The following is a 54690-nucleotide window of genomic DNA, read 5'->3' on the forward strand; positions in this document are numbered from 1 at the left end:
GTGCCACTCTGCCCTGTGGGGGTCCCAGGCCCAGGCCCCCACCAGCCCCTCCCAGTGCCCGTCTCACCTCTGGTACCAGTTCTGCATCGGGTCTGGAGAGGCCAGGCCCTTGGAGCCCTGGCTGGGCTCCTGCGGCTCTCCCCTGGCCACAGCGTCTACAGCAGCCATGACCCTGAGGCAGAGGCAGAGGTCCCTCCCCAGCCTCCTGCACACTATCAGCGGAGCCCAGCCGCTGCCCTGTCCCTCAGAAGCCTCAGACCCCACTGACCAGCCAGTCCCACTCTGTGCTCCCAGCCCCCTGCCCTCCTCGAAGGGAGGAGCCAGCCAGACAGGCGGGTATCTCCTCTGCTCTGGAGGGTGCAAGAGGGACCAAGGAAAGACAGCTACTCCGGGCGGGCCACCCTGCATGTCCGGGGCTCACGCGTCCAGAAACCTCAATGGCCTGGAAAGTTGAGGCATGTTATAAATAAGGCCGAGGAGTTAGGAGGCAGGACCTGCCGTCACCCCAGACCTCACGATGAGCTCGGACTCTTGTTTCCACAAAATTGTGACACGACTGGTAATCAAATCTGCCAGCTCAAGGCCAAGGCCACTTCAGAAGAAGTGGCTTCTAGAAGCATGAGAAGGGCTTCAAAAGTGGCCAGACTGCTATCTCAGCATCAAGGAAGCAGGGCCTCCAGGCAGAGTCCCAAACAGCCCCAAGGCCCCCAGCACCACCTGCCCAACAAAGCAGCCAGTCCACCCCCAGTTGCCGCTGCAGCGTCCAGAGGCCTGGGTCGGGTGAAGGGAGGCAACTGGGCATGTTTCTCCCTCCAAGATGGCCACACTGCAGGAAGCGAGGCACTGGGAATGGATAAAAGTCATGGGGTGGTCTGCAGGACGGCCCCCCTCGACAGTGGCAGGCCAGCAGCTGCCAGGCTGGAGGGAAGGTCTGGCGGCCGTAGACCGGGCCACTGGGCAGGTGCCTGCATGGGTGGACTCAGGCAAGCAAGGAGGGAGAGACAGATGGACGGATGGACGGCAGACTGTATGTGACAGTCTTCCCTGGGAAGAATCAAGCCTCAGGATCCGAGGGACCCCTGGAGTCCCTTCCACCCCGATTCTGTGCCGACTGCCCACTCCTGCTTCCTCTTTCAGAGCCTTTCCCACGCTGCACGGTTCCTCTTCGTGTCAGAAAAGAGACAGAAGAGGGATGTGTGGTTACAGGTCACCAAGCAGTCCTGGCCCCACTGCGACAAAACAGCAGGTGTGACAAGTGTAACCTGCTTCTCCTGTTGCTGGACTTGGGGTGTCCCTGGGACCCTCCATGCACCTGAGGGCAAGGAAGCCATGCGCTGGTGTTGAAGGACACACTGTCCCTCCGTGTTCCTCAGGACACTTCTCCAGGGACTCCCTGGGTTGTGCCAGCCATGCTGGGAGTTGGGAAGGGCGTCACTCGGGGCCTGGAGTGACCTGCATGGGCACCCCCGCCACTCCTCCCGGTGTCGCCGGTCGTCACAGTGGCTGAGTCTCCACTGGGTTGTCACTGGCACAGTCTCTGCTGCCATCTCAGAATACAGCAGACTGCAGAGTCCCTTGAGTAACTGAGGGTGGCCAGGGAGGACCCTGAGCTGTCACAAGGCCATCTCTGAGGCACGGCCACCGGTGTGGGGCTTGCTGAGCTGGACACTCTGGGGGGGGGGGCAGAGCAGGACTGAGCCCAGGCAGTGGGGGCGACTTTACCAACTAGGCAAGCCCTGCTTTGCCCACGGCCCCTCACAGAAGTCCTCGGACTCCTCAGGGTTGTGAAAGACAACGGGAGCTGGGGAATGCCCTGGATCAAAGGAGCCATGACAGAGGAGTCCAGCAGCCGCACCCGCCCCAAACCTACGGCGGGCACAGCCAGTGGGCAGGGGGCACCACCGGCTCTGCACACAGGGCAGGAACAGGGAGGATCAGGCAAGGGACCCCACTGCTGTGGCAGTGTGAGAGGCATCCCTGTTCTTGGGCCACAGTCACCAAAGGACTAGGGTAAATGTCACCATGCATGTCACTCACCTTCAGGTGGTTCAGGACAAATGATCCTGCATACCTACTCATGCACATGTGCACACCTGTGGGGTGTGTGTGCACACACATGTGTGTGCATATGGGCTGGGGGTGAATGGTCAAACAGGACAAAATTAACTCACAAACTTTGGTCAAGGATATAAGGATGTCTCTGTGCAATTTTTATTTTACAACTTTTCATAACTTTGAAATTATTTTCAAATTTAAACACTTTAAAGAGGGTCTGTGTTCCAGGACACCCCTTGCCCCCTGTCACTGGAGCTCCTCCCTCCCCAGACTCCCCTCTGAGCTCCTGGTGCAGCAGCTCTCTCTGCTGAGGGCAGGGGGACCCAGGACCAGCCTGCTCGACACCTCCGACTCCCCCGCGGGGACTGTGCCTGAGAAGTGCAGGGTCGAGTGTGCACAGCCTCTGCACCCAGCTGCCTGCACTGAGAGAGGTCTCCAGAACAGGGAGCAGGTGTGGGCACGGCTGTCACCCCACACACGTCCTCCAGCTCATCCACAGCAGCCTAGCAACAGGCGACCTCGTCCAGGGGCTGGAGGGGGCTTCGATCCCCTTGAGCTTGGAGAAGCAGAAGCATCCCCAGGAACCGGTTCTTCCAGCCTCCTGACCCAGGGGCAGCTGGCACAGGGAGACCGAGGTGGGGACCACCACAAGGTGGGGACACCAGGAAGTCTACCAGAGGAGCAGTTTCGACAAAGTTCATGGGGATTTCCCGTAGCCAGCAACGGAGCCAGGGCGCTGAGGCAGAAGGACCGGGACCGCGGGGGCTGGCTTCTGGGGCCTGGTCTTACGTCTTCCCCTCTGGTGTGGCCACATCACCAAGTGCATGTTCTGGGGGACGGAGAGGGACAGGCACAGGGTGACCAGAGGTGAATTCCACTAGCTGGGAAGGGCCTGGAGCCAAGTCAAGGCCATGGGGCACCCTGTCCCAGAAACAATTCTGCCCCGCCCAGGGCCAAGGTTGCCCCCTGTGTGGGTGGGGCTGGACATGGAGGGAGAGATCCAGCTAACCGTGCTGGGGTTGCCATGTGAGCTTAAGTGTGCGTGTGAAGGTTGGGGTAGGGTGTGCACGCACATGTGTGAGCATGGATCTATGTGTGTACAAGTATGCGCGTGCTGTGTGAGGGTGCAGGTGGGCATGCTGGCCTGGGGGACTGAAGGCCTGCTGGTCAGGCTGGAGCCCTGGGGCCTGCCACCTTGGTGAGGGTGGGGTAAACAGGGGACAAGGATGCCACCAACACAGCCTATCCCTGCTATCCTAGGAGAACACAGGTTGGGGACAGGGAGGACAGGGCTGCCCCCAGGCCATCACCCCTGGGCTGCCCCCACCCCATCACCTGGGGCCCTCTTTTGGGAGAAATTGCCCCCCACCCCAGATCTGGGGCCTTATTCATCCCTGGCTGGGAATCAGAATAGCCTGCGGTCAGCGGCCACTCCACCCAGACTGGTAGTCTGGGGGCCTCAGGACAGGCCTGAGGGCATCAGAGAGGCAGCATGTCCAGACCTGGAGGAATGTGTCCGTCTGGCCCAGGCGGGCAGAGGGCAGGAAGCTTCAGGAGAGCCCAAGGCAAGGTCTGGGCCAAAAAGAAAGGCCATAGCAAACCTGCCGGGCACCCCTGAGGCCTCACCAGGAGGGCCAAGGCAGGGGCACCTCCCAACAGAGACCCCCAACTCACCTCCCAGCAACTGAGGGCGCACAGCTCCGTGCCAGGATTCCAGGGTTGGGCAAGGCGAGCACAGGCCGGAGCACAGGGTCCCAGGCAAAGGGACGCTGCATGGGAGTCCGGGAGACTGTGGACAGGCCCTGCCTGCACGTAAGTCACCGTGTGAGACAGCACATGTGCCCTGCCAGGCACCAGCCACGAGCGCTCAGCAAGGCTCCAAGCTATGAGTAAGATGCATTCCTGGTCCTTTAAGGCACTCACAGTCTCAGAAGGGCAAAGGACGCAGGCACCAGGAGGGACAGTGAACAGGAGGCTTCCAGGGCCAGCTCCTCATCCCGGGGCCATGCACACGTGTGGCTTCCTCCCTGAGCCCTGTGGGCAGGTGTGACTCCACAGCAGGTGAGACTTCAGATGCTCAGCCCCCAAGCCCAGGAAACGGGAAAAGCTGCATGAAGAAGGTTGTCCGGAAAAAGCAAAGGCTAGGTCAATGTCCAAGTGGGGAAGAGCAAATCAGTTATTTTTAAGATGTGCGCACACACACATGCCCACACACACATGCCTAAGTCGTTATTAGCTATAAACCATTATACAGACTTAGCTAGTTGTGGTTAAGAAGATGAATTCAAACAAAAATGCTTTAGATATGTCATGTGGGTGGGGATAGAACCCCAAATCGTGTTTTCACTGGTGTGCCAACTGTTTACAAAATGCTTACATGAAAGGACTAAAGAAAATAACTCAGTGAACAGTGGGCCTGTCTGGGCAGCAGGATCACACTTAATTTCTTGTCTATAGTGTTTAAATTTTCTGATCTACAGTTCAAAAATGAAAATCAGATGGGATAAAATGACAGAAATTTCAAGAAACATTTATGCTTCATGAAAGGAGCAAAATGCAAACTGATACTGACATTCATTCATTTTTTAAATTAACTAAAAAAACACTCTGCATTTCCTGAGTACCTACCCTGAACAGAATCCAGGCATTAAGCTCTCAGTGCTGGGAGACTGCTCCCCTAGACACCAGTACCCAGCACCTGTGTCCTTAGCACTGCCCACAGCAACCAGAGGGCCAGCCCGCCCCTGGGAGAGGATCAGCCAGTCCTCTGTGGGGTAAGAGCAGGCCCAGGAGGCAGCAAGCTGGCCCTCCTGAAGGGTGAGTGGGAGTCCCCAGCAGGCCACCTGGAGAGCTTTCCAGGTGCAGACAGAAGGCAAAACCAGCGAGCTCACACCCGGGCACCCAAGGCCATATCAGAAGAGCCGCTGAAGAGCCTGACCTTGACCCTGCAGGTGGTGGAGGGTGTGAGGACCCGGTCTGCTGCTGGGAAAGGCGCCTCTGGTGTGGGTGGGAGGGACTGGGGGCCAGCTCTGGCAGGAGCGTGGAGAGCTTGAATGAATGCCTAGGATGGAGGGCGTCTGGCCAGAGTCCTTGGGTTAATCAGGACTTGGGGAGGCTGGACAGGGAAGAGGCTAGGGTGCCGAGGAGCCCGAGTCTGAGGCCACAGCCCAGACACACCAGCGGGAAGGAAGGGGCCTAGGCAGCAGAAGGCACCACTCCTGAGCTGGGGAGGCCTGGGCTGGGCAGAGTTGGGAGACGCAGCGCTAAGATCCCCGATCTGAAACTTTGGGACAAGATATGTCTCAGAATCCAGCATTTGCTAAGTGTAAGAAGTACCGAGATCTGCTATACGAGTGTGTGACCACACCCTTCACGGTGCAGCCCTGCCACTCCACAGCCAGGGGATGAAGACTCGTGCCTAACACTGAAGGTCACACACAGCCAGTAAAGAGCTCATGTCCAGGGCAAGCGAGGTTTGCCACCAGGGAGCCTGGAAGGCCTCCCGGTTTTGGGATCTTGGGATTGAGGATGAGGGATATTGCATCGGCACCTCTGGTGGCCAATGACCCTACAACAGGAGGCCCTTTGGGAGAGAGAGCAGGAGACGAGGACAGAGCCCGCGAGTGACCAGGTTAGAGTGGGGCAGGACAGGTCCAGGAGGAGAGGGACCAGGCAGGGGCACAGGACAGAAAGAGCAGGAGGGTCACCACCCCAGGAGCAGGGGCGAGTGCTGCAGAAAGGCCAAGTAGGAAAAGGCCCAGATGACCCCCTCATGTGGCCACAGGGGACATGGGGTGAGGAGGGGCAGAAGTCAAGGGGGGAAGAAGAGAACAGCAAAGTGGTAGCAACCCATGAAAGGTCCACCTCTCAGGAGTCTTAGCAGGAAAGAGCCCAGGTGGTAGCCAGAGTGACAGGCGAGACACCCAGCAGGTCTGTGACTGGGACCTCAGTGAGGCCCAGAGGCTGCGGGAAAGACCGTGCTGACAGGGAATGGTCACACACTCATGATGTCTACACTCACAATCATCCCCAGGGGGACAACCCAAATGCCCACCAGCCCCAGAACAGTAAAGCACTAGCATCAGCATGGAAGAGCATGCGCTGTGGGGTGACAGGGTCCAAGGGGGCCCTGTGGGGAACGGGTGGCCAAGGCAGGGCAGGGCAGTGATGGAGAAGGGACAAGCCTGGCGTCCTCCAAGGGCCATGTGGTGCCACTCAGGGTTCACACTGATGATGGTAAATGGCGAGTTTTGAAAGTGCAGGGTGCCAGACTTTTGTCCACAGGTCTGTTTCTATCAGCCCCTCCCCAACTGACCCCAGTTCCTTCCCCTCACTCCGCTGCAACTCCCTCCAACACTGAGGAGGTTCCTGCACTTGAACACACCACGCCCCACCCCCAGGGCCAACCTGGACAGACTGGAGGGAAGCAGGAGAGGACAGAGCAGAGCGGTCAGAAGGGGCTGCCCTCTGCTCCCCAGCCTTGCCACTCGGTCACACCCGCCCAGCCTCGCCAGACTCCTTTCCCCGGAGGCTCTCCAGGTGCTCGTGCAAATTCAACTTCTGAGAATGCTCCCTGTCCTTCCCTGCTCACCAGCCACTCTTGGGGGTGAATATGTGTGACACAGGACATACCCACCAAGAGCCTGGCACAGCAGAACCAATCATGAGCTAATGAACTGTTATGGTTCCCAAATGGCTAAGATGTCTCCTTCACAAACTTCATTTTCTCTTCAAGAGAACAGACATGCTTCAAGGACCTTGTGAAAGAGCATGGGGATGGCAGCGCACAGGTTTCTCAGACTCACACTGCGCTGGAGCAGCCCGTGCCTGCCTGCCAGCCTCAGAGGACCAGACGGGGAGTCTCCTGGGCCCTCAGCAGCTCAGGCCCAGCCCTTTGCCAAGATTCTAGGTCGGCAGGAGGCTGACCTAATTAAACACTCAGACTTATTCCTGGACCAGGAGTCCCAGTTAAGGCCCCTGGGCAGCCACCGCACAGAGGCACAGCCCCAGAGGTGACCGAAGTGATTCTTAGTTTTTAAATAGCAGTTGCTTATCCCTGATTATAAAAGTAGTACATATTCATCATAGAATGTTTGGAAAATATGAAAAATACAGAAAAGAAAATGCCAACCAAAGATAATCGCTATTTTTGCTTATTTCCTCCTGGTCTTCTTCCTTTTTGTACATATTGATATATTTGACAACTGAGGGGGTGTTCATTCACACAAGGGAGGGAAAAGAAACCAACTTACAAACTGCACAACCCTGAGTTTGTTATATGAATTTGGACCATCACATATATATATATAGTCCCATATCCTGCTTATTTCACTAATATTAAAATACAAAGATTTTTAATGACTTCATAATATCCACCATATGGAATTTGGCATAAAATATTTCCCCTGCCATGGGACATTTAGGTACTTTCCAGAGTTTCAAATAACTCTATGAACAACCTCTCTCTTTATCTTGGATTCTCTTTAGCTAGATTTCTACAAATAAAGTTGTTGAGGAACTTTTCATACATTACCAAATGCCTTCCAAGAGCTCGTGGAAATCAACTAACAAGGTATGGGACACCCCAGGCCCACGTATGATCCTGTCCTAACAACCAGAGCTTCTTTACCAAGCAGGTGGTAGATCTGGATCAATTACAGAGGCAACTGTTGGGAGGTAAGCCGATCCTCAGAGCCATCTGGGACTTGTGACTAAGCAGAGCCCGGCACTATCTGCCAGCATTAGTCAGCCTTCACTAGGTTAGGCTGCTGCAACAGACAGTCCCAGAAGGTTAGGGGGTTACACATAAGGTTCATTTCTCACCCACATTGCTCAGAAGATATGAGTCAGCTGTGACTTTTATTCCATGTCTTCTTCTGAGGCCCAAGCTGAAGGAAAAGCCCAGTACCTACCTACCTCATTCTCAAGGTCAAGGTCAAAGTTACAAACTAGAAGCCTCACTGGCCCTTGAGACTTTCATTTGAAAGTGGCACACATCATTCCCCTCTCTTCCCATTGGCCCAGAGAGTCAGGCCTGAGGCACAGCAGTGTGGGGAGGGAATACAAGCCTCCCACAGGGAGGTGCTGCAGGTCACATGGTGTGGCTCAGTGGTAAAGTGCTTGCCCAGCACACCAAAGGTCCTGGGTCCATCCCCATCACCAGCAAGGAAATCAGAATGTTCTCACCAAGCGGCCCGATAACACCCGGGAACAAGCGCACAACCAACCAACCACAGTTACGAATAGTCGGAAACAAGGCTTGGTGTCCTGGTACCAAGCCTGACACCAGGAATGCTGGCAACCACAATCTCTCTCCATGCTGGACGATCCCATGTACCGGAAACCTCTCTAGCCCCTGGGGAAGGGGACTGCCCAGGCTTTTCCTTCATGTGAATACATTTTTAAAAAATGCATGAGATGTGTGTGTTTATGAGCATATATTTACAAATAGCTCCATCAAAAATGGGAAAGGATGGCTGGGCGCGGTGGTGCACGCCTGTAATCTCAGGGGCTTGGGAGGCTGAGGCAGGAGGATCTCAAGTTCAAAGCCATTCTCAGCAACTTATTGAGACCCTGTCTAAATAAAAAATAAAAAGGACTGGGGATGTGCTCGATGGTTAAGCACCCCTAGGTTCAATCCCCTGTACCAAACATATATTAACAGATAAAAATATGTTAAATTTTTTAAAAGGCAAAAGTAAAGTTTTGTGTATAATGGGCCACCATTTACTATTAAAAGGGGAGACTACATATACACTGAGGCTTATTTGTTTGTAGATGTTTCCCAAAAGACCAGTAAGAAAGCTGGAGACAGTGCCTGTTTTAGGGAAGAGAACCAGGGAGGAGGGGCTGACTTCCCACCAGGCACTCTGCTTTATAGCTCATGATATTGTTACCTTTCCCAAAAAAAGTTCTTTTTAATTTAAATTCTTTTAATTGTCCTTTCTCACTGATGTCCTGTGGTCTCTCTATTTTTTCTCCATTGCTCCCAGATTGGGACATGCCCTGATTCCCATACCTGGAGCCTGAGGAAGCAGAGTTTCCAGAAAGCCCTGGAAAACCCAAGAAGAACTACCAACAATTGCAAAGCAAAAAGAAAGCTCCATCTGCCAGGTACGGTGGACACCCCTGTGATTCCAGTGGTTCAGGAGGCTGAGGAAGGAGGATCGTGAGTTCAAAGCCAGCCTTGGCAACTTAGGGAGGCCCTAAGCAACTGAGCAAGACCCTGTCTCTAAATAAACTATAAAATAGGGCTGGGGATGTGGCTCGGTGGTTAAGCACCCCTGGGTTCAATCCCTTGTACCAAAAAAAAAAAAAAGCAAGCTCTGTCCGGCCAAGCTACCGCACATGGTGCACACACTGGCTCCCGCCTGCAGGACAGGCCGCTCTGGGTAAGGGGAGGTGGAGGGAGGGGCTGGCTCACTCTTGCATGAGTCAGTCTCATCCCTGGGAGGAAGTGGAGAGAAGGGTGGCCAGGAGGGACAGAGGGATGGCAGCAACATGCCAAAGAGGGCCAGCGCTGGGGACCAGGACCCTCCACACACGGCCGCCGCTGACTGAGCCATTCACACCAGCCCCCTCCCCTTGTCTCCCCCCTCCCCCACACCTTCAAAAGAGGCTCCCAAACCCCTGGAGCAGGAAGGGGCCGGTGGGCAGCTCCCTTTGCAGAAACCCAGCAGGCTGCCACTTGCCATCTGCAGGTGAGGAACAGGGACAGCACTGTGGACAGGAACTGGAGGCCACACTCCTCAGGAGACAGTGGAGATACCGGAGGTGCCTCAGGTTTCTAGAGACATGGATCAGAGTTTCAGCCTGGGCCTCCAGGTCTAGGCCCACAGTGGTCACTGGGTGTCGTATGGGGAATGTCCTTGCCTGAATGGAGGCACCGTCAGCACCCTGCTGCAGGGACAGCTGGGGACACTGGCGTCCTTGGAGGCCTCGTACAAACCCTTGCCAGAACCAAGAGGCTTGGGGAAACGTGGTGGCACAGCCCACTGGGCACTCCGTCACCAAGGTGCTGATCTGGACAACCGGCAGGGTCACCTGTTGGAGTGCACAGGGGAAGAGCCATGCGCAGAGGGACAGGCCCAGGTCACATCGCCAGAACTTGAGGTCAGGGAAGGCTCAGTGAAACAAAGACCACAGCACTGGGTTTGGTGAACTCAGTGGGAACGCAGGACCTCTAGGGGCTTTAATGTCCTCACACACATCATGAATCCCCTCCAGGGAAACACAGTGGAGGGCATCTCTCAAATTCCCTGGACGACAGAATTGTTCATTTCAGATCCATTTCCAGATCTAGCCTGGGCTCCAAAGTCTGCCCCCAGCTGTTAACTGTGGAGCCCCGGGCAGCAGGACTCAGGGCCAAGGGCCCATCACATCCTACTTCACAATCTTTCATTTCATGTCTTTAAAACAACAAGTGTACATCCCTTTTTAGATTCATATACCTGTAGTAGACAGGACCCTTTGGGGACAGACTTGAGAGAAGAGGCATCTTAGCTGTCTTGTTGGATATTGTACCCACAGTGCCCACAGTGACTGGCACATGGTGGGTGCTCAGTGAACGTTAGTCAGATGAACCAGCTCTGAGAAGAAGACAGAGATAGAGACGGAAAGACGACTCAGACTGAAAGGACTAGCCAGCACAAGGAAGAACAGGCTCACGCTTTTAAAACTGAAGAGAAAAGAGGCGCTGAGTAGAGCTTTAAAGTGATGAATTAAACAGTGACATATGGGCTGGGGCTGGGGCCAGAGGCAGAGCGCTCGCCAGGCACGCAGAGGCACTGGGTTCGGTCCTCACAACCACATGAATGTAAAATACAGATATGTGTCCACCTAAAACTAAAAAAAATAAATAAATAAAAAGAAAACGCCAGGGCCAGGGGAGACCAGGCCAAGAGGTCAGAGCCAAGCCCAGGCCCAGGAAGACCACTGACCAGGACCACCATCCAGAACCCGCAGGGGACTCTTAACCGAGCAGCCAGCTCTAAAGTGGGCAGCAGGCCTGATGGACACCTGCCAGACGGGAGGAGCCGCGCAGGTGGGCCCAAAGGCCTGAACACCACAGGCCGGGGAAAGCCAGCCAGAGGCAGGCAGCAAAAAACACTGGCGCGGGCGCGCAATGCCCCTGGCCGCAGGCAGCTTCCAAAAGGAGGCCAACAAGCCCCAGGGCCAGGGCTTGGGAGCCCCCCACCCGCCCCAGGGGCTGCTCAGGAAAACCTACCAGCCGGCAAAGCCCTACCTGACATGCTGGTTGCGGAGCCCAGTAGGCGCTAACCCGTCCATCTCCGTTGGCGGAGCGCCGAGCCCCTCGGAGGCAGCCTCAGCTCTGACTCCAGACAACCTTGAAGACAGGCTGCGCCGCAGCACCGCACTGTTCACACCGTTTACACCGTTCACACAGTTCCCAGCAGCAACACAAGGAGTGGGAGCCAAGGTAGCCGGGCGGGGTGGGGCAGGAGCCCCCGGGATGGAACACTGTGCACACACACCACACACACACACCACGCACACACACCATGCACACACCACACACTACACACCACCACGTGCATACCATGCACACACACCATGCACACGCCACCACGTACACGCAACCGCGTGCACACCATGCACACACACCATGCACACAACACCACACACACACCACGCACACACCCACCATGCACACACCACCACACCTATGCCACCGCATGCACACCATGCACACACACACCAGGCACACTCGGAAACTATACAAAGGATCATGTCTGGATTACAGTGGGTTCACAGTAGAAATAATTTCATTTTCTCAAGAGTCAAATATCCTGTTCAAAATTAACCCAGGCTGGTGAAAGGGGTCTTGCTAAGCGGGGAGAACTTTCTGGAATCCCCAACTCAAAATCCCCAGCATTCACTAACTGAGCCCTCAGGCTCACGTTCACTTCTTTCCTGGGCACTTCCATCATCCCTCCAGTGACCCACCCTCCCTCTACCTTCCCCTCTCTGACCTGCCCATTCACAGCCCACCCAGGCAGAATCACAGGACCAGCCAGGCGTGGTGGCTCACACCTGTGATCCCAGCAAGTCGCAGGCTGAGGCGGGAGGATTCAAATTCAAGGCCGCAGCAAGGCAGGATGCCGCTCAGAGGTAGAATGCTCCTGGGTCCATCCCCGGTACCAGAAAGGAAGGGAAAGGAACCACAGGACCTGAGAGAGATGGACCACATCATTCAGGGCTGAATGGTTCTGGCATCTTCTGAATGACACTCAGAGACTGGGGATCTGAAGAGAGAGCAAAGCAGTTTCAGGCAGGGGAACGGCATGTTTCAGGCAGGGGAACGGCATGTCTGGACTGGCTCTGGTCATAGCCTCCAGATAAGTGCAGGGGAGAGGGAGGCCTGGGACAGGCCGAGTGGACCTGCTGCTGGGGTGAACATCTATGGAGCAGCTAGGCAGCAGCCGAGGTGGCCCAAAGCAGGGAGTATGCACAGCAGGCCCCGAGGTGGCCCAAGGCAAGGGGATGTACACAGCAGGTCCTGAGGTAGCCCAAGGCAGGGGGTGTGCACAGCAGGCCCCATGGTGGCCCAAGGCAGGGGGGTGTGCAGAGCCGGTCCCGAGGTGGCCTAAGGCAGGGGGTGTGCAGAGCAGGTCTTGCAGTGGCCCAAGGCAGAGGGGTGTGCACAGCAGGCCCCAAGGACCTGGGAAGTGGCTCCTGTGGTTACAGTTGCTGCCCCAGTTGCTGCAGAAGCCAGAGGCCAAGTCCAGGCTTGCTGGTCCCTAGCAACATGAGCTCTGCCACTCCAGTCCAGCCACAGAAACTGGCTGGTGTGAGTCAGCTGTCTCTGGAATGTGTGGGCATGGGCCATGCTTCTCTGGCTCCAGCCTCACGCCGCACCAAGTCCAGCAGAGCCCAAGTCTTCTGACCTGGAACAGGGAATTCACCAGGAGGAAGGTGAGTGGGTGCTGGGAGCTCAGAGGACAAACACCTTCTCTCCAGTCCAGTAGCAAAAGGACTGACCTCCAAGCCTGTCACTAGCAATGTGATTTGAATTGCTCAGTCGTTTTTTAAGTGGCTAAAAGATATTGTGCCACACTGTTAAGTTCCCAGCACCGTTTCCTCGAATTTAGCCATTTGTGGGTTCCACCAAGGCTCCCAGCTCCCAGGAATGGCTAGTCACAGCGGCACAGGACGTAGAGAGCCCTAGGGACATGGTTCCTGTTTGTTGGACATTTCTCATGACAGATCTCTTGCCAAGCCTCATTCTGCACGTCCACCCATGAGGCACGCGGGACTCGGCAGGAAGCAGCCCCTGGGAGGCTACCCAGCCCACCAGGCCTCCCACCAAGGTGCCAGGGACAGGAACTCTTCTCCAATTGGGCTGAGCAATATCCCCTCTTACACAGTGAGAGGACACAGCACTGTTGGAGTTCCTAAAGCCCACGGGAGAAAACGTTCTCGAGAAGTCACTGTCTGTTCACTGTCAGCCATCAAGACAAGAAGGCAGAGTGCTGGTGTGCAGGATGGACTTGGCTCCTATCGACCTTCAGAGCAAGGGGCCAGCCATTGTGCACTCATGGAAAACACGCATGTCTTGGTCCTTCTCATGTGTATACATGGCGGGGACAGAATCATTAAACCCAACAGCCGGGTTTCTTCACCACCTCCTGGGGAGGAAGGGCATTTCACAGGGGACAGAGCATGATGGGAACCTAGAAGAGAGAGTGAGACTTTGGAGACACCCGAGGGACGGCATTTTTGAGGAGTTTGCGGAGTGTATCTCAGAAGGCGATTTTCATCATTTAGGGACACCCAGCAGCTGAAGCCCTGTCTGTGTCAGAGGAACCCGTCTTCAGGAGTCAGGAGGTCCTCGCAGCTGGCACCCAGGATTCAGAGCAGCTGCTACAGGCTGCAGCTACCGGCACTGTGCCCTTCTAACCAGACCCCTGGACCTCGGGGCGTGGGGCTGCTCTTGCCTGAAGAGCCCCGGGACCATGAGCAGCCAGGGTCTGCAAGCACCCATGTTGTCCAGCAGGACATGAGCTGCACGCTCTCCTTGGCGCTCTCAGGGGACCTTCACGGAGACCCGGGGAGACTAGGCCAGTTTGGAAGTGGAGCCAGGTCATTTCCTCTGGCCATGTCACTGTGCTCAGGCAAGAACAGGAAGCCAGGTTTTACTCAGGTTACAGACGACCTGTGTCTTGGGCGTTGTGACCACGGAAGGAGACCCACCAGCTGGTTCCCAGAGGCTGCCCCTGAGAAAAGAGGAGGACGGAGAGAAGAAGGCATTTTGCTTTGAATTTTTTCCTTGAATTCTTTTTAACCATATTCATGTATTATTTTTTCCAAAGTTTAAAAATACTTATTTAAAAAAAGAAATGTAATGTCTACAAGTATATCAGTTTCTACATAAAAGATAAAGCAAAATATTCATTTTGGCAAAAAGCAGAGCCTTTGGAAGAGGCAGGTGGTAAGGACTTGGTAGTCTGCTAACATCAGCTGGGAATCTTAATTTGGTGAGCTCTCGGGACTGCTTGCATGGCTTTTTGTGTATTTTTTTCCCCTTATTTGGCATGTCTTGAGGTTGTTTTATGATATTTATGCGATAAATGATTACTTTTAAGTAATATTAAACAACAGCAGAAGAGGTCCTCTGCTCTACTCTTCAGCAAGGATGGGGTGGGGAAAAGCCCCAGTCCGCAGGGAGAGGCAGGAACTAGAAAACCCAGCACATTCCTAGACCTCCAACAGCCCTGAGGGTCATGCCATTGGTTTAAAAGACCATCTGTTGCAAGGACAAACATAAGAGAGATATTGAAAAACTGTGCAGCCTGGGAAACTTAGCAAGACCACATCTCAAAATGAAAAGGGTTGGAGATATCATTGGTAGAACACCCCAGGTTCAGCCCCCAGGACCACACACACAAAAAAACCCCAAATGTGGTATGCCCATACGATGAAATGTTATTCACCAACCAAAAGGGAAATACTCAGTGCCCTGGGCTTACTCTCCAGTGAAAGAAAGGGAGAGAGAGAGAGAGGGAAAGGAGGGGGGAAGAAGGAGCAGCAGAAGCAGAGAGGGATGACAAGAGCAGAGGGAAGCTGGGGAGTGATGAAACTTTCTCTTGATTGTGCTGAGGTTTACAATTTTTAGTCAGAATGGAAGTACTTTATTGTACATGAAGTGTACCTCCATAAAGTTGATGTTAGAAAATAATGGAAGAGCGCGATATTGGCACATTATATTGTTATATTGGGTGCATGCAAATATGTGGCAACAAATCCCATCATCATGGACAACTATAATGCTCCAATAAAAAAAGTGTGGAAAGAAAAAAAATAAGTAAGTGGAGGAAGGGTTTTGAGTGGGAGCCTGGCGTCAGGTTCACTCAGTGTGCAAGCTCAATGGCACTGAGGAGTGGTGCAGCCGGGTGACCCTCGTTGGGCCAGCTGGATCCAGGACACACTAGACTGAGGGCCACTCCTAGCATCTAAGAGAAGAGCAAACACAGCTTCTGTCCATCTGTCTCCCCACAGCCTTGGTGCGGGCACCCAAGGAGCCCAGGCCAGCTGGGCAGGTGATGTCACTCTCCTCTCTCAGCCCCGAATGCAGGTCCCAGGCAGCTGGGAAAGGGGGTGACATGCTCACTTTGATCCCTGAGGAATGCCCACTGCCTGGCACGGAGCCTCGTCACTAGAGAGCCAGCTGTGTGGGCCGTCCAGGGGTCCACTGCTTCAGATTCAATGTCTGTCGCCACAGCGAGATGTAGGGGACAGCAGGTGACATGGGAAGCTGGCCAGCCCTGGGCAGTGGGAGCAGAGTCCTGCCTGTCCCCGGCTCTGGGTGGGGAGAGAGGCCAGTGAGGCCCTCCACTCACTGTGTCGCGCCTCACCCTCGGGCAGCAGTGGAGAGGGAAGCCAGGCCCCATGCACCACTGACCATAGGAGCCTGGGATGAAAGACCGAGCAGCCCACCCCAACCACCACGAGCACTTACTTCAAAAGGCAGGAGAGGCCCTGAGCAGAGGGTGAGAAGGCACCGAGGAACCCCCAACCCTGGTACAAAACGCAAATTAGTCCAGAGGGGACGCATACAGCAAGCTCCAGCTGCTTCCAGCTCCCGGCCGCCCAAGGGGGTTCACATGTGTCGGACTAAGAAGGGGGCTTTGGGCTGAGGACTGATAATATTTTATCCAGGGAATTGAAAACAGCAAGGGCAGCTGGGCATGGTGGCGCACGTAATCCCAGCAGCTTGGGAGGCTGAGGCAGGAGGATCTCAAGTTCAAAGCCAGCCTCGGCAACTTAGCGAGGCCCTAAGCAACTCAGCAAGACCCTGCCTCTAAATAAAAAATAAAAAGGGCTGGAGATGTGGCTCAGTGGTTAAGTGCCCCTGGATACAATCCCTAGTACCAAAACCAAAAAACAAACCAGTAAGGGCGCTGGGTGAGAAGAGTCTCAGAATCTCCAAAGATGAATATCGGTTGCAGCTGAGTCAAAAGAAAATGAGTAATGAGTACCCTGATCAGTCAGAACCATGTCCTACATGCATGTGTCGCCTCCTGTGTTTAAACTCAAACATTTGACCTTCACAGTGACCTCAAAGATAAGAAGCACACTATCCAGGCTCAAGTTCAGCTGGAAAACCTTACGCCCATTCAGAAAAGCACTTTAAATACAATCCATCCATTAATACTGCCTGACAGTGTTAGAACTGGCTGTGCTACTAAAATGTCTTTGTGATGTTTGCGGAGATTTTCTCCGAGTGGCTGTGCTGCTGGGACTCCATTGCCAGTCCCTCCCCAGCAATTCAGCAGCAGGCTGTTCAGGTGTACGTGACCCTGGGCTTACAATTTTGTCTATGAAGCTGAGAGTTGATGGTTGGGCAGAATCTTCTTCTGTAAAAGCTGATGAAATTCATGATCACCTGGAGGAGGTGGCTGGTCCAGGGAGGACTGTGGCCTGTCAGCCTTCCGCAACGGGAGCTGTGACTGTGGGCAATGGGAGGGCCTCAGACACGCAGCCCCACCCTGCAAGCAGGAAGATGGAAGCTGCAGAGGCAGAAGTGAAGGGCATGCTCCAAAGACTGAAAGCCGAGACTGCCTCAGACTTCTTCCTTTGAAATCTTAGAAGAGCATTCTTTTCTTATCACAAAGCAGCATCTTCTAGAAATTTTCAAAAATTGCAGAAAATCAGCAAACAAGAGCCCACGATTCCCCCAACTAGAGAGAAGTCTACCAACTGACTGGTACCCTTTCCTAAAGAGTCCTTTTTCCATTCCTGTGAACATATTCCACACTTTTTTCCTCTTACAAAAATGTGACACTATTACAATGTCTTATAATTTGTTTTTCCTCTTCTGAATAAATTGCAAGCATTCTTCCAAGGCAGATGCCCCTCCGCACTTTGATGACAGTGTCATTAATGCCTCGAGCTATTCCATCAAGTGGACGTGTGACCAATCCCTGATTCTGGGGCACTTAGGTTTTTCTCCAGTCTTTCTGGGTTGACAATGCTACACTGATCCCTCTTGAAGGGGTTTGGTTTGGGCTTTGGGGGTTTTGTTTGTTTGTTTTTCACTTTCATGATTATTTCCTTTTTAAGGCTGTGATATCGACAACCGCTCTTCCAGATGTTCTACCTTGATACCACCCACCAATACACAGAGTAGCCATTTCTTCAACCCACCCTAACATAGAGGTGATTTCATATTTTTTTCTTTTCCAGTTTAATAGGTAACATTTCTGATTATCTGCTTACCAAAGAAAATTGAACATGTTCATGGCTGGCTTGCCATATATATTTGTTTTAATAATCTTCCTAGTTGTGCATTTCCTTTGTTCATTTTCTTATTGCACTGTTTTCTTAATTATTTATAACAGCTCTTTGCATTGAGAAAATTAATCCATTGTCTCACAGGTTACAGCCCTGGCTGGTTTTTTATATTGCCTGTATTGTCCTTTTGCATAGTTACGGAGTAAACTCTGTTAGTATTTCCCTCATCATTTCTTTTTTTTAGTTGTCAATGGACACAATGTCTTTATTAATTCTTGTGTGGTGCTGGGATCAAACCCAGGCCTCACATGGGAGTAAGCACTCTCCTCTGAGCCCCAGCCCAGCCCCTCCCTCCTCCTTTCTGCACACCATGAGGATAAAAATGTGTCTGTATTTTCTTCCAAATCTCTTTAAAGAACTTAAGGATTCCACTTATTAAAGTGTATTTTTAATAACTTGAATCATTTTAGCTGCAGAGGGTTCCGAGGCCTTTCCTCCTCTGAGGTGATTCACCAGCTCTCGATTCCTCCCAGGGTCCCTCAGAGTGACATGCTTGCCATGGGGCTGGGTGGCCCTGTTGTGGGTGTCTGTGCATCACAGGGGGTAGCAGCACCCTGGTCTCCATCACACCTGCTGCATCCCCCGGCTGTGACAACCAAACCACCCCACCCTTGAGCCACGTGTCCCCAAGGAAGCAAAAGATGCCCCCATTGAGACCACTGACTGGAAATGCCACTCACCCCACAGTACATTCTTAGACATAAGGTATGCTTGGTTCTGTTCCAGAACTTTCTACTCAGTTCCAATAAGATGACGCCTACTCTTGAACTCGTAGTTCCAAACAGTTTTTATTGTGTGGTTTTGTATTAACTTTTAAATCAGTTTACATTCTTGTTTTCCCAGCCACTCTTTCTTTTCTAATCCTCCACAGAGTAGACTTAATCTCATGGAACCTGGGTGGGGGGGGGCACCTTTGTGTCCCTGCTGCTGGCGGGCGGGCTGTGCACATGGGAGGGGCTGGCAGGACAGCTGCCCAAGGCTGATAGAAGGGAGGGTGCCGGACAGGGCCTGGGAACTGAAAGGAAAGTGACCACAACACTCGGAGCGACCAAGAGATCTTTATTGCAGCAGTGCAACAAAGAGAAAGGAAAGAAGGAAAGAGAGAGAGAGAAAAGAGAAGAGATGAACAGGGAGAGAGCAAGAGCAAGAGAGAGACAGAGAGCGCGCGTAAGAAAGATAAAGAGCAAGAGAGAGAGAGCAAGAGAGAGGGGGCCCTGGCAGGAGGGAGTTTTTATAGCCCAAATCTAATGGGGCCTCTGGGTCTGCAAGCTGCCTTGTTGGCCCAAGGGGGCATTAAGTGTTCAGCCTTAAGCAGGGTTGAATGTTCAGACTTGAGGCAAACAGGTGATAAAGGACCAGATATAGGGGGGTTTGAGTGCGTGGGCTATCTTGCAGCCAACATCTGTTCAGCCTGCCCTGCAGACAACACAGTTCAGCCTGCTCTGCACCCAACAGGAACCCTGCCCGGGATCATCAAGTGAGACCAGAGAAAGGAGGACAGAACAAGAGCAGGACGAGGGCTAGGGCTCTGAACCCTGGTACAGGTGGGAAGGGGAGACAGGCGAGGAGGACAGGACACCTGTGCCCATCCACAGGTGCTTAGCCTTCTGTCGTCCCTAGGGCCTCACACAGCCCTCTAGGGAAGCAACCTTTACGCCCCAGTAAGTGGCACAACTGCTCGATGTCCGGGCACAGGGAACGTAGGTCCCACCTCTGCCAGGGAGAGCAGGATGAATGGGTCAGGGCTACCTCCCCAGGCCCACACCCAGGGCTGGCACTGGGCTAGTCTTCCCAGGAGGGCCCAGGCCTGGGGACTGACTTGTCTTCTTTGGTGTCAGGGTTTTGTCTCTGTTAAACAGCTCAGGTCCAAGTAGTGACCTCATCCCAGGAGTACTAGTTAGGATGGTTTCAGCTGCAAGCAACAGAAAACACAAACTTGCTTAAACAATAAAAGATATTTATAGGCCCATATGACAGAAGAGCCCCCAGGGAGGCTTCATCCAGCAGTTTAAAGAGATTACAGGGCTCACTTCTTTCCACGGCTCCTTGGCAAAGGCTGGGACTCTGTGCTTCTCAGATGCATATAAAAGTGGCCGCAAATTCTTTGCTCCAGAATCCCAGCAAAGGAAGGCAAAGGGGAGGCTGAGGCAAGAGGATTGCAAGTTCAAGATCAGCCTCAGCAAATAAATGAGGCCCTAAGCAACTTAGTGAGACCCTGTCTCAAAATCAAAAGTTCAAAAAAAAAAAGGGCTAGGGATGTGGCTCAGTGGTTGAGCACCCCTGTGTTCAATCCCCAGTTGAAAAATAAGAAAAGAAAGTAAAAAAATAGAATCCCAGCCAAAATCCAGCGAGTCACCCTGGGCAGACCAGAGTTGTTCACACATCCATCCTGGAGGACAGAAGCACTTGTCACAGAGCTGGAGTCACTGAAGTGCCACTAGAATTGCATCTGCTGAGAAGGGAGGGAGGAAGGGATGTCCCGCACCAGACTTCGTGAAGGTACCCAACACACTGGAAATACTTGTGTCATTGGAGACACTGCCTGCTTTGTCTTCAGTAGATTCACAACATCATGTGTCCTTACAACATCTTTATAACTTCTCTCCAATCTCAGGTTCCAAAGGCCCCATCAGTCCCGGGGCAATGATAACAGGTAGAGGCAGAGCAGATATATGTGACCTACATCAGGAACTAGAGCCCCAAAGCCAGGCCAAGCCAGGTTCCAGCAGTGCGTTCTGGCCAGCCCTTCAGTGCTCTGAGGGGCAGAGGTCATGAAACAATGTTTTGTCTAGGAAACAATTTATAGCTATTATAGCAAAAAGTACCCTGGTGACACCAGCTGGCCTGCATAGCCCTGCCCTTCCTGAGCTGCTTGGCAGCTCCGGGTGCCAGGACGAGGCTCAGAAGGGAAGGAGGAAGGAAGCAAGCCCTCGTCCAGTGTCAGCCCAGGGGCTTTGCAAAGGCAGTACCTGGAACCGCCTCCCTATCTTTCCACAACACGCGTTGCATCTGCGAGTCCCAGCCCCTTCTCGTCACCCTCCCTCACCAAGTAGATTAGTCGCTGGCAGAAAGTTCTGTACAGTTGTGGGGGTGGGGTGCTAGGGCAGATGAGCCCCCTCTTACACAGGCTGGGGACCCCAGGCTTGGTGCTGGGCTCCACGTGCCCCGGGTTCCCTGCACGATCAGGTGGACGGCACTGCCACAGCACAGGGTGGCCCAGGGAAGCCAGCGCTGCAGGCCAGGCGCTCAGAAGACAGCAGCATGTCACCCTTAAAGCCATGCTTGCAAATCAGGCTCTTGAGTCCATCACCCTTGGTTCACTCATATAGAAAATCTTAAAAGCACAAGACTCCAGCAACGAAACCCCAAAAATGAGGGATAGGGAGACATTGCTACCAAGGACAAAGCAAGACTAAGCTCTTGGGCTTTGTTTTCGTATTCCATCACCCCCTTATTTCTATTGGCTTTGAAGACCCCAAAGCACAGGCCACCAGTTCCACGGCAGGGACGCCCTCCTCTGTGCACACAAAGTGTCTCAATGGTCTTCTCTGTCCCTGTGGTGTCTGGATCTTCTGCTGGCTGCTGGCTTTACTGGAGGAGCCGTTGCCCAGGCGCATACTGAGTTGTCCCCTGGTCCTGAAATGGTCTCCGGGCTCACTCTGGGAGGGCACCGCACTTGGCACTGCAGGCTTATTTTTCTAGGGCTTGGAAATGCTCCTGCTTGGCTGGCTGACTGGCTCTGGAATGGACGCCAGATGGACGGTCCCTGCTTTGCTTCCACTTTCTCCACCAGCATGAGGCCGTCCCCTAGCGTGCAGGCTGTGTGACCTTGGATTGCCTTCCCAACCTCTAGCATGCCCGAGTCTTCTCATCCTCAAGATGTGAGTCCCTGCGCTGCTGAGGAGTGCGGAAGGCAAAGCACGTGGGCCCCATTAATGCCACTCACAACTAATTTGCAGCACCCTAATTACTGTCTGATTTCCCTTTGGCCAAACCATCTAAAAATTACATGGCACAGGAAATCTAAATTGCATCTACCTGTTCCATAATTACATATTTAATTATGAATTAAATATGCACTCCAGAGAAGAACACGAAAAAATGAAAACAGTGGTCTGGGACCCGTGAGCTGGTGATTTCTAATGGACTGTTTGTATAACACGGGGAGAGCGCACTCAAAAGAGTTGTCACAGGTGGATTTAAAACTTTGAAATGCATGAAATACACCTATTTCGTGACATCTGTGAGGATCCAAGCGTCTTCTCTTCTGCTTGGGCCTTAATTAGACCTCCACCAGTTGTTACATAAGCAAGCATTTATTTTTGCCCACATGAAGGACCAGCAACTTGGGAAGGGCCCGGCTCAGCACCCTTCTCTACTCACCTGGCGAAAGGTGAGTCTCGCCTGGAGCAGGAGCGTCAACTTCCAAGCTAGCACTCTACACACTGGTGAGTGGAGCTGGCTGCTGGCTGGAGAGAGGAGGGCGGGACCTTGGCTCCTCCCTGGTGATGAGCAGGGACAGTCAGATCTCTATGATAACTACCTCTCCCCAGAGCCAGCATTTATGAGAAGGGAAGTGAGAACTGCCACTCCTAGGGCCTGGACTTGGAAACTGGCAGTCACTTCTGCCAAACTCTAGGAAGCAAAGCATTGGGAACCCATTTAGCTGTAAGAGAGGAGGCCAGATCCCCTCTGCGGGAAGAAGGTCAAAGCGTCCTGAACCTGCCTGGCATCCTCCCACGCCAGTCTGGCATATGCAGTGCCACGGACACACCATTACCAGCCCTTCTTGCCTCGGGCACTTCCTCATATTCTTCTTGCCCAGCACCCATATTCCTTCCTAGGCCTGGTCCTCAGCCCACCTCCCACCCACTCCCACCAACTCATCCCCGTTGGAAGCTCTCCAGTCCTTAGTGGCTCCACCGTCACCGAGAGCTGCGGGATCCAGCAAGCCCAGGTCAGAACCAGCTCTCTGTAGTGTCTGCGGGATCCAGCAAGCCCAGGTCAGAACCAGCTCTCTGTAGTGTCTGCCGGATCCAGCAAGCCCAGGTCAGAACCAGCTCTCTGTAGTGTCTGCCGTGGCCAGGAGCGATGAGCTATTTGATTCCTGATGCTCAGTGTCTGCACCTGAAATGAAAAGGCCGCCTCAGAGATGGCTAAGCAATGACTTTTGGCAAAACTGTTAAAGTCTGTCAATACCAAATGTTGGCAAAGGCACAGAACTGAGACTTACACACAGAGGACGAGGGCAGCGACTGGGTGAAGTCTCAGATGGATTTTGCAATATTCAAGATTAAAGATGAGCATGTGCCACGGTATGCAAAGCTGCTCCTAGATCACTCTCACTGGTGCCCACGGTGACCCACTAGGAATGCTAATGGAGGGGCCCCGGGCAGCTCAGCGGTAGAGCAGTAGCCCAGCATGCAGGAGGCCCTGGGAGGCCTGGGTTCAGTCCTCAGCAGGGGGAAATGTGAAGGAAGCAGTCTTTGTAATTGCATACAACTGGAAACCATCTACATGTTGGCAACAGATAACCAAGAGCCCTGCGGTCATGTTGAGCCAGAGCCACAGGTGATGACACAGAGGAGACTCACAACTACAAAGTGAAGCCAAAAGAAAGCCATGTGTAAGACATGATTCATGTGTGGCTTCAAGTCTTGCACAATGTCATAGGTTATTGACGGGCAGGTGTACATGTGTCCAGTCAAGAGAAAAAATAATAAACACCAAACTCAGTCTGAAATTGGATAAGGGGAAAGCAATCCAGACCCTAAAATCTGAAGTTGTATCGTGGGTACAGAGTCTGTGTTATTTATTCCTTTCATTTGCTTTCGACTTCTTGTTTGGTTGGTGCTGGGGATTAAAGCCAGGCACTCTTGCATGCTAACCATGTACTACTGGCCACATCCCCAGCCCTCCTTATTCTCTGTACCTTTCCTATGTCTGAAAGATTTCACAACAAAAAGTTTTGGGATTTTTGTTTTGTTTTGTTTTTAGAGAGAGAGAGAGAGAGAGAGAGAGAGAATTTTTTAATATTTATTTTTTAGTTTTTGGCGGACACAACATCTTTGTTTGTATGTGGTGCTGAGCATCGAACCCGGGCTGCATGCATGCCAGGCGAGCGTGCTACCGCTTGAGCCACATCCCCAGCCCAACAAAAAGTTTTAAAGACCTACTTTTTACCTAGTACGTAGCACAGTGCTTAAAAGGTGGCAGAGGCTCATGGAAGTCGTGATGTTGTCCCTTTACTCAGACTGTCCACACCTTGCTATCGTCTCATCTTCAGGGTTCTCTCCTTCATTCCATCCTTCAGACGGAGAGAGGTGTTTCCCTTTTTACCAAGCTCAAACAAGCTGTGACCAAAGTCGTGGAAAGCACTTTGAACTTGGTTATCTGTCTGAACCAGGAGAGTTCAATTAGGCGTTGAGAATAGTCACTAATTTTGAAGGTGAGAAATAAACCTATAAACTAGGCTTGTGGTCAAACACCAACAGTGGATGGGCTTGGAGGTGCCGATTTGAAAGCAGGTCTTGCCACATCCCCAGCTCTACTCCCTCCTTCCTGGCCAGTGGATCCGCCCCACGTGGCCATCCGGGCTCCTGTTTCAGGGTTCTCCACCCTGGAAGCACACTGTTCCCCACTGGAGCTTTTAAAATCTTTAACACCCAGGCCACACCTACACCAATCAAGTCACGGGGCCCTGGGTGGGAGCCAGGCCTGAGCGACACAGAGGGGTCCCTTGTGCAGCCCAGGCTGAGAACCACTGGCCCACCTGGTCATTTGGAGAGTGGGCAAGGGCATCCATAGGATGGTCACACAGGCTCTGAGTGTCATGCGTCATTGCACAGGGCAAAAGATGATTTCAGTGGAGGGACCTGCCAGGAGCTGCCCCCACACAGCTTCCAAGCCGGCCTTCTGACTCTGCCGTTGATGCTGGGCAAGGCTCTCCAGCCAGATGGTGCCAGCTGCTGCCAAGGAGGAGTGAGACCGCAGGGCTGGAGGAAGGAAAAGTGTACCCCTCGCCGGCTCCTGTTTGGAAAAGCTAGTCTCGCAATGTCGCCTCGCCTAGGAGTGACAGTTTCCCAGCACGGGGGTCACTGTGAGTCTTATGTGCAGTTCCTCAGCTCTCACAGAACCAGCCTGTTGGCCCCTCATCACCTCCCCTGGGGCAGCGCCCTGCCATGGGCTGGCCCAGGCCTACAGGCCTCCACCAAGCCCATCGCAGGGGCCCAGCTCAGCCTCACGTCTCCCCAAGCTGCCCAAGTCTTGATTCCAGCCTCTGCACTTGGTGACCGCCACCTTCATGCCTGAGCGGTTATTTCTTGCCACTTCAGTGACCTGGTCATGCCTAGTTAACAAGCAGCATTCTAAACTCTAATGTTTGGCTAAAATATCTGACTTCTACCTCCCGACTGGATCCTGGCACAGAAACGGGTGCTGGGAGTGCGGTTCGCACTGCTCTGGCTGTACACAGCACTTGAGGACAAGCTGTTTCCTACCCGCCTGGGTAGCACGATGTGGTCAGACCAATAATACATTGACCCCTTGGGTCCTGCTCTCTTTTTTTTTTGTTTGTTTGTTTTTTTTAAAAAAAAGAGAGAGAGAGAGAGAGAGATAATTTTTTAATATTTATTTTTTAGTTTTCGGCGGACACACATCTTTGTTTGTATGTGGTGCTGAGCATCGAACCTGGGCCGCACGCATACCAGGTGAGCGCGCTACCGCTTGAGCCACATCCCCAGCCCCGGTCCTGCTCTCTGAAGGTGCCACCACAGGCTGAGGCTAGAATAGGCAGGAAGAGCCCCCTAACTGGGTGCATGGCACATGCCTGTAGTCCCAAGGGCGCAGGAGGCTGAGGCAGGAGGATCAAAGCCAGCCTCAGCAACTTAGCGAAGCTCTAAGTAACTTAGCGAGACCCCACGTCCAACAAAACATAAAAAAGGGCTGGGGATATGGCTCAGTGGTGAAGCACCCTCGGTTCAATCCTAGTACCAAGTAACTAAAATAATTTAAAAAAAAAAAAAAAAGAAAGAAAGGAGAGCCTCTTTGTACTGTGGTGGTCAGGGAGCCATCAGAACAGCACTGGGCTTCTTGTATCTGTGAGAGAAAGTTCCTCTTTGTTCTTGAAGTTTTTTGTCACTCCCAGTTTAAGGTAATCTGAATTAATACAGGGTCATACACTCTGGTTTTCAAAGCAATCTGCCAAAATTAAATCTTTCATTTCAGACTTAAGACATGAAGTTATAGTTTAGGAAAATTACTTGTCACACCAGTCAGGAAAGACGCCTTAGGGCATCAATGACAAGTGGAATACTACCATGTCAAGAAAAGTAACATGCCTCTATTTGAAGAATGAGGACAGTTAATATACACCTTTGAAGAGGTGTTCAAAAAGTCAGGCACTATACACATCACATGCATCATGTTATTTAATCCTCATGAAGTCCTGTAACATGAGCACTGTTATTTATCATCACCAATCTTTAGATGAGAGAACAGAGGCTTAGAAAGATTAGTAACCTCCCAGGTCAAACAACTCAAAGTGCTGGAGCTAGAATTAGAACTCTGGCTCCAAAGTGCATGCTCCTCACTATGCGCAACATCGACATGGGAGGCAACCCACTGACTCCTAAGAGCTCTGCTTCCAGGGGAAACAGACTTCACAGCCTGTCTCTGTGTAGACAGTGATGGGGTAGAACGTAGCAGAACCACTCCAGGAAACCCCAAGGCTCTAACACAAGTGTCACTCGCCCTATGATCCCACGCGGGGAGTACTTTCAAAAACCCAGGAAGGCCACCCACACTAGTCTGATGGGAACCCTGCCAGAAGTCAGGACTTCAGCTAAAAGACAAGAACCTTGCTTGCAAATCACAAGGCCTGGCCTGCACAGCCACCAACGGGCTTGCTGGCGAACGTCCCAGCATCTGGCCCTCCAAGAAAACAGAACTAAAATCCAGTTCAATAAATGTTCCTGGGAGAAGAGATGGGGTCAACAGAGACTGTCCAACAGGGCTGAAGTCAGCTCTCCATGGACCTTGCACCCCACATGGGCTGCCCGGAGAGTTCCAAAGACCCGCTCGTTACCCTTGGTGCGAAACTCTGAAGTACTATTGAGGAACGGAACTGACAACTCAGCTGCCAACTATTATTTTGCAAAGCAGGACACGACTAGTCGAAAATGATATTTTTCCAATTAGCACAGTGGGAAACATGCAGAGCCATCCAGCAGCCTGCAATTAGAGAGCTTTCACTTGCTTCTAGAAATAGAACCAACAGGAAGCGGAGACCTGCTATCTAGGTCTTTAGCAATAATACCCTGAGAGGACAGATCTTGCTACCGTCTCAGCCATTCCCAGGAAACAACCCTCTTGCTCCTTTTAATGAGTAGCGTTCTGCACCGTATCAGTGTTCTGAAGAGATTAGGAACTACCTCCATGTGGGGCTGGGGCGCAGCGATAGCGCACCTGCCTGGCACGCATGAGGCACTGGTCCGATTCTTAGTACTGCATATAAATAAATAAAGGTCTATCAACAACTAAAAATATATTTGAAAAAAAAAAAAAAGATCTGAATAGAAGGGGCTTACACAAAGCCCAGTCATCAGAAAGGCGAGCTCTACCGCCAAGGCGCAGCTCTGGTGCTGTGCTTTAGTATGCACCTAGACTCTGTTAATAAAGTCTCCAAAGTCTCCTCTGCCATGAAACAGAGTTTGGTACAACCACCTCCGCCATTTCCAGCTCCCGGACTCTTCCCTACTCTTCATATGTCTCGCTGTCTCAGGTGGATGGAAGGTTAAAGACTTCAGATCTCGGGAATAAGTTCAGTAACCTTGAGAAACTTGGAGCTAAACAGGATTTGATAACAGCCAAGAGAAAACCACTGGCATTAAGATATTTGCTGATGTTCTGTACTCCACACAAACATGACAGCAGAAAGCAGCTTTGATGAGCCAGGCACCCCACACACCAGGTTGTACAGGGAGCACCATCACCCGGCTTCGGAGCAGTCTTACCTGTCACCTTTGGTCTTTAATCAGCTTTCTATTGCCTGAAGGTAAAAGGGGGAGGCAGAGTCCGAGAGAAGATCCTTTTATTTCCTGACAATCTGGAAATGAACTATTGAAAGCACTCTCTTGGCCCAGTTTAGCCCAGCCTGCAACATCTAGAGCAACTTGCAAGTAAGAAGTGCATGACTGTGACACCCACGGAGGCTCAGCTACCACATCGGGCGAACCAGGTGACTCAACACTGACACGCTCTAGGAGTGGAACCATCTAGCTTATGGACACAAGGGGGCTTTCCCACTGAATATCGGCTTCATCTTTCAGAAAGAAAGAACCTGCAAGTCTGAGTGTGCACATACAGCATAGGCCAAACTCCTGGGATGTCCAAACTCTTCAGAATGTCTCCTCTGGTACTAAGGCTGGGCAGGAGGGAGGGCCAGCAGTGTTCTTTCATTCTCTACTTCCTACACCCAACTGTTAGAGGTTTTTTCCAACATAAACATTCCAATAAATTTTCTTATTTATTTATTTGTTTGTTTGTTTATTTATTTATTTATTTTTAGTTTTCGGCAGACGTCTTTGTTTGTATGTGGTGCTGAGGATCGAACCTGGGCCGCATGCATGCCAGGCGAGCGCGCTACCGCTTGAGCCACATCCCCAGCCCTCCAATAAACTTTCTATAAATATTACTAAAACATCCATAGTCAAGAATTCCTGGGTAAGACAGATTGGAACTCTGACCTTCCCTCCCTCTCAAACACCACCAAAATGGCAGGAGGGAACGTGGCAGAGGCATAGTGAACATCAAAGGGGCAAAATAACAAAGCTAGACAGGTTGGAAGCAGACTAGGCAGACCGGGGAGACCGAGGCCATGCTGGTCACTGGCTCAGCAATGGGAGACCCAGGTGGAAGAGACGATGGAAGGTGGAAGCAGGAAAGACAGGCAGGGTGCTTGCTCATTATCAGACAAGTGCTTTTAATGGATGCAATTTTTTTTTTGGCGGGGCGGGTACCAGGGATTGAACTCAGGAGTACTCAACCACTGATCCACATCCCAGCCCTGTTTTGGATTTTATTTAGACAGGGTCTCACTGAGTTGCTTAGCACCTCACTTTTGCTGAGGCTGACTTTGAACTTGTGATCCTCCTGCCTAAGCCTCCAGAGCCCCAGAGGACAGGCATGTACCATCTAACTTCTGGACACAAGGGGGCTTTCCCACTGAATAAAGGCTTCATCTTTCAGAAAGCACCTGGCCAATAATGTTTTAAAACACTTTATCTTTTAGACATATTCTGAAGAATCTTATAGGCAAGAACTCTGGGCTGGGGCTGTAGCTCAGTGGCAGAGCACCTGCCTTGCGCATGTGAGGCACTAGGTTTGATCCTCAGCACTACATAAAAATAAACAAATAAAATAAAGGCATGTTGTCTGCCTACAACTACAAAAAAAAAAAAAAATTTTTAAATCTGGAATTTGCTTTAAAATAATCCAGTTTTTTGTTTTTTTAAATAAGTGTGTGAGGTGGAGGAAATGGATGAAACAAGAATAAAGTTGATTTTCCTTGGGAGCCTGTAGTATGTGGGGGTCATTATATTCTTCGGCCTTTGTGTACTTGGAACATCTCCATAATGAATCTTTCCTAAAGCAACAGCAGTCAAGCCCTGGTATCCCCAACCTCAAACATGTCTCCCACAAGCGTTCAAGTTTACTTTATAAGGGTACAAGAGTAGGTCCCTCATTGGAAAACAGCAGATGGAGCTGAGGAACACACAGGCCTCCCCACTTTATGAGGAAAGTTGGGGCCCAAGAAAATGACCATGTAAAAGCTAAAGCCTGCAAAGGGATCGATAATAGGAGAAAAAGCATGGCTTTACAGTGAACACAATATTTTTGTTAAAACATTAAAAACCATATAGGGAAATGAAGAAATAGTAAAACTATTTAGTCCCCTGTATTTAAGACAATGTAAATACTGGCATCCAGTGTTTCTGGGTCAGCTCCCAGCGTTCTGCCCTTGGAGCGCAGAGTGTTGTGCAGGATCTCCAGGCCCATCACCACCAACGGACACACTCCCTGCTTCACACCCACTTCCCGTATGGGGGGCAAGCCTACCTTGCCCGAGTTCCTCTGGCTGCTTACCTGGAATTTCCCCAACAGCAGCCTCATCTGTCTGCATGCACAGCTCAACCTACTGTGATTTGACTCCTACAGTCAGAGGAGTGTGGTGTTTCTGCCACACTGTTAATTTCTGCTGTGATCAGTTAGAGAAATTCAGAGATCTCTAGACACAGCATCAATTCCCTATCCCAAAGTCCCTGTAAGGCAGAGTTTGCAGCTGGGTGTGATGGCAGCTGCTGGGGTCCAAGCTATCAGGAGGCTAAGGCAAGAGAATCCTGTGAGTCCACAAGTTCCAGGCCAGCATGGGCGACATGGAAAGAGCACAACTCAAAAAAAACCAATAGTAACAATCATAAGTTTTAAAAAGTGAAATAAACTTTATCCATTGGCTGGCCTGATAAAAAGTTGTGTTTAATGGTTTAAAAAAAAGTTTTCACCTTTTCATTCAAACCATTTGTATCCATTAAAGTGATACAAGCATGCTATTTAGATACATAGTAGCAAATGCAAAATCAAAAGAGGTCGCCTCAGGAAAGGGAAATAGCACCAAGAGACCTTGGTGGTTTTTGATAACAGCCTTATCAAACTCTTCTTTTAATATACATGAGACCTTGATTTTTAATTTTTGAATCAAGGGAACATCTATGGGGCTGGGGATGTGGCTCAAGCGGTAGCGCGCTCGCCTGGCATGCATGCGGCCCGGGTTTGATCCTCAGCACCACATACAAACAAAGATGTTGTGTCCGCCGAGAACTAAAAAATAAATATTAAAAATTCTCTCTTCTCTCTCTTTAAAAAAGGGAACATCTATGTTCCCCCCACACACAAAGAGGACTGTGTCCTTACTAGCATATGTCCCTGCCTCATTGTTGACATTCCTAAATATGGAAATAAACTCCCCTCTGACCACTTTCTAGCTTTAGAGGTTCCTCTTGCCAGGTCCAGCTGCCCTTCCTAGAGAAACACCTGTAGAGTATTTTTCTTCTGAGCTAAGAGGAAAATGTTAGAGAGGGTACTGTTCTCCATTTAAATCACAGGGTTCTAGAAAGATTGGGGCCAACTGAGCTTTTTTTGTTTTTGTTTTTTGGAAGCCACATGTGGTAAGAAACTTACCACATTCTTTGTAATATCAAAGCTAGAAATAATCTACAAGTTAAAAAATAGTCCATTCAAAGCAAGCAAAAGGGAAGCTAGCACTGAAACCCTCAGCTTGGGGTTTAATGCTCAGCTGCCCCTCCTCAAGCCTGCCCTCCTTCCTCAAATAAAAGTAATAAAGCTATTTTCAGCCAGCCCCAAAGCTAATGTCCATTCTCTGCTAACATGTCGTACAAAAGGAGGGTAAGACCTACCACAAAAGTAAGAGGAACATATAAACAGCTTCTACTGAGAGGTAAACACTTCCTGAGAACCTGGAGACCATTAGATGAACACGAGGATACAATGGCATATATCCAACCAGAAGTCTAACTTCTTAGGGTCAAGCCACATGAGGGACAGCCTTATCCTGTTACGGTCTCGCTGCTGGTTTCTAGTGAACAAGCAAACAACAAGCAAACTCAAAAATTCACAAGCATTGTCCCACAACTTTTTAAGGACAGGAACCATTACCACACAGTGTTTATTTACTTATTGTTCTGATAATGCGTTTCAAGATAGAATAACCGGCCAGGAATGGTGCTGCACACCTGTAATTCCAGCAACTTGGCAGGCTGAGGTGGGAGGATTGCAAGTTCAAGGTCAGCCAAGGCAGTTTAGTTGAGAGCCTGTCTCAAAATGGGCTAGGGCTATAGTTCAGTATTAGGACACCCCTAGGTTCAATATCAGGCACAAGAGTTAAAAGCCTAGAGTTTTTAAGTGAAGCTGAGCTATATGTACACATGAAACTTACCATTCTTTGTAATATCAAAGCTAGAAATAATCTACAAGTTAAAAAATAGTCCACTGAAACAGGAAAAAACTTAGGCTGTTAAAGACAATGCATAGATGTACATGCGCTAACACAAAAATGTCTAGGTTATGCTATTAAAAGATGCCAAGATGCTACGATGGTCCCTACAGAGCAATGTCATGTATATTCTGGGATCACAGAAACCTAAGAGTGGGGGATGGTGAAGCTGGAAAGGGGCTTTGACTTGTGAAGATATTTACATGCTCCTCAGAATTACATAAGGCTAACTGACCAGGAGCCAGATGATCCAAGTATGTCAAACAAACACCAAGACAACAAGTTTTCTAAAAATTGTAGGCTTTTTTTATTCAGTTAAGAGGTAGACAGATGAACATGGAAGGCTGTCCCATTTAACTTACCCAAAGTACATATTCCACTTCATTCACGCATCCCACACCACCAGAAATCTTAATAACCAAGATTGCCAGAAGGCTTTTCTTCCTACTTCTAAGCAATAATGGTCAAAGTCACTACTAAATGTTCACTGTGTCCAAAGAACCCTCTAAGAAGTTCCCACACACACGGGGAGAACCTGCCACAGCGACAGGAGGCAGAGTGCCAATGACTACTTCTAGGAGGAGACTACAGGGGAAGCTTCAGCTAACTGGTTTGCTGTTAGATCCCTGTGCGTGTTAGGGCAAAAGCTGGTGAAGCCAACGAAGCAGAGGATGCTCTGCAGGATGGCTCTGCATGGTTCTCTCTCACTCTCTCTCTTACACACACACACACACACACACACACACACACACACACATTATCTTCAGAAGACAACATTAAAACATAATGGAATTGAAGCCTGATACAAAAAGTAGAGAAATATGTACAGGAATTCACAGCCCAAAAGGAAAGGGGACCTCAGAAGAAACCAGTGGAAACCTGGCTATTTTACATAGCTAATTTTGAGACAAGTCATATTTAGCACAAAAGCAATTATAGCATAATTAACACTTCCCTCCCACAGCTCCCAAACTTTAAAAAGACTCTCGTCAGTCTTCGGTAACACTGGAATCATTCTTTAAGGATGAAATAATAGAAGACTGCCATGATAGCAGCACTGATGACGCCAGAAATGGGGACCGTAACAAACCAGGCCATAAAAATGTTGCGAAAGAGCCGCCAGTCAACAGCCTTCTTGGACCGGAGCCAACCAACAGAGACAACAGAGCCCACCTAGGAGAGAGACAGGGGAAGGAAACTGGTTAACATGCCCAACATATTTTGGCAAAGATACCCAGACAATTGGACAAGACCAACTCCATAAAAGCTAGATCCAAATGCATTAAGATTACTACTCATGAGAAGATGAAGACAGTATGAAAATCCAATCACTGAATCAGTTTTAACTACCCTAAAACATGGTCTGAAAACAACACTTCCTCTTCCCTCCTGAACTACAAGAATCTAATGAACTCACACTGCTTTTAGAAATTTCTGAAGACCTTCTAGAGGGTAAAACACTATAAACAAACTCGAAAATTCACAAGCACTGTCCCACAACGTTTTAAGGACAGGAACCATCACAACAGTGTTTTTTATGTATTGTTCTGATAATGCATTTCAAGATTGAATAATCCTCCAGGAACGGGGCTCACACCTATAATTCCAGCAACTTTGCAGGTTGAAGAAGGAGGATTGCAAGTTCAAGGTCAGCCAAGGCAGTTTAGTGAGAGCCTGTCTCAAAATGGACTGCCCCCGCACACCCCACTAGAGAAGAATGACTTGGCAGGTTCCACATAGCACCAGCCTCCATTCCTCTGGAGAAGCCCTGTTCTTCCTTTTCCCGCAGTTACAGTTACTCAAAGACTTTCAGACTCACCAAGCTTCTCCACACTGCAGCTCTGAGGGCCCTGATGTGTGCTTTCTGTAAGAAAACTGCCCAAAAGCCCAGCAAGACTCCCAGGCTTCTTATAACCAGGCATCAGCCTCCACGCAAAGCAGCAAAAGCACCCCCAGCCCCAGCTATCCGGCTGGCCATTCTACTAAAACACATCCAAATTACTGTGAACGGCTTCCCCACAGAGAAGGAACATACGGTGCTCAGAGACACCAAAAAAAAAAAAAAAAAGTAACAAAGAGGTCAGGAGCCAGAGGTCACAGCTAGCACCACAGAAGAGAAATTTTCCATTATTTGGGGAAAATACATATTTAACTGCTTAAACAAGTAAGAATAGGCAAGAAATTATAAAATGTAAGCCTATATTCTTATTATAGTTATCTGTTCTAATTTGTGAACTCTTCAAGACTCCAACTGCACAAAACTTACTAAATCAAAATATCAGAAGTGAAATAACTAAATCAAAATATCAGAAGTGAAATAAAAGACCCTACACACTAACAGAAACACCTGGAAGACGTACTGGATTCATTCCACACTTACTTTGCAATGTGTTGTGCTGATGGGAAGGCCAATATTTGAAGCGATCACCACAGTGAGGGCAGACGCCAGCTCAATACTGAAGCCACTGCAGACACAAAAAGACTGTCACAAATTCAGCTAACACTTCAAGATAGCAATGTGCTTTGTTCTACTGATAACCCTCCCCCGCCCCCCAACATCATTTTAGCCAATATCCATCATCCACTTTAAATTGGGTCATGGGACTCCCACTTTCCCAATCCTGTAATGACTGAGAGTTTAAGTTCTTTGGGAATTTGTGTGCGCGTGTCAGGGATGGAACCCAGGGCCTCACACATGCTTGGCAAACACCCTGCCACTGACCCACATCCGCACCCCACCCCTAAATTCCATTATTAAAGTTTTAAATTTTGTTTTGAAGAATTTGGTAAATATCAGTCTTAGCTCCCAAGTAAAAACAAATAAATAAAATCCAGGTATACACAGCCATCCACCATTAGCATAACACATCTTCCTCTGAAATTTTTGTTAGATCATTGAAGGTGAGTAAATAAATATTCAACCAACAGTAAATAAATCTAAAAGGTTCACACCAACAATGAGAATACCATCAAAAAAATTACACAAACTTGGTTAGTCTCATGTTAGCAACATATAGTATTACATGTCTTTTCTTTTTCTAGTTGGACACAATACCTTAATTTATTTGTTTTTATGTGGTACTGAGGATCGAACCCAGGGCCTTGCACATGCCAGGTGAATGCTTTACTGCTGAGCCACAGCCCCAGCCCCAGTATTACATGTCTTAAGAAATAAATACTAGCCTCTCTTAAGACCTGCTTTTTCTGCTTACCTAGAGGGTGTGATTGGTGTCAGATCCTTCCCCATGGTCTGGATAACTCTTCTTCCCCAAACCCACAGTCCAGTGCAGATGCCAACACCACCATAAAGTAGAAGCCATATTGGTACCGCCCCTTCCGAAGAAACATCCCCGGTGACATAAATCAGATACAGAGCAACCAAAGGACCAATGGCATTGCTGGAAGAAAAAAGGGCACAGATGACCTTTAAGGCAGAACTAGATCTGACTTACTAGGTTGACTAAGGTCATTCATCAAGCCCATTTAGCAAATCAACCTTTTTTTCAAAGAAAACCAATGGAACACCAACATACACACAGAAGAAAATGAAATCTGTGATGGGGGAGGTGTCGTGCGGCTGGCGGCCTCCTCCCTCCCACAGGCAGCTCTCGGGTTCCAATGAATTTTATAATCACAGAACTAAGGCTCACCCACCCAGAATTCCATTCAACAGGGGAGGGATTTTAAATTTTTCATCTTACATCCCATAATTTACTAAAAATCTACATCCTATCTGGACAGATAAAGGTCTCTCTGTGAAACACATCTGTATTTATCACATACAGAACAATTAAAAAGATTCTCTCTGAAGAGCAAAACTTCCTTGTTTTATTAAGTCAATGACTGCCACTGCCTCATCTGATCTACTCAGCATCTTGCACGTGGCAGAAGTACCACCCCAAGGTCATAAAAAGGACAAGACAGGTTTTTTTTTTTTTTTCTTTTTCTGATCTGCAGATTGAACCCAGGGCCTTGTGCATGTGAGGCAAGCTCTCTACCAGCTGAGCTACATCCCCAGCCCTAAGACAGTTTTAAAACAGAGGTGGTAAGACTCAAAGTGGACTGACCTGACGTCATTGCCACCATGGGCAAACGACCCGAAGCAAGCTGTGAGGATCTGTAGGAACTGGAAGAGAACAGAGACTTCAGGCTTGTCCTGGTCAGACCATTCTTCCAGAGAGCCACTACTTCCTTTTCTGTCGCCCAGACCCATCTCAGCCTTGACACTCAAGTCCATCTCAGATGCCGAGTGGAGGTCAGACACAGCATTGCAGTAACTGGTATAACTGTCCATTCGAATACGCTTCTTGGTGTCTGCATTAGGCCACGTCAGCTTCTCCATTTCTTCACCCTTCTGTTCACCTTCTTTGGCACGGAATGAATCCAGGGGCATGCCACAAATTGCCATGGTGTAGGAAGTATAGCTGTTATTGCGCCTCAAGGGCTTGTCTCCGGAATCTCCCATGCAGTCTCCTACCTTGGCCAGATGCAATTTATGGAGCAGCTCTTTATACAAGCCAGAATCTTTATGCACAGTGTGATACTGGTAGTGGCCACTGGAGTTTATCTGGTTGCTGACGGCGTGACTAAACTGAACGAGGTTCCCATTAGGCAGCTGCACTGTGCCTAGCCAAGACCAAAAAAGGTGACATTCATTACAAAAAGTACCAGGTCTAGACCAGCGAGCCTGCTCACCTGTGCAGATAACTGCAGAACTCTGGAAGGTGGACTCACCATTCATGGTGCCGTCAATGCTGGTCTCCTCCTTCAGGTCCATGCTGGGGAGCCTCTCCCGCTCTGGAGCCTCCTCCAGATCCCCAAGTTTGAAGGACACTGTTCTCTCCTCCACCACGGTCCGGAGGGGCACAGTGGCAGGCCCCACCTCAGACACGGGATTCCTATTTTCAACATCACTGAGAGACAGCTTTGTTTCTTCATGGTCTTCTTTCAAGCTATTCTTTTTTTCCATTAAGGGGCTTTCAGAAGGACTAGACTTTATTTCTCCTAGGAGAAAAAACGGGTCAGGATTAGCTTGGTATTGACCATACTACCTTCTTCCAAACCCCCATTCTTCCACCCCCAAAAACTTATCTCACAATAAGAACATGCATAAAGTTTTGTTAAAACACAGGTTAACTGTCCTGCCTGCTTTACTGTCTGCCAGGAACTCAACTTTCACTTGGGACGGAGCTAGCCATGCAGCACTCCCTCTAGCAGGAGTCCCAAATTTTTGCTGTAAAGGACCAGGTATTAAATATTTTAGGTTTTACATAAGGTTCCACTCCACACTCATGGTCTTTAATTTTACAACCTTTCACAAATGTAAAAACACTTCTTCACTCCTTCGTGGAAGGTAGCTCGAGCTTGAGCTGAAGATCAGATAAAAAGTTTGACTGCCCCCAATTCATGTTCTTGTGTGTGTGTGTGTGTGTGTGTGTGTGTGTACCAGGGATTGAACTCAGGGGCACTCAACCACTGAGTCACATCCCCAGCCCTTTTTTGTATTTTATTTAGAGACAGGGTCTCACTGAGTTGCTTAGCACCTTGCTTTTGGTGAAGCTGGCTTTGAACTTGTGATCCTCCTGCCTCAGCCTCCCAAGGTGCTGGGATTATAGGCGTGTACCACTGTGCCCAGCCTAATTCATGTTCTTTATTTAAAAAAAAAAAATTCCCCAAATTTCAGTTTGAGTTCAAGCAAAGTGACACAGCTCAATGCAGGAAACTAAAGATGACACCTTTCACAGCTACCTGCATAAAACAGAGATGTGCCTATGATTCTAAATCCCACAGCCAGACAGGAACACTTCCTGTCCAACACTTGGCTCAGTCAAACCAGACTAGTGGTAAAGCAAGATCTATCTCATCTTCTCCCAGACTGAGGAAAAATGAGGTCAGGGAGTCCTGAAAGCCTCGCTGCCTGCCGCACAGCCGAGAAGCAGAGCCTCTCAGAGGCTCCGGAGTTCAGCTGCAGTGACACAGCAATCTTCCCAGTCACCGCAGTCTGTGCACCCCTTGCTGCAAAGGACAGCACTCACATCAGGAATGCAGCATTTGTAAAGATGGAAGGGCAGAATACAATTTTTAAAAGATCACAGCCCATAAGGAAGATTTAAAAGACTGATACTAATCAAAATTTACTCAGTATTTAATTAGCAGCAATAGTGTGTTATAATGGCCACTAAAATGATTCCTGCATGGGACACCTGGAAATGTTCACTATAGAATTTGTGCTATAATTCTAGCAGCACAAATACACCATGCATCTGCATGTGTATCTGCCCAACGGGCATCTGTAAAGCAATGTGTACACTATCGCAACATGGATACATGTTGGTGGATGCCCAAGATCAGACACACTCGATAGACTTGGCTTCACTTGTCTGAATCCGAATTATACACAGCAGTTGGGCAAATACTTGCTCTATGAAAATACTTTGTGCCTACCCCTCACTTTCCATTAGGTACACTTGTATTAACAGGCTACAACTTCTCTATTTACCTGCCCCTGGTAACTGACCGAGGTACATTTTGAAAGAAGATTAAGTGACCAATTTGTCTCTCCAGTATAGGCTAGATGTTTTTTATAATTAAGCCTCAGGTCATTTTAAATCCATTTAAAACAGTTTGAAAAGAAAACCCATTGTTTTCAAGTTTCCATTTAAAATCTCTTACTTTGCCAATACTATCCAAATAGTGGGTTATAACAAGTGGTTTAAAAAAAAAAAAACACAATTACTAGTTAAACTTTTCTGTTACAATTATTACTTACGTTCAATTTTTCTCTTCATCCTGGGACATACAAAGAACCAGACGATAAGGGCACAGAAAACTGCACATCCCACCGAGATGAGGATGGTACCCCACAGAGGAAGTTTGTCAAAGCCCAGCACTAGGAGATAAAATGGTGCATCTTGAAAACCCCAGGGCAACAGCCCCTGCAATAACGTGCAAACCCTCCTGTGGGACAGAGGCTTCCCCAAGCCAGCCCGTCACCCTGGACAACTGCAGCTAGCTTTAATTCCAGAGCTTATTATGCCTTGGCTATGTGAATCTGGGAGAAAACTCCAGTGACCATCTTAACACCACACCAGTTTTGGCCCAAACACCAGCAGACTCAGCTTTTTAAATACTGCCTTTTTCTTCTTTTTCTTGGCTTTCCTCTGACAACCTGTGACTAGCTATGAAACAGAAGCATTCTACTCCCCACACCTCATTCCTGAAATCCACCTGCCACACGGTTCATCTGCACACACAGATTACGCGGTTTAGAAAAAAAGGGCCTGGCACCCACAGATATCATGCTGAAATAACTCTGGGAAAGTCACCACATCTACTGTACAGGCCTTGAGAAAAGCCTGATCAACTCTCTGAAAGCATCATCAAGCTAAAGTAAGAAAAACAGGGACATCTACCTAAAACAATTGGTTCAAGAATATTTTAAATAACTTTTTTCACAAAGGAAAAGTCTAGTAACAATTTCACTAACGAGCCGTACCTGAGAGAGAATTGCCACCAATACTTTGCATGTGGCTCAAGGATCAGTAACCTGAGTCCTCACCTGCTTTTCACTTGCATACCAACAGGCTCCAAGCAACTAGCCTCTACTAGAGGGAAGGGTGGCCCAGTAACAGCACTGCTCAAATCCAAGACATGCTATGAGAACCTGCATGCAGCTCAGACAACAGCTTAGTGACTGTGCTTGGTTTGTGTCACTTTGCTCATTAGGTATTAAATTACTTTTAAAATGGAAATTCTATTGTTCCCCAACAATTAGCCTTTTAAAAATCAGATATAAATTGAAGTCCCTTCACAACTAAAGTTCTATGGTGGCAGTAAGACTGCATGCATTTTAATCCTGCTTTCAGTTTTCTTTGCACTTCAGCACACAAACTAAAACATACATGAGCCTCACGGGAGATTTTTTGGTTTTACATGAAGAACTCCATGCGCAATGGAATGGAAATTCAGCATGCAAGCCTTTCTTCACCTGCACTATTTAATAAGGAGTCTTGTATCCTCCAAGATCAATAGTCTCATAAAGTTATCTATTTCTTTACTGATATTCCAAGAATACAGGCAAGGTTAAAAATACTGTTCATTCCATGTATTGGTCAGTGACTTATTACTTCAGTGAGACTTTAAAAAGCAAGTCACAACCCATTAGTTTTAGTAAGACACAACAAGCATTTAAAAAATTTTTAAAGGATATCAAGGTAACAATAAATGGCTTCACACTGTTTTAGCTGTCTGTCTCTCTCTACAACCACATATACATGCAGGTGCCCCCGGCGGCAACAGTGTTTTTCTTCCAGTGGGTCACAGTCGAAATATTAAAAGCCACGACTTATACAGTCATGAATCCTGCAGCCGAGTAAGCCTAGATGCCAAAGCTACTCTCCTGCCTAACAAGGTCTGTTACCAGCTTCTTGGAGTTGCTAATTAAACAGAAGCACCATAAGTTAACTCATGCCTTGCCTCAGTCCCATATAAAAGCACCCGTTTCGACCTTTACGCTCTCACATATTATTACTTTTCCTCTGAGCTGCTGGGATTCTTCTTCCAAGTGTACTTAGACCAGGTGTTAAGCATCCCAACTCTTCTCATTCAAGCAGATTCAGGGGAGTAAATTTAGCACTTAGAAACAAAAGTGGCTCCACTCAGGAGAGAAAAACGATATCCAGCAGGCCAGTCCTAAATGACTGATTATTGAAGAACAGATATAACTAGTGACTCTTCAGTGGTCCAGGTATCAATTCCAGCATTTTTAGCATAGATAAGAAAAAGGGAGGGAGAAGGTCATATATTATCGGTGGATCCTGTGAAGACTAAAGAGGAAAGGTCTGTAGTGATTTAGAATCTGAGCAGGTCTCTTTTGGTTGAAAAACTATCTAGGTTAACTCAGCATACACTAGCCTGCAGCCTTCTGAAATGGGCGCAGGCCAGCCACCTTCTAGGAGATTTCAGCCCTGTAAAGCAAAAAGGGGTAAATTGGGCATTTAATGCAAGTTTTGTAAATAACTTTAAATTCACATTTAAGTATTTTGATATGTACTTACACGGTGCCCCAGTATACATGATGGAAAAGAGGTTTATTCCAACTGTGCAGGCATAAAAAACTGGCAAAGCTCGCAAACCATTGGGAACTGGGTCTGCCTATAAAACATTAAGATCAGTATCTTACAAGTTGTACAAGTTAACCCATTTCCACAGAATCGTTAACAGGGCAGCTTCCACTGTAATTCCCAAGGCCAGCTGGGCTTTCCTGCCCTTGCTCCTGGAGTCTCTATAAGATAAAGTCAATTCCATCTTCTGCTCCAAAATGGCCATTTTTCTGCTGTTTTTAATAACAAATCTACCTCCACTAGTGACTGCTAACATCCTGAATCATCAGTTCCAACACTTATGTTTCTAAAGCCTTGAAGTCCACACGTAAACCCAAGCCATGCCTGAAGACGCACTCCACCTAGGAGCTGAAAGAGAGAGCTACGAGATGTTAGAATACTGCCCCCCCCCCCTCGACTTTACCTTCAATACTAAAAACTAAAACAGGGGGCTGGGCTGGGGCTCAGTGGTAGAGCACTTGCCTAGCATATGTGAGGCACTGAGTTCGAGTCTCAGCACCACTTATAAAAAAAGGTCCATCAACAACTAATAAAAATAAAAACTAAACCAGGTAGAATACCTGCAATAACCACCTTATCTAAACATCTGATACAACATAATTAACATTTCCAAAGTGGAAAGATAAATATCAACTGTGCACTACTCATCCTAGTTGAGTCTACAACTATTCTGGGCTGGCATGGTGGCACCCCCCTGGAATCCCAGTGACTCAGAAGGCTGAGGCAGGAGGATCGCAAGTTTGAAGCCAGCCTCAGCAACTCGGCATGTTCCTTTCTCAAAATAAAAAATAAAAATGATTGGGGACGTAGCTCAGTGGTAAAGCACAGCTGGGTTCAATCCCAAAAACCTGTTCTGAGCACTGAAATACCAGAGGAAGTAAGACCAAAAGCCTGTCCTCAAAGAAAAGACATTCATAGTCTAGTACAGAATACTGCACCACACTAGCAAACACAGTGTAGAAAAAATAAAAGATAAAATAAGAGGACAAGACAGGAGGAGGAACACATTTCATTTGAAGGGGGCAGGGAGTGAGCCTCAGCTGAGTTTCAGGGTATGAAAGGAGCAAGCCACCCAGCTGGGGAGTGGGGAGGACAGAGGTATGGGCAAGTGGAAAGGCCCCGAAGCAAGGTGAACAATTCACCAGGGTGTCCACTTTTCGTCAAAGGCTAACTTCGAAGAAAAGAAAAGAATAAGCCCAAGGCCCAACTCTGAATATTAAAACACAATAAGGTTACAAAGACTTCACTGGGGATTTCTCTCAAAAAGATTTTCAAGTTCTATTTAGTAATAGGGCATCTGCAAATCAAACTGCGACTGACTCGTCAGAGTTACGAAGTCACCTATATATTCAGGTTCAGCTTCTTCACAATTACGTATTCCCTGAGGTAAAGAAACAGTAATCACGGAGCTGGAGACAGGGTAGAGAAAGAGTAATCCTACTCATAGTACATTATGAAACATGAGTTCATGGTTTAAAAACAAAATTAACAATTTTAGGAAAAAGGTAAAAGAAAAGTCTCTTCTTTTTACTCTCTCTCTCCAACCTCCTCCCAGTCACTTCCAAGAGGGAAGCAGGGAGAGTGATTTTATGAAATAATACTTACACCATGAGCTACTCAGCACACATTTAAAGCTTTACTTGGAAGTGATGTAACTATCTTATCATTTAGTTATCATTTAGTTAGCAAATGGATCTTCACATTTCCTCTCCCCAGAACAGTTTGTTTTACATATTAAAGGGAACATATCCTAGAGAAACTAAATATGATTCCAAACAAGTAGAAGAATGCTAAAAGCTTGATTTTCTTTGACTAGAACTTAAATACAACAGGAAAACTTCATCACTACTGTTTTTGTTGAGTGTCACATTTCTTCACAGAAGAACCCCCACCTCCACTCTGCCTTTTCCTACTCAAAGGCCAACACCTTTGGGAAAAAAAAAAAAAATTCAGAAAATTTTCAAAAAGCAGTATTTTTTAAAATAAAGAAAATATTTTAACCTCAACTTTAAAGATCAAATTTTAAGAGTGTGAATGTATCTTAATAGTCAAATATGGAGACTGTAGAGCTGGACACCTCAAAGCTTACTTACTAGTCTAAGGATGTTTTCTTGAAATTTAAAATCAACAGCAACCACAAATGTTCATACTCATCCACTCATTACTGAGAAACTCGCATGCAAGAGTGCGAGCAGGTGAGTGTGTGTGTGCAAAGATGCTCAGGGTGAGCACTATTGGAAACCCCATTCCAAACATCCTTGCCCATGCCCATCCCCACACCAATAGATATATGTGGCTATGAAGTTAATACATCTAACTTAAGCTCTCAGTAGAGGTACCTGGCTTGCATTCCTCAAATGAGATATCAAAATCCCTCGCTGCTCCTCAGAGCAGCTCCACCTACCTTTCAGGAAGGGCCAATTTATTTTGTGGAGATCAGACACACAATTTGTCTCCAGAATCAGAATGATCTACTTCCCAATAATCAAAAGGGCCTGTATAAACCTTTGTAAAGCAGGAATTCTTAACAAAGGATGCTGTTAATTTTTCTGGTTTTCTGGTATGCAGTGGGATAGGGAATTCTAGAAAGAACACAATACTCTGGGTCCTGATTTCTGGTTTCAAATGTAAGCATATCACCATGTACCACAGATGTGGGCAGTGGGAGTATAGGTACCAATCATACCGGCTTCCTGACTGAAACTGCCAAACTTAAGAGCCAGTACCAATGAACTTTCTACTGTCACTTTATATCAAACTATAAATGTTCCAAGTATTAAACTAGTGTGTTCTGCCAAATCTCAGGCTGTGGATAAGGGTAACTGGAGAATCACTTTCCCAGTTAATAGAATTTCTATAAGACAAACCCAAATTCTTCCCCAGAGAAGTTCAGAAATACAGAAGACAAGTAGAGGTCTGAATTCGTTCTTACCCTTGGGATTAAGCTGTCTATCTCTCTTCACTCAGATTTCTACAGTTTAGGGGCATTTTTTTAAGTGAATAACAATGGGCTGTTAAGAACATTCAACTTAGAAAAAGGGCAACTTTGTTTCCTGAGAAAAATGCATTTATTCTTACTGTAACTCAGTCCAATGTCAACGTAATCCCTTGTTGTCTATTTTGGAGGCAGCACGGGACTTCTTGATAGAAGAAATGCTACTAGGTACCTCAAAAGGGATTTTCAAATACACAGGAAATTAAATGGTTGCCTAATCTGCCACCATCCCCTGACCCCCACAAAAACTTATCTTTATTGGTTCTTTTTTACCTATAGTGAGAATCACAAGAGGTTGAAGCCTCATTTAGAAATTTTATAAACTGGTTCCAATAGTCAGCACTGTGGAGACCCATTTAGCTGTAGCCACAGGATGTTGTGACTTGTTGGACCCCAAGCTTACAATTTCAATTGTCCTGAAAACAATGATGTTTTCAATGAAGTACTAACCTACATACAGCTGGCAAAGCCACCTTGAATGTTTCCTTACTTTTTTTTTCCCTTCCAAGCCTGTTCCTAACATGCCCCATGATACTCGACTTTTTCCTTCCTCAATGTCTTCTTGAGTATTAAAAACTCGCTTCTTTCATACAACTCCTGGACACACAAGAGATGCACAGAACAAAGAAATTTAACTTTTCAAGGCCACATAACTACATACCAATCACATCTTCAAGAATGTCACCCAGTGTGAAAAACAGACTGAGTGTGACCCCTGGAAGGTCACAACAGGGAGGAGAAAGATTACCTTGCGGAGGATGAATGCACGCACAAGAAAGAACAAGATTCCAGACATGATACCAGAAAGCAGTGGAGAGATGAACCAAGACATCACTGGAAAAAAAAAGAGGAAGGATAAATGTAAACTAGTGAAACTCAGTAAATACTTTAAATGTTAAATGCTCCATTTCAAAACTCAAAATCTGCCTATTTTACACCATTTACAGATATATACAAAGCCAAGGTAACACAGGACCAGAACAAAAATTAAGCCATTCAGGATTAAACATACCAATTTTTATCAGTTCAGACCACTTGACACCCTTTTGCCCCTTTGCCACAAGGGAGAAACCAATGGTTGCACCAACAATACAATGGGTCCCAGAAATGGGGAGCTTCAAAAATGAAGCCACTAGTTGCCACACAGCAGAACCTGAAACAGAGCCAAATTTTAGTAAGTAAATGGAAAATACATGACACACACACACATGTATAATATACAAATAGTGATATGCATATGTATACACATATCATTATGTAAGCAATATTACCAACGAAATAATCTGAAAGGTTCAGCACAAAAATGGAACCACCCATGATACAAATTCGCTCACCCACCACAATACATAAAAAGAACTCACCAAACATCGCGCTGACTGAGCCGGCCATGAGCATCAGATGCTCTTGGCTCGAGTTGTACATGTTCACGTCAATCAGGCCCTTGCGGATGGTCTCGCTCACCTTCGCCCCCAGTAAGACGGAGCCCACGGTTTCGAAGATGCTGGCGAGGATGCAGGCTTGTTTCAGGGTCACCACGCCTGAGCCCACAGCTGTGCCAAACGAATTTGCCACATCATTGGCTCCCACGGAGAAGGCCAAGACGAAGGCGATGATGAAGCCCAGGATGAGCATCCACAGGAACTGCGGCGCCAGGGGACCAGACGCGGTGCTGGCTATCAGCGTCGCCACGGTAGATGCCATGCTCTCGAGTAGTGGTTGGATTGATAAGAGAATTACTGAGCGGCGTTCAGGGTGTGTAAACAGAATATGAGGTATCAAAATCGCTATAATAAATAGTATATAATATATAACATTAAATACTGTAAACTAGGGCGCAGGCGAGCCGGAGTCACTGCTATACGCTGCAGGAGGGCGTCTGTTGTCTGGGGTGTCTTTGGCTCTGCAGGGCTACAAGCGCGGAGCAGAATCCCATGGCGGATTAGAGCAAGGACGCAAGTTTATCCTGGGGGAAAACACAACAATAGCGGCGCGCCCTGGGGGCCGAGCGGCGGGCCGGTCGGGCTCCGCCCGCGGCCCCCGGCCCGCTATCCCCGTCGCCAGCCCCAGCGGGACGCGCGGCGGCGGGGCACGTGGCTCGGGTCCCCCACGCCGTCCCGCGCGCGCGCTCGAAGCCGGAACAGGGCCGTTCCCGCGCGCGCCACCCGGGACCGCCAAAAAGGCCCGCGGGCGGGCGGGCGCGGTAGGGAGGCGGCAGCCGCGAGCCAGGAGCCGCCCGCCGCCTCCCACACCGCGGCGCCCGCGCCCGCCCCGGGAGAAGAAAGAGCCTCGGCGAGGCGGCGCCGCCACTCACCAGGGGAACCCGGGTTCGCGCAGGAGAGGAGACCAGACAGCGGCGGCAACGGGACGCGGGCACACTTGCGGCCGGCGAGCCAGGAGGGCCCGGGGCGACGGCGCGACGGGCGCGCGACCCACACGGGGAGCGGCTGCGGGTGCCTCAGCAGCCGAGAGAAGAAAACACGCAGCGCGCGCCGGCAGCCATCACTCTGGCGGAGCACGCCGCCGCCCCTACTTATAGCCGGCGCGCGACCCGCGTGACCTGCCGCGCCTCGCGCCGCCCAAGCCCCGCCCCCGGCGTGACGCGGTGCCTGCCGGCCCGGCGCGCTCGACTGGGCGAGCCCTACGGCGGCGCTCATTGGCCCAGGCCGCGCTGCGGCCACGCCCCTGACGGGGAGCGCGTCCACGTGGGACAAGACGGCCCCTCCTTGGCCCCTCCTTGGCCCCTCCCGGTGTCCCGCAGTGTCCGGTCCCTGGCCGGGACCGTGCCAACCCTCTCCTGGCCCTCGGAAGTCGTCTTGCGGGCCACGGAGGCCACGGCCAACGTTATTTCTAGTGTCTCCCACGCGGCCCCGGTTTGCGGTGCCCGCCGCACTTTGAGCGCAGTTAGGACTACCGCGCCTGGGTGTCACGCCTGGCCGCGGCCCCTCCCGGCGGCCAGGTGACTGGGAGGGGAGTTGTGCCCTAGGGCCCCGGATCCCGTCCTGGCTCGCTCTCGCACCTGCGATTTGTCCTTGGCCAGACAGGCTTTCTCTCGCCCAGCGGTGGGGCCGGGCCACTCACGTGGTTGCTTTGCTCCGCAGTCACACACTTGGGTGAAAACCGCAAAGCTAAGGAGTCACGGGTGCCGGCCTGCGGCCCCAGCTATGGCGCAGAACCTCAGGATGGCTGTGGGTCGTTAATTTCCCCACGGCAGCTCTGCGTGTTCTGCCAGGTCGGCGGCGCCGTGCGAGAACACTGCCTGGGATTCAGATTCTGACACTTGCTGCAGTGTGTCACCTTGAGCAGATCCCACTCTCTCGCAGACGCGTTGTCAAGAATGTGGAGTGTTAACAGGCACTACCTTTCCTGTGGCCGGAATTGGATGAGGTAGCGAGTGACTGGAACGCAGTAGGCCTTCAGGAAATGCCAATTTCCGTTTGGCTCTTTCCGTGAATATGCCTGCTTTAGGATGTAGTAGGGGGTTGGTCTCTTTGCATCCTGGAAGCTTTCCTGTCCTTCTGGGATTTAAGATTGCTTCCTGATCCCCTGTGTGGTACTGGGTGTGACTTTGACACTAATAAAATTTGTTGTGCACATTTGGGGGTGTTTTATTATATGGCTTAAATCAAGACTAACCAATCATGCCATAGGAGATTTAAGGTTGTGATCTTTTGGCAGGGCTATAGTGAGATTAAAATATTCCAGCCAGAAATACTAGGTTTAGAATGCTCTAGAGCCCTCCCCACAATTTTAACAGAGCACTGAATAGCAGCAACAAAAATGTTGTAAATCGTTGCCACATCTGAGTCATCCACAATGACTCCACCTAAGTTAAACTTCACCTGACTGTCCTCTGACTTGTTCAGAACGTGTGGTACAGTTACATGAGTTACACAGAGCTCTGGGGCCCAAGGTCATGCCTGCCAAAGAAAGTTCATGTCCTAGAGCATTGACCCTGGAGGGTAATTCTGGTACCTTCGAATGTGCTACTTCACAACCTTTATGTTATATCAAGATTATGAAAACAGTGAATAAAAAGGACTGTTAAAGGTCCTTAGCAATAATTTCCAAAGTATTTGTAAGAAAATTTTTCCATCATGTGTTTTCTCAGTCTGTGGTAGTAGCTCTTAAAGTTGGCAAACACAATAAGACCACAGTAGGGCAGCAAAGATGATTGTCACCAAGGTGGGAGTGCACAGTCCAAGGAGGGTTCTCAGGGTGCTGGGCTTCAATGAGTGCAGTGCAGTCCTCTGGGACCTGTACCCACCTTGTTTCCAAGGGGCTTCTTTATGCTCCCATAGGAGGAGAGACATAGGGCTTTGCCTCTAGAGAGAAGTCAGACTGCCTAGAAATGGAAAAGCAGAAGGAGTGTGAGGACCCCCAGCTCGTTTACAGATGGCGACGGTTCTTCTGGCTTTTTCTCTGAATGCTGGGGAGAGCGTTCTCCACATTAGAATTGAGCCTTTGGTATGGACGAGCTCTGGAGCCTTAGGGAGGCCAGTTGGTCTGGTGATTAGACACATAGACTGCAAACTACCGGCTCGGCTCCTCTGTAGTCACATGATCGTGGGCAAATATATTTTCCACCATGGTTTCCTCATCTGCAAACAGGAGAGATGGAGAGCCCTCCTTCACATGGCTGCTGGAAGGGCTACATGAGTCAACATCTGTTTCTGTCCTAAAGGACATCCCAGCATGTCTGAGCACTCTTTATTCAGTGACTGGCACAGGACTGACTGCACAGTCCATGTCTAAATTGTGTGTGTGGTGGCCAGAGGCCCTCTCCTTTCCCGAGTCATCTGGACTACTCTGTTGGTAGAAAGCAAGGGGCCAAGCAAATCAGGCTGCTGCCAAAGGGGGAAGAGCAGCATGTGGTGCCTGGCACATAAATGGGCTTACTGGCCTGCCCCAGACCCTGACTGCCCACAGGAGACTTGATGAGTCACCGCCCATGAGCCCAGGGGTTCCTCACCCACAGAGGACAGAACAACACAGCCTGCCATCAGCAGCAGAACACCAAACCAGGCTCTGTGGGACTTTCCTGGGGATATTTCCATCCCTTACTAACAGTGGGTGGAGTTGAGCTGCCAAGAGCTAGGAAGGCTGGGTAGCCTCTCCAGACCTCCGGAAGTCAGGACAAAAAGAGGGGAAGATACCACATGGACTCTCTGAGCTCAGAGGGACTAACAGTCAAGGAAACGCGCCTAAGTTCACATTCAACATGCATGAAGTAAGCATCCTGCAGAAATTGCTGGAAAGCAGGGGCCTGGGAACAGTATGGAGCAGGACCAGAACAAGACAGTTTCCCAGGCTATCTCTTAGTACCTGGGTGGGAGCAAGGGGAGAGTGCATTCTTGGCAGAGAAGGTAGCCACCTGCAGGTAAGCAGCTCCTCTCTGCCTGCCAGTACCCTCCCCATTCCCAGATGAATGCTTGGGGCCAGGCACTATTTCAGGTCCTCTGCATGTAAGATCTTTTGTGATTCAATAAACCTCTGAGGAGGTACTTTTACCTCATTTTACAGACAAAGAGACTGAGGCCCAGAGAATGAACGCACAGTTAAACCCGCAAAGAGCCCTCCAGACTTCAAGCTAGTGCATGCCTTCTCCCAGCCCACCCGCAGGTGCAGGGCGACTTGGGTGTCAATGCTCATTTGCACTTAGGCTAACACATCTGCTTCTCTCTTCTGTTCTCCTTATTTGTATTAACTGTTGCTTTTCCCGCCTGTATTTTAAGGCTCCTCAAACCCTACTGGAAGAGAAAAGGGCTTTTCTAGGAGACCGGTCTCCAACAGTGGCCCCAGTTTCCCTGGAGGAGAAAGAGGTGGGAAGACAGGGCACAGGTTCTCTTCAGAAATAAAGCTGTGGCCTGACCATCTCTTAGAGTTACTGAAAACTGTGCTCTTGAGTCTTCCCAAGAAAGGAAACCGCCTTGCCATTCAAACCCCCCTGTGGTCAGCTTCTACAGGAAATAGGATCAAAATACTGTTTCCAGGAAGGGTACCATGTCACCCCTGTTTCTCCACCTACTTTGGGTGTGGCGGGCCTTGTCCTGACATTTCTCAAGGCCTCTCTCCTCTGAGCAGGACTGGCACCTGGCCTCCATGGCTGTGCCCCTGCAGGGTCCAGGGCAAACGTGGGGCCTGGGGGCAGGTAATGGTGGGTGAGGGATGCCTTCAAGCACTCACTCAGCCAAGCCCTGATGTGGAGACTCTCAGGTTTAGACTGGGGCCAGCATCCCACAGCAAGAAAGAACTGGATTAGGCTGGCCCATTGGTTTCTCTGCCAACACAGAAGCTGGCCATTCCCCTGCAGATGTGCCTGCTCCCCCCACCTCTGTCCACTCATCTCATTTAGCTCTGTGTTCACCCATGGTGGATGTGATATGGCAGAGGACGCAGGCAGAGGGAACAGGAACGCAGTTCTCAGAGCCTGGAATGGTCCAGATGGTCCTCTGAGCGGGCCTCAGGACAGCACAGCATTCTCACACTTCAGAAAACCTCTGGGGAGACTTACACTGGGACTCCCTGTCTTCCCCTAGGCTCAACTTTCTCAGCTCTGCAGGGAAGAAAGGCAACTTGCTAGAAATTTAGGAACTCTATAAGGAAGGTCCTGCAGCTAAAAAGGGTCAGTGGATTTAGACTAAGAAAGTGCGGGGATGGCCAGACATGAGTCACCCCCAGAGTCATCTCCGGGTGGTGGGGGACACAGAACCTCAGCCTGTCCGTGGCTTCCCCCAACTCCTCATTCCTTCAACAAACAGCCTACTGTGGTTCCAGGAGACGAACCGGATTGACCAGCCCACGCCCTCACAAAACACAAACTCCTGGTGTTTAATTCCACACTGAGGTCTGGCTGTGTCTACCTTCCATCCCCCTCAGCCTCTCCTCCCCTCCGGACCTGCCACTTCTTACCTACCCACACACCTCATCTCCGTACACCCAGACTTATCACTTCTTGAACCCGATGGACTATGTCAAGCTGCTGGTCCCCCCAGTCCACCCTCTCGGGGTAGTGGGTCAGGCTCACCAGGCCTCCCTCTCAGCCAGCTCAGGGATCCTGTTCATCTGACCCCCTCAGCAAGGCAACAAGAGAAAGCTCCACACCCCACAGGACACAGTGGGTGGAGAAAGCTGCTGTCTGGGAGTGACTCAGGCCTGCTTTGCTAGTCCCCAAACCCAACTGTTGGGTGACAGAGGGTTCAAAGAGCCTTCAACTTTGGAAACTGCCTTACGGGAGAGACTAAGGTTCAGAACAAAACCAGATTTCTTTATTTTCAGTAGAGAAATCCACTCCTCTGATAGAAACCCTCTTGCCTTCTGCCTAGAGCTTTGCTCCTCAAATTGTGGTCGGTGGACCAGCAGAGGAACTTGCAAAACCTCAGGCCCTGCCCTAGATCTGCTGGCTCAGAACTGCTTTTTGATTGATTGAACCCAGGGGCTTGCACTTGCCAAGCACATGCTTCACTTGGAATCTGCATTTTAATAAGATCCTGATATGATTCCTAAGCACATTAGTTTGGGAATTACTGATAAGAATAACAATTGTTGTTACCTGGTAGGTTTAGAGACAGTATGTTGATGTGATTTTTCAGTCAGGAAAACAAACAAACAAACAAACAACAACAAAAAAAAAAAAAACCCCACCAATCTTTTCCAATGTTGGGTCCTATTTTCTGAACAATTCCTCCTGCCTACTTAAGGGGTAATCAGCGTACACGTGGGCTGTGGAGTCAGGCTATCGGGAATTGGACTCCTGGCTCTACCATTTACCTGCTGTGACTTGGGCAAGTTGCTTCACCTCTCTGTGAAGTAGAGATCACAAGGTCATTACAGGGCTTAAAAAAGCAACAAGCGTAGAACTCTGCCTGGTGTTTAGCAAGCCCTCATTTGGTTACTAATTGGATTTGGTGTCCTTAGATTTTGTACAAACTACATTTACCATTATTTAGATGAAAAGCTTCTGTAGCTGATGATCTCATCCATTGTACTTAAAATTCTTGCTGATTGTATTTTCCAAAAGTGACTCTGCTTTCAAGGGACCACTTAACTGATTCCTCAAAATACGTCTATTTCAGGACAGTTCATTTATTCTACCACTCAGTGCCCACCATGGGCAGGGAACTGAACTTGTTGACTTACGTTGGATAATGCCTCTACCTTCTTAATGATGATAACTTATAAAAACCTTAAATATATATGCATATAGGACTCACTCTCCTGGTACTAGGTACCTTCAGCTGAGTGCCCTGACACACACCTCCAATCTTAGCTACTTAGGAAGAGGCAAGTTCTAGGCCAACCTGGACAACTTAGCAAGACCATGTCTCAAAAAATAAATAAAAAAAGGGCTGGGGATGTAGCTCAGTGCAGAGTGTTTGCCCAACATGCACACTGGGTTCCAGCCCCAGTATCTCTCTCACACACACATACACACACACACACACACACAAGTAGCATTGTTTCATTTTATCTTCACAACTGTGTGATGCAGACAGAGCAAGCACAGGGAAATGAGAGCCCACAGTCACACAACTGGTAAATAAGGGAAGAGCCCTGGTATAGGGGTCCTGTGGGCAGTGGATGGATGAACAGCAGTGACTGGTGTTCTTCCCACCGCTCTGTGTAGCTTCCGGATTCAAACCAGAGGAGCCAGTTATGGGAATGAGGATGAAACTTTCAGGCCAGAAAACAGAAGGAAGAGAACTTCAGATGACCCTGATTGCAAAGACTTTCTTCCTTTATCCTCATAAGAATTCATATTTGTCAGATTGTGTTCTATTTAGTTCACAAAATATGGTCATCAAACTATTAAGACTAGTGGATGAAATCAGTTAGGGCAAGAGGAGCTCCAGATTTACAGAAATTATTATAAGAAATTCAAGCTCCAGTAAAATGACACCTAGAGAAAAGAATCAAGTTAAGCGTGCACCTCCCTAGAATCCCAACTTTCTGGTCTAACCCCCAAAATAACAACCATTAGCAGTTCCTTGAAATAAACACATAGAGGTGTTTTTTTTCCCCTCTAACATACACAATTTCTCTTTTTCAAATCAGATGAAATCATACCATAAAGTTATGCAACCTCTTCTTCATTGATGTCACTGAACATTGTCCTAGATGCCTTTGCATGTCATCGCACACAGATCTCCTGATTGTTTTCTTTTGATATTTACACAGTAGTGCCCTATAAAGTGGGTGTGTCTGTCCTGGGCCAGTACCAGTGGATTACCTGGGCTGAATGCATGTTTTTATTTTATATGATGTTGTACTGATTTACACACCCATCCAGCACATAAGATAAAGTGTCAGGTTCAAGGTCGGCGGCTATTTCAATTTCCTTCAGAGTATATGTGGCCAGTGGCCTACTGGCCCCTGCACGTCTTCACCAACACCACCCTCTGCATCCTTGGCTCAGGCAGACTGAAACTCGTGGGTGCTCGTCCTCAGCAACATGGCCTTTTCTTTGCTGTCCCCTTCCAGCTCTGTACCTGTCATTCCTGAGCAAGCTTGCCTCCCTCTTCCCCTGTCTCCGGTAGAATGCCTTCTCTTTCCTGTTCCTGGCCTGCTCTAACCCTAACAGCCTCCTGTGGCTGCTGATGGGCTCCTCCTTTCCCCAGCTGTGTGGAGGGAAGTGTTTGCCTTTCCAATGAGGTCATCCCGCCATCACCTCCTTGCTTGTTGATGTTCCTGCCTCCGCAGGGCCCGCTGTTGGCATGGTGGTTGTTATGGGGTCAGCGTGGGTAGCCAGGCCCTGCGGGGACTCGCTTCACTGCTGGGAACTTGAAGTCTGTAGCTACAGCCTCAGGAGAGGCTGCTTCCCAGAGCCGGCTGTCAGGAGCGCTGGTGGTGGAGCTCATCCAGGCCTCACCTCCCTGTGCTCGCCCACTCTGACTTCCCATCATTCCTGGCACCTCATGCAGGGCCACTCAGAAACTTCACTAATGTTTACAAGCTTCTGGGTAATTTCTAGCTAACAGCTCTGATGGGGCCTGTGACGGACAGAGGAGACAGGAATCGATGGCAGAGGTGCTCAATCTCCCCCCTGAGCTAAGAGCACCCTTTACCTTTCCCTCCAGCTGCCTGACTTTCCCCAGTGCCTGCCGCAGAAATGAGGACCAGGTCCCGCGGGGGGCCACACCAGCACAAGCTATCAGGCCTAGCTGGAGATCCAGGGAAAGGGAAGTGCCTGTTGTGAAATCCAAGATTAGCACCTCCATCAGCAGTTCCCCGCCCTCCCTTCTCCCTCATTTTCGCCTCTGTCCTCCCTGGATTCAGGACTTCTCTCTTATCATCTCCTATTTTGCTTTTGAAGATCCAGGGCTTGCCTTCGAGGAGTCTCCTCTTGTTCTGTCACTTCTACCGACTGTGGATGGCAGGCTCCCTGAGAGAGTCGTCTGCACCCACCCCCTTCTCCACAGCTGGTGAAATCCCCCCCACCAGGGACCTCCCATGTCGAAGAGCTAAGTCTTCCTCTTGGCCCTGCAATTGCTAATGCCGATGGAGCTCCTTCTCTGCAGATGCCTGTGTTCTCCCCACCCCTCTGGTTCCACAACAGTCTCCTTCCTCCTTCCTCCTCCTCCTGCCCCCATCCCCCATGTCTCTCCTTCAGGAGTCCTGCCATATCCATCCCCCCCACCAAA

The 54690-nt window shown here is 49.3% G+C and overlaps 2 protein-coding genes across 2 annotated transcripts in view; both read right to left on the reverse strand.

The window, feature by feature from the left end:
• The window catches only part of Nt5dc4 (5'-nucleotidase domain containing 4), an 8661-nt gene extending 8493 nt beyond the window's left edge, over nt 1-168 (reverse strand). The window contains 1 exon segment of the mRNA XM_071601261.1: nt 68-168. Coding sequence (XP_071457362.1) covers nt 68-168 — 101 coding nt within the window.
• Nucleotides 169-32219: 32051 nt separating this feature from the next.
• On the reverse strand, nt 32220-46496 carry Slc20a1 (solute carrier family 20 member 1). Its single transcript, XM_027952065.2, has 11 exons — nt 46365-46496; nt 45415-46016; nt 45066-45206; nt 44802-44887; nt 40993-41089; nt 38706-38825; nt 36671-36940; nt 36004-36562; nt 35149-35334; nt 34317-34401; nt 32220-33109 (listed from the first exon to the last, which is right to left on the reverse strand). Exons 2-11 carry the CDS (start codon nt 45752-45754, stop codon nt 32948-32950), a joined length of 2046 nt encoding a protein of 681 aa, XP_027807866.1. The 5' UTR covers nt 45755-46016; nt 46365-46496; the 3' UTR covers nt 32220-32947.
• Between the last annotated feature and the right edge of the window lie 8194 nt (nt 46497-54690).

This window comes from Marmota flaviventris, chromosome 14 (genome assembly GCF_047511675.1).
Source record: "Marmota flaviventris isolate mMarFla1 chromosome 14, mMarFla1.hap1, whole genome shotgun sequence".
Taxonomy (NCBI): domain Eukaryota; kingdom Metazoa; phylum Chordata; class Mammalia; order Rodentia; family Sciuridae; genus Marmota; species Marmota flaviventris.

What these genes read in the sequence shown, in the direction of transcription:
- Slc20a1 (XM_027952065.2), bottom strand. Translation starts at nt 45,754, where the DNA reads ATGGCATCTACCGTGGCGACGCTGATAGCCAGCACCGCGTCTGGTCCC. An exon ending in CATGGTGGCAATGACGTCAG is followed by an intron (nt 35,335 to 36,003) that starts GTCAGTCCACTT and finishes TTTTTCTTCCAG; the next exon opens with CAATGCCATTGGTCCTTTGG. An exon ending in TCAGCACAACACATTGCAAA is followed by an intron (nt 33,110 to 34,316) that starts GTAAGTGTGGAA and finishes TCTCTCTCCTAG; the next exon opens with GTGGGCTCTGTTGTCTCTGT.